Genomic DNA, 72089 nt, shown 5'->3' with positions numbered 1-72089 from the left:
GAGAAAACAAATAAGCCAATCTTCTAGAATACACAAATGCAAGGTGGACATATGTCATTAACAAGTGAAAAGACAAGTTCAGACTCAACCCGCTGTCACAAAAGACACAAAGAGGCATCCTTGTCATACCTGAAAAACACAGAGACAAGATTTTGGCCCCAAAATATTGACATCCAACTGTTCACAGCTAATCGGGTGATTTACTTTGCATACCCAGCCTCTGACATCTGGTTTGTATTCAACTTGTCAATCAAAACACCTCCCAGCACTGAATCATGCCCTGGCAGTGGATCAAAATCACACCCAGAATATGGAAAGGAACTGGTGTATTTCTATGTTTTTTGATAATAGTGTGAATTGCCAGTACCACTCTGAGAGAGCAGTTGGGTAATTTTGAGCAAAATTTAAGATAATATAGCATTTCATTTGAAGATTCTACTTGCATGACTGTATCTGTATGCAACATGACTCTCTAGAGGAAGAGAAAGAACAGAATTAGCTTATATTAAAAGGGGATTTGTTAGACTGGCTTCACCATATGTCTAAAGCAGTTCAACAAAAGCTGCCTCATACCAGAGAGGCCAAGAGCCCAGTTGTTGCTCAGTTCACAAGGTCAGATGCCTCAGCTGTCCCAGTCTTGTGCTAAAGGCCTGGAGGATTCCTCCAAAGCTACTGGTTTCTACTGGTTTTCAGTCCCCATAGGAAGTCCAAAGAAGTTGATTCTAATACCAATGAAAGAATGATTAGTGGCAGCAAAAGGGTAGATGAATTCACTGTCTGAGAGTGACAACCAAGTTAGCAAAAAAGCAAAAGCTTTTCCTTCTGGGCCCTTTCATCCAGGGTATACCAGAAGGCACACTCACATTCAGGGTAGTTTTCCTATATCAGTGAAGACAATCCAGACAGCCTCCTACAAATATGCCAACAGCTCAGTCTGATATAGAGAGTCCTTCATGAGGCACTCTTCCCAGGTAAGTACAGATTATCTCAAGTTGACAAAGCTATAATAGCATCCAAAAGGACATTTGCACAGAAGCCAATCTGTATGTTCAACTATATTAATTGCAATGTTCTGTGATGATCAGAGATCAACAACAACATCTATGAAAAGGGATCAAGTTAAAATATGTCAAGAGAATATCATACATCCATTAGAAATAATAGAACAGGTCTTCAGGTACCGTGACAAACCAGGAAGTATCCAAAATGTATTGTTAAATGGAAAAACAAAAAAGAGAGTAAGATACAGGCCAGTATTACAGCATGCTGTTCTTTATATATGAAGAAAAGCAGGTTATATACAATCACACATACAAGTGTACACACACACACACATACATACATATATATATACACATGTATATATATAAATACAAACACAAATCTGTATATACATACACATATATATTTAAATGTACACAGTATATCTAGAGGTATAAAAAGATACAAGGACATACTAAAGGTGAAGGCAAGGAAATTTCTTTTAGGCTATTTTAATATTTTACCTTCTGTAGATATTATGAAAGAAAGAGAATCTGTTAATATCAGTTATTTGGTAGGTTTCATAAGGAGGGTGGCCTGCAGAGACGCATCAAACATACATCCAAGCAACTCCAGCCCAGCTGGAGGGTATAACAGGGATCAAGGAAAAGCCCTACAAATGAGTATTGTTACCTTGATATGGTCTCTACACAGGCTGTTACTCATTCTGTACTGTCACCCTGACACCCCAATACACTGTAGCATACCCTCAGTTTGCAATGCAAACTAATTTTCAAATTAGCCTAACAAAATATACTTTAGGAATGTAAGTCTACCCACCTAGGGAAAACATTTGCAATTCAAATACAAGTGGTTCACTGGGGGCTGCAAGGGTGCCCTGGAAATAGAGGACATGCTGACAGAAGGCTCAAGGGGTAAATGTGCTTGCTGCCAAGCCTGATGACCTGAGTCTGATCCTAGAGAGCCACACAACAGAAGGAGAGAACCATGTCCTACAAGTTGTCCTCTGACCTTCATACACACACACACACACACACACACACACACACACACACACACACACACACCTTAATAAATCTAAACATTATAAATTTTAAAATGACTTTATTTTGGACAGAAATGGGGCAAATGAGAAAATGTTGCTTCCCTGAGGCAGGTAAATGAGACGCTGTTTGGGGCGGCTTGGGTAGGAAAGCTTCCCTGCCTTCTTGAGCTCTCTGATTCCAGACATCCATGTTGCCTTGCCACACATCACTGGCCCCTGCTGGGTTGTGATTGCACATTTATACATCTGTCCCTTGAACTTGTCTGGAAGCTCCTCCATTCAGATCAGTGGCCACAGCATCATTGTTTCCCCAGCTGCTCCCTCAGTATGTGGCCAGCAAAAGCTGCTTAATAAACATTGGCTAAATTGACCTCAGCAGTTGGCCACCAACCCATGCAGTGCTCAGCTCATTCTGAGTGTCTGCAACCTTTGTCCAGTGCTGAATGCTTGCAGCCTTTGCCTGCTATGTGTCTTTCTGCATCTAGATAGGGGGCTGCAAATGACAGCACTCATGAGCAGAAGACAGAGTCAGTACATGACCCGAAGGAGGTTATTTCATCTCCAGGAACTTCTTTGTATCTATGAAACAGAGTTTATGCCACCTGCCTTGACGAGTGATGAGACACACAGAGACGGTGCAGGCAGCATGGCAACCACTAAATGAATAATAATCCTTACGATATTTTCATGCAAAAGAGGCATCCTCCTTTGCAGGTGTTCTAAATGACTAACCTTGCTGCCCTCAAGGTGCACACAGGGGTGTTTACGCATCCCAGTGGCTCAGCAAATGAAAGGAAGTAAAAACTCATTTATGTTTGTCGGACACCAATGATAATGGGCATATATATATATGAGTGCCTTGGGGAACAACTGAGACTTTCTTGGGGAGCCAGAGTCCCAGAAACCTGATAATCACCACCAAAGCCAGCACACAGCAGGAGATTCGCATTCTTGTCTTACAAATTCAGAGAATGAAAAGCATGGAGCACAGAGAATGAGTTTTAGAATGTTTACTATAGATCCGTAGATGGGAGGAAGGGAGGGACTAGAGATCCTGTATGGAGAGGGTCCCCAAACAATAGGGCACTACTGAGCTGCTAGTCTGGGGGCTTTTTGAAGGACTTAGGGCATAAACTGAGGTAAGGACATAGGGTAAATGAGCAAATCAGTCCACTTAGCTCAACCAGGTGACCAGGTGCATCCTCTCATTTTCTGTCACTTAGTCTCTTTATAAGCTTAGGCAGAGATACATTTAGGAAATAAAAGAAACAGGAAACAGAATCCCATTCTGGCATTCCTGGCTTGCAGCAAGGATATCCTCAGAACTGTCACTTTGGGGACCCTGCCCTGTCTGACCAGTGTCTATCCACCTCTTGTTCTCACCACTGGTAGGAATGGCAGTCTCCAGCTAGGCTAGCTCAGCCTCTGAGTGAAGTTTCCTCTGGGAAGGCATGCTAATGCTCATCTCTGAGAGCTGGGTAAGGATTGAGAAGAGTGATCTAATTAGAGTCTGCAGAGCTTGTCAGTTAATATTTGTTTTTGTACACCAGAGGCCTGAGAGACTACACTTGGGTGCTGATGTGTGTGTGATGGTGAGACCATCAGGGCAGACCAGACAGTATCATCAAAAGGCTATACAGCTGCCCTGTGACTTAGGCATTATTTCACCTATTGCAGAGCTGTAGAAATTAAGGAAGACTAAAGTCTGGTAGACCTGGAATTGAATTAAGGCCTATGCCTTATGGACAATTTGCTCAGGGTTCTTCCTATTGTGCCATCTGCAGAAAGAGAGAGACAGAGAGAAAGAGAGAAAGAGAGAGATTATTAATCTACCTATATGAAAGTGATAACATTCATTAAAGTATAATTCTTTCCGGTATAGCATGACCAAATGTAAAACATCTACTTAATTCATTACTGAGGAAAAAAAAAAAAAAACAAAAACACAAAAACAGAAAACAAGAAAGTACCACAGGGTCCAAAGAAGATCTGAGGAAAAAGATTCATGTATTCATAAATAAGGACCCATCCTGAATGAGAACTACATCACTCTATGGGCAGGGGTCCCAGAGTAAAGAAAAGGGAGAGAGCAAGCTGGCAAGCTGAGCACCAGCCTTCATCTTTCTCTGCTTCCTGCTTACAGATGTGATCTGACAAAAGCCCTCATGCACCTGCCTCCATGTCTTTCCTGTAATGAAAAACAAACTATAACCCAAAGGAAACCTTTATTCTCTTGTGTTGTTTCATGTTGAGAGTCTGGTCACAGCAACAAGATAAATAAGCAATACAGAGCTATCCAAAGACCAGATATCTGGTTACATATCCAGGTAACTAACAATATTATGCTACCCTTGATGTCCACATAGTATTTGATTGATTTTTACCTTTGAATCTATGCATAAATTAAATGCATTTTGCAAAAAAAGTAATAATAATGTTAAACACAACTGTCTAAGTCACAGTTCTATTGCTGTGAAGAGAGACCATGAGCACAGCAACTCTTATAAAGGAAGCATTTAATTGGGGCTGGCTTACATTTTCAGAGGTTTACACCATTGTCATCATGGTGGGGAGCATGATGGGAGGCAGACAGACATGGTGCAGGTAGCAGGAAGAGAGAGTTACTGAGCCTGGCTTGAGCTTTGGAAACCTCAAAGCCCACCAGCAATGACACATTTCTCCCAACAAGTCATGCAACTTCCTGATGACTAAGCATTCAAATATATGAGTCTACAAAGGCCATTCTTATTCAAACCACAACAACCAAGGTTATATATATATATATATGTATGTATGTATGTATGTATGTATGTATGTGTGTGTATGTGTACTTCGAATACATATTTGAGACACAGTTGAGAGCCCTATCTTGTAATATAGGGGTACATCAGCAGACTCTCAAAGTGTCAGCCTCTCCAGGAAAGTGCCCCCATGGCCACTCTTGACTTACTGAAGACTGCAGGAAATGTATCTCTTAGCCAAGAAAGAATAGTCTTCCTCCAGAAAACATAGGAGATGCAGGTCAGACTCACATCTCTTCCTGTAAAGAGAATTTTTACCGGCTTATTAAAAAAAAAAAAAATCGAGAGAACATGGGACCTGCAGATGTCACTAAGAAAAGTAAACTTGACAGGAAAAAAAAAAACTCAATAACATAATTTGTTCAATTAAACTTGTCCTCTGTATTTATCTTTGTCAGCTTTAGCTAGTGTAGCATGGACTACAATCCAGGAAACTGATGCTCAGGAGGCAGCCTAGTACACCAGGGCTTTCCTGCAGCCAGTTTCCCCAGCACGGATATGTTCTCTGCTCTTACTCTGAAATGACATCCTGTCCCCCTATGCATACCTCTAAAGCAGTGGGTCCCAGCTGAGCCTTACCCCTTGGGTATCCCAAAAGCCTGGCAGTACCTTGAGCACAAAGGGATTTCACAAATGTGTATGCCCTCTTACCATGTGGTCTCTGGGACATGGCATGGTGTCCTTTGACCTGAAAGCTCATTATAGCAACTGGGCAGAAGTGAACTGTGTGTTGTACCTCTGAGCTTAAAAAAGAACGTTGGTTACCTCACCCTGACAGAGTGTCAATGAGAGGTTATATGATTTGTGGAGCCTGGCTTTATCAAGCAGAGATAGACAGGCAAGGTCAGACTGGCCTCTGGGGTAAAGGTGGCACTGGTCCAGCAAACTACCCTGGAAGGGTAAGGGCAGACGAAGCATGGCCATGTTTAATGCAGTGATGAGCCATTTCTGAAAGGAATTTACTCCCAAGGCTTTGATCTTGGATCTTATGATTGCTGAGGTCTACATCTTTCCAGAGTGAGACTTCAAGTTGGCTAAAAGCCAGTATCCCTTTATTTTTATCACTCTCTCTTAGTCTCTTCCTGTCATGTTTTCTCTCCCTCCTCTCCATCTATCTCCATCTCTCATGTTCTCTCTCTCTCTATCCCACATGTTCCCTCTCTCTTTCTCTTCCTCCCCTCACCATATGTTTGTGATGTGCACATTTAGACTAGATACATCTAATTCTTGGACTGTGCTCATATAAAACTTTTTGAAACATGTTGTGCAGAAATTTGTAAAGTTCCAACTAGTGCTCATCGTTTTTAAGTCAAATAGTGTCTTTTAAAATGCTGTGCCTACCCATTGTGTGTGAATGGAACAGGCAGAATATTTGTATTGAATCGAATGCATGTTAAATACCTATAGATTACAAAGTATAGCCACTTTTGAATTAAGTCATGTAGGAACACTTCCACACATACATGAGGCCTGTGACTGTTTTTTTATCAAAGCCAAACTGAAGAATGTGGCAAAGACATTACAATTTAGGCAAAGCCTAAATATTCATTATTTGCATTTTGCAAAAAAAAAAAAAATGTATCTGACCCCTTGGCCTGAGATCTCAACATTTTTTTCTTTTTTCTGAACACTTTTTAAAATCTCTTCTAGGTAAACACACAGGTAATTTGCATGGCACACTCCTGTAGAAACTGAACAGAACTTCACTACAGGTAACAGAAGGTGCTGGGCTAGGAGATGGCTCTGTGGTTAAGGGTACTTGTTGCTCTTCCACAGGACCCATTTTCCAGCACCCATGTTGAGCAGCTCACAACTGCTTATAACTCCAGCTCCAGGGGATGCAACTATCTTCTAGGCCCTGTAGGCATATGCACTCAAGAGGCACATACACACACACATACACACACACATACACACACACACACACAAACACACAGATACATTCTCATAACTAAAAGCTAAGTTAAAAATTAACATAAATAAATAAACAGAAAGTACCATTAAAGTGTGGGGTATTTTACTAGTTTATCTTAATTTCCCTCTCTTTCTGTTCTGTTGCAACTTCTGAGATTTTTGCCTTATAGGAGAAATATTTTCTGGTCTTTAGCAAGACAATAGATTCCATTATTTTGATTTGTACAATAGGGTTAAAAGGAAAAGAGAAAGGACCTGGGAAGTAGAGAAACTCCATTTCTGCAAGATTATAAATAGTCATATCTCAGTGTTTGTCTTCTGATCTCCAATAAAGGCAATAATGTCTGCCTCACAGGGTTGGGGCAAGGAACTGAATGAAGGAATCCACATAAAGTACCTGCAATGTCACCTGGAAAATGTCAAGGGCCTAATAAGTACTAAAACTCACTGTTATTATCAGTGATACACTCACTAATAACAGTGGAAATGAAAACCATCTCGTACCAAAAGGAATTTGGGTCCTGGGTATCTGTTATATAACTATTTCCTCTTAATTAAAATCTCTTTTCCACATGGGAAACTAGTTAAGATATAGAAAATAAATGAAACACACAAAGTTCAGGAAGTAAATAAAACTCATAAGTCTCCAGGTAAAACAAGATCCACAAGGCCCTTCCCAAACAGCAGTAATGGTGTCTGGGAAACTTTGACTCTCTGACCATCTGTCCTGCCTCCAAATCATGCAGAGAGCTCCAGGGATACAACCTTTATGAGTCATCGACCATGTGAAGTGGGCTTCTTAATGGTATGGCTACCTTTGTTATCCACAGTCCAGTAAGTAGCCCCTTCACCCATACTCCGGTAAGTGGCCTCAATGAACTCACATTCAATAAGGTAGATTTGAATGGAATGGTTTTTCTGATCTGTCATCAATGCCCTATCTGGGTAGATAAATGCTTGCTCATGTCTCTCCAGGAGAAGTCACATGACACTGTCTATTTCTGAACAATTTGCTGTGAAATCAAATTAACCCACATAGGCACCCTCACCCACTGACTCTTCTGTAGCAATTGTTCTGAAATGTCACATTCATTTCTATATCTGCAAGCATTTCTGTATCATCTTAGAATGTAACTCCACAAAATAGATGCTAGCATCCTTTTCTACATAGGGAAACAGGCAGAGATAGAATGCCATTTACCCAAAGACACACTGCTACAAAGTGACTAAACCACTGTTCAAACCACAGCCCTCTAACATCAAGGTACATTACAAAACGACAGTGTGTCACAGGTATGTCAGTATGAGCTCTGGTGCTTGTTTTTACTACATATGACCAGACTCCATCTTTCTTCACTAAATCCAAAGCCCTATGAGTGGATATACACAGTGTCTTTGAATTTGCTATTCCATATTATTGTACATATATCTTAACTGCTTTGCTCACAAGTCACCAAAACAGGCTACATCAAATCAATGGGAGTATTATTTGCAAATCCGTAAGAACAAAAAAAAAAAAAAAAAAAAAAAAAAAATCAGGAGACTGTATCTCTTGTCTTAACCCACCCCCACAATGCCTGACTGAAGCCATTGTCTTTATAAAAGGAAGTCACGGGTAAATGAGGTTAGCAAGTTGACTTATAATGTGTAGAAAGTAATTCCCCCTTTGCCCAGCTCTGTAGTGTGGCTTTGTAGAGCGCTGAGATAAAAGCTCTAAACATAAGTGCTTATTTTATTGAATAGCATAAGGCAGACCCTCTAAAAGCATAGAGTTTTCAGAAGAATCAAGTCAGATCACTACAAAAGGTTATTAAGTGTGGGTTCAATTTCACTTCCCTCATCCTTTAATGACATTTTCATTCTCATCTCACATTTGAGTTACTTTCCTCCAAACCCCTCCCCCAACCCAGGAGCATGCTTCTGTATAGTTCCTTCATTGCTCCGTGTTTTATTTATCAAGCCTCACCCCCCCCATTAGGCTTTTCCCTAGGAAAGTTTCATCTGTATGCTGAGGTGCACCTCTCCTGACCCACCATTAGGTGATCACCAGCAGCTTCCTCATTATTTCAGTCTCTCTCCACTGGCAAGAACTGCATTCGCACAGAAAGGGAGGAAATAATAGGTATGAATGCTGAAGTTCAGTAGCTGGCTACTTTGGGAAACACAGAGCTATCAAGCCCCGGGTGGACAATCACCCCTTAACCCACCCATTTCTCTTGAAAACCAGTCCAGAATTCATTTTCCACAATGGCTGTAGCCTCCAATGCCAATGTCAGAGAACCAGCAATGCTCAAATAATCCTAAAATTTTTAACTGGCTTAAAACTACTAGAAAAACAAACTCAAAAAGGTTTTAGTCCCAATGTTGCCTTAACTCTCCCTATTTCCTACAAATTCCATTGGTATGGCTGCCACAGAAGGAAAGAGACGGAGCATTCTCATGGGCTACAGGTTTAGGGTCTGGCTCGTAGTTTGTGATTTTATGATTCACATCCCCAGCAAACATGCCTCATTCAGACTCCATGATACACACTCCTGTAATGGGTGCCCACGACACTAATATTCCCAGCCCTAAAATAACAAAGGGTTAATGGACCTCAGTAGTGATAATGCATCCCCAGGGTGTGCAGCTGTATCAGAAGAATCTTAGATGGTGAGTTGAAACAAGACAGGAAAGTCACTAAGCAACTATCCAAATTCTGCCTTCAAGAAGGAGTGTCAGGTCCCAGACAATGAATGGTCAGAGAGGGGGAACTGGGAATCTGTTTCACCCCTGTTGGAACAGTAAATCTCTAAAAGTTTGAGCTATATGAAACTCCTCAACCCATCTCCTTACCCGAACAACTTGAGCAATTAACATTTTGTTCCTTCAACCCCTCCAAAATGACAAATGAGTAATAACAGTTTCTCCTCAACCAATACCAGCAAGCCATTCTGCTAAAATGATAGGCTAAATTACAGTGTAGCTAAGAAGGGAGGAATTTTTTTTTGAAATGAGTTTGTGAAAAATGGCAGTTGTACCTACCCACTAGAGAGGTAATACTGCCTTCCAAGTGACCCAAAGTCTCTTAGCCCTTTCCAGACCTCCGTGAAGACTATTTTGTCATTCATCAATCTCGAAGACTCAAAATTGAGTAACAACTCCTCCAGCAGAGCTCAACCATTTTTATGCAAGATTGGCAGGTGCTTCTACTTCACCAGATTTTTCTTTCCCAAATTAGATCTAGCTGCCTTGCTTTCTCCCTCAGTGAGCTCGAAAATGATGTTTGCTAAGGGATGTGGGTCTTCCTTCCCTACAAGCAAGGAACTCAGATTTGTCTTGAATTACTTCCATGGTCACTGGATCTGTTCTGTGGCAGTTCCTACCTACTTCCTTGTTTCTATACATTGTTCCATATGTCAGCCCACATTCTCATGAGTGGGGAACATCCAAGTCTTCATTCATATAGTTATTTTATCTACTCAATATGTACTGCAGTGTTCTCAATCTTCTTAATGTCCGCGCACATACACTATTTTACTTTATATATGTGCTGGCTAGTTTGATGTCAACTTGACACAAGCTAGAGTCATTTTGGAAGAAGGAACCCCACTGGAGAAAATGCCTCCACCAGAGTGATCTGGGGTGTATTTTTTTCATTGATGATTGATGTGGGAGAGCTGGCCTCTGTTTTGCTGGCTTCCTGCCTTAAGTTCCTATTCTGATTCCCCCTCAATAATGGCTTTTTACTTAGAAGCATAAGAAGAAATAAACAGTTCTCTTCCCAGGTTGCTTTTTAGTTACGGTATTTTGTCACAGCAATAGAAACCCTAACTAGAACAATATTGGCGCAAACTAATGGAGCTACTAGAGACTAAAGAAAACTGCTCTTGGAGTTTGGAAATTTCTGTGCCTTGACCTTCCCCCCACACCCCAAAGGTGCTGTGATTAGTAACTCAGCACACCTGAAACCACTTCAGAACACAGATTTATGCCAAGACCATCTGGTTAGGGCTGTTCCAAATAATGGTACTTATACCAAAACCTGAGCTAATCCAAGAAGACAGAATTACCAGGCAGGGTCCCATCCCACATAGGTGCTACATCCAAGCAAGGACAATGTAAACAAATCCTTTTGAGAGTCATAGGTACCACAAAAGGGAAGAGAGGGCGGTGTGTTCAAATAATAGTAAACCCTCTTGTCCTGAGAAGTCTGCTAGCTGCTTGAGCTTGGCAGGTGATTCTAATGAACTGAGTCAGAATTTAGCACCATAAGGAGGCAAAAGTCATGCATAAAGAACACAAGGGTCCAGATTTGCTCTGTCCCCTTTTCTGAAATACAGTCATGCACATATGGAATACTTCCTGGTGTGCTAGCTCTACTGTGAAAACACTGATGTCGTAACACCCAAACACCACACACTAAGCACTTTTACGTACACTTGACAGTTCTGACTCCTCATGAAGACTCAGTGATGAAATTTGAAGACAAATTACCCAAAGGTCAGATGGGGGAAAATGAAGGTCAAAAGCAGCAGTATGGAACGGGGTTCCTATTCACACTACTTAAAAGCACTCTCTCACTTAAGTCAGGTTAGAAAAACCCAAAACTGTTTGATAGCTCACCCGAGCTTTCCTTTTCTGGAAACAAGCTCCCTCACTAGACGCTCATGATGGCAAACTGTCCCTCGCTACCATCTCGCCAGCAAGAACGACAGGGCACACTCAGGATCCTTCTGCAGTAAAGCTTTAATGAATCTTGAGAGGGAGAGCATAAGCTTACAGAGCAGAGACCCCAAACTCCCAAAAACCCATCCCTTATATAGGATGGCAACCGCCGCCTCGGACGTGTCACCCCCTGACTGGCTGCAGCTCCTCGGACCATATGACGCCATGGGAGAGGCAGAGCCCAAGGGATGGAAAGTTACCCAGCGCCTGCGCACTAGTTTGTTTACCATTTGGTGCCTGCCTGATGCAGGCACCATCTTATAATGGAGAATACAGGGACGACTCCCTACAGCAAACACCAGATTCTCCAGATCTGAAACTAGAGAGATTCCGGTTCTCTCTATTTTCCTTAATTCTTTGCATTGCTGGTGTAAAAAAAAAAAAGTGACTAGAAGCAACATAGGGAGAAAACAGGCTTGATTCAGTTTACAGCTATGTATGACCCATCACAGAGCGAAGGCAAGGCAGGAACTCCAGGAGGATCTTAAACAGAAACCATAGAGGAATGCTGCTTGCTGGCTCACTCAGGCTTATGCTTGAGTTAGCTCTCTCCATATAGCCCTGGACCACCTTCCCAGAGAATGATGCAGGCCCTCACACATAGGGTAACAATTAAAACAATCCCCCTCTGTACTGCATGTGTGAACACACTCATGTGCATACACACACACACACACACACACACACACACACACACATACAGCACTCTGATCTGAGCAGTCCCTCAAAACTTGGTTCTCAGATGATTCTAGTCTGTGCCAAGTTAACAGTTAAAGTTAACTGAGACAGGACTGCTGCTGGAAGGCTTTGTATGTGGCTGCCTTACATTCCAAAATATAAACTGATTTAATTTACACTGGCAGAAAGAGTCATATTGATAAAGAGTTGAAATCAGAATTACATAAAGTCAGGTGGAGTCTTGGAATGACAGACTTTCCATCTGGAATTGACCTCTAAAGCACGGGACAGCTAGTAGCTGTCCTTAGCTCAAGTATCTAGGATCTGACTATTTATAGAAGGTCACTCCGTTATTCCCAAATGTGTCAGCAGCATCTGCAGGGCCATGTTGACTGACCCCAGAGCTTCTCAGTCGCAGGTCTGGGTGGACTCTCAAAAGTTGAGGGTTCCAACAAGTTCTCAGGTGATGCTGGTCACTAGGGTCTAAGACTGTGTGATGGGAGATAGCCTTCTGTTTCTCTTGTTGTTTGATTAATAAAACACTGATTGGCCAGTAGCCAGCCAGGAGGTATAGGTGGAGTTACAAGAGGAGGAAACTTCTGAGGAGAGAATGTAGAGAGAGGTCTCAGGAGAGACACCATGTAGCTGGTGAGGGAGCAAGATTCTCAAGATAGACCACATGGAAATACTTAGATTAATAGAAATGGGTTAATAATTAAGAGAGAGATAGCCAGTAAGAAGCCTGGGTCATCAGCCAAACAGTTTATAATTAATATAAGTCTCTGTGTATTTATTTGGTACCAAACAGCTGTGAGCCCCAATAGAACAGAAACTTCCTCTACAACTGCAAGGTCTTCAAAAGATGGAGAAATCAAGGCATGACTTGTAGGTGACTTGCCTAAGATCACATTGCAAGTGTGGATCACAGCCTAGAGTTTGCTGTCTTTCATCGAGAAAACGTTCCTTTCACTCTTTCCTTCAAATTTTTCATATATGTGTGCGTATGCATAAATGTATGTTTGTGTAAATTTATGTCTTTTGCAAGAAAGCTTGTCCATCACTAAAACAAATGCATTGAGTTAAGAAGTAATTACAGTAATAGATGGAGAATGACCATGGTTCTACAATAACCTATCTTGAAGTTGAATTTAAACCCTTCTCTTTTTCTTCACCTTTATAGTTAATAACTTTACTCTCATTTATTCCACTTCTCTCAAGGTCAACATCAAGGAGACTAAGGAAATCCCTTTTGACATTGGTATCCCAGTGCTACAAGAACGCTTAAGTTCGGTATCTCTGTGTGATTCTCACAGTCCCTGTGTCAGAGGGGAAAACCACTCATGTCCAGTGCAAGTTTTGCCTTGGACTGTCAGTCTCTTCTTCTGTCGTCGAGGGTTTTGACTTGTAGAATGAGATTAACCTCTAAGGTCCTCCTTTCAGCTCCAACTTGCTACAGAGCTGAGGAAAAGCTCAAGCAATTTGTCTGAACCAAAGGAAGCCTGAATGACAATGAGCCCCTTGTAGATAGCCCTCCCATGCTGTGTATCTACTGGGAAGAAAAGGAAGTCTCAGGAGAACAATGCCAGGTGATGGGTGAGCAAGAGATGGAAGAGAAGTAGGGAACCTCTGGGGCTGGCCCTGAGGAGTTGGGAGCAAAGCATTAGCACTTTTGCAGCTCATTCTATCTGCCTGCTCCCCTGCCCTTCCCTCCAGTAACACTTCCAAGACTCATGAGAGGATTTTTAAAAACTATTCCCATTTATAATGATTTACCATTTCTACTTGGCACAAAACAACAGAAAGGGGAGGGGAAGGGGGTTGCAAGTATTTGCACAACAGGAAAGATGCTGTGAAGGGCTGCAGAATATTGCTCATTAAAACAAAATTCACTCCCTACATAGCCAAGAAACATATGCCAGCCAGAAATACTATGAAGCCCAATTCACCTCCATTTAGGTAAAAGGATGGAACTATCAAAAAAGAAAGAAAGAAAGAAAAAAGACCTAAAGCACTATCATTTCAGGATTAATACCTGTCAGGGGAAAAGGAAACCAGTATTATGGTATAATCCGTCTGGGAGTCAAGGTCAGAAGCAAGCAGGTCCTTATTTTATTCATTTTTTCTGCAAGTATGGAAAGATTGCTCCTAACAGATGGAGGCTTTTAACATAAAATAAGCTCCCACGGTTGCATTTACTTGCAACAAGAAATACATGGCTACAGATGGCCATCTGTTGCTTAATTTTAAGGTAGGGGAAAAAGAAAGTTTTTCAGCTTTAGTTTTTTAATTTAGTCAATAATAACTATTATTTTTAAGCACAAGCATCATTATCAGCTCCCATGCTGTGTGGCTGGTGTCTAAGGTGCATGCATATTGTATGAGGGTTCATGACAAAATGATAATGCCAGGTGTCAACAGGCACACTTCAATGGCCCCTTAAAGGAAGGTGCTGATGTTTGCAAATTAGTGCCTGAGCATACATTCCAGTTAAGAGCTCAGTTTGCATTCCTGCATTCACCTCTGCTCCACAGAGTGGTATATCCACAGAGAAGTGGAGCTGTGTCTGCTATGACATTTGAGCAAAAGCTTCTGAAAATTTCACCATCTTCATCCTGAGACAATGGTGATTGACAAGTAGGACATCAACTCCAAAGAGATGCTTACCTTGGGATTACTCGGGAACTGTGATGTTAAGGTTTACCTCAAGGATCTTTCAAAAGCCCTACAGGAATTTAGATAACCTGAATTTTCCCACATGCCTACTAAGAAGGGGGATATACTGCAGTGGGGCTGAGACCCAGAACAAAGCAGAAGAAAAACCACAGAAAAGATGCAGAGCCTGAGGCAAAGGTAAAAACACTACACTACTAACCAAAAAGCATAGCATATAGGCTCCTCAGACCAGAAGATCCAGAGCCAGCCTAATGTGAGCCTCATTCTGTGGATGTCACTCTAAGTTCATCCAAGTGGACTGAACATCTCCAATTCCTTCCCATTCTGTCTTATCCTTTGTTCTAGAGGTCAAAACCAGCCCACCCAAATATAACAAATAAGAACACTATGAAAATATCCATTCTATAATCAAGCAAAACTCAAAAGAACTTAATTGACATAGGAAGAAGTCAATCACCCCATAAGTCAGACTGTAAAGGTCTGTGAAGGCTAGGAGCAGGGACACCCCAGTGAATTCTCAAGACAAACTCAAGATTCCCCAAACACACACACACACTGGCTGAATAACAAGGTAGGCAAAATATAACAATACCCTTTGTTATTAATGTTATTACTTCAAGAGAATGGATTTGGGACAGGAACAACACTGGTTAACTAAAACACATTTATTTTTCTAATGTAAATTTATGAATCTTTAATCTCACAATAATTAACGAATTATGTATAGCTCAGGTTTTTACATTATGGGTCAGGCACATACACATACCCCATTCCAGGGCTATATGACTGACTAGAGTGTCACTAAAAATTTGGCAGTAGTAAAAGGTTTCTAAATGCATAATCACCAAAAATTAACTCAAAATCAAATATGTCATGAACTCAGGATTATAGCAACACTCACCCACATTGCATCCTGTGACTTTATTGCAGCCTTGGTTCTGAATACACAACACAAGCATTCTATACTGTGCATTTCGTCATCCCATCCAACACTGAAATACCTCAGTTCAAATTTCACACTACTGCGTATTACAAACTGCAGGGATTTCTAATTTGTACTTATTTTTATTTTATGCATATGTGAGTGTGCCTGTGTACAACTGTACCACACGCATTTGTGGTACTCCTGAAGGCCAGAAGAGGACACTGAAGAGGGCACTGGATACCCTGGAGCTCTAGTTAAAGACTGCCATCTTTTACTGGGACCTGAACCTAGGTCCTCTGTGAGAACAGTACCAATGGCAGTATTATGACTGTAGATCCAATGCCTCCTGGTCTTATGGAAACATAATTAATAGCCTGTCATGGCAAACAGTATTTTCTCACCGTCATACACCAGCATGTATCAAATCAGTGTATCTTTAGATTTTGTTAGGATGTTTTCTTTTAAAAATCCCCATTTGAAGTGCTGACTTCAGTTTCTTAAAAAACAATCTCTAAATGAATTTTGGCTCAGGATTATGACTGAATTTCCAGTAATTTCTGGAAAGTTCCTAAACATATCTCTGTTATTTTGAGCCATGTATTTATGTAAAGTAGCATTCTCAGCATTGGTGACTATAAAATCAAAATGTCAGTCAAATCTGTGTCCTGTAATATCAAGTATTTAGCTAAGATGTAATTATTTATCTAAAAAGTAAGCAGGTACATCCATTTTATTAATAATTATATTTGTCTTCTTTCATCTTTAATAGATAATAAAGCTATACATATAACAAATAATTATTGGAAACAAATACGAAATTTATTATAATTAAATGTTACATTATTCTGTTGTTTTTAATCATGTATGTGCGTAGGTGAGTATGCACATGAGTGCAAAAATGTAAGTGCTACCAGAGGTCAGAGGTGTGAACTGGCCTGGAATTACAAATAGCTATGAGCCACCAGGTGTGGATAATGAGAACTAAACTCAGGTGCTCTGTAAGAGCATTATGTGCTCTTAACTTGTGAGTCATTTCTCTAGCCTAGAATGTTTTATCTGTACACCTACTTTATAGCCCTATGTACTTGGGGGGGGGAGGGGGAGTATATAAATTGCCTAGGCCTCAACCAGTTGTGAAGGAACAAAACCCAACTGAAGCAAGTTTTTTGTTCTTGAGTCAAATGAACAAATACAAAGGATACAATACAAATACAAAGGTTTCTCGGAGGCACAAAGCCTTCCCGGCAGCTATGAACTGGATGCATGCTAAAAAATCACTGTCTTTAAGTACAGTACTAGCATAGGATATTGGATTTGCACCCTCTTATAAGATGGAGAATCAGGTGCAGTCACAAAAAGGGACAGATGAAAGGGTCAGGGAAGAGCATTTACAGTGACTCTCACAGGCCCTGGAGACAGGAAACATGCATGGCACAAGAAGATACCCACTTTAGGAACTTGGTTGTTTCTTAGTATTTCAGAGTATTGTGGGCATAAATATTACAAGGTTCTAGAATAATGTCATTCAACACAGTACCCAGCACTGACACATCTGGATTTTTCCATCAAAATTAACTAAAAATTAAAGTTCAGTTCCTCAGTCACAATTGCCATTCTTCAGGCTTCAGCAGGCACTTGAAATCACCACCTTGGGCAAAGTGATCCAGAGAGGGCACTTGGGTGACTTCCGGGGTGCTGGCAGGCAGAGCTGCTCTCAAAGATTAAAATGAAAAAGATCTGGGCTAGAAAGATGGCTTAGAGGTTAAGAACACTGACTATTCTTCCAGAGGTCCTGAGTTCAATTCCCAGCAACCACTTGGTGGCTCACAACCATCTGTGATAAAAATCTGGCACCCTCTTCTGGTGTGCAGGAATACATGCAGGCAGAACACTGTGTAAGTAATAAATGAAAACTTTTTTAAAGAAGTGTTGATTAAAAAAAATGAAAGAGATCTTTCAGGTCTGGTTTCTACATGCGATCATAATAAGAACTTCCTATATAAATCTCTCAACAGAGCATCTAAAAATAAAACTGAAAGAAAGGAACCTTGAGAGTCCTGAGATCTTCTGAGCAAAGTTTACTTGTCACAGGAGTTGAGCCCCAGTTGGGAGTTGGAGCTTCACACTCTCCATATGTCAAGACTGTTGCTACCCTCCCAGATGCTTGCCTATCCACAGCATCTCCCATTTCCTTCTTCCTGGTAACACAGACCCTTTGAGCTCAGTGGCTGTCAATTCCTTTGATTTCAAGAGAGTATAAAAATTCAGGCATTATGCTGGCCTGCCTCTGTCACCTGGCAGAATGCACTCAGGCAGTACCTTGGTCAGCCCATAGTTCCATGGAGTCTACACACAGGTGTAAAAGACCCCTTTAAAAGAAAGACCCTGACCACTTAATTTTTGCCCACTCATCTTTTTCCTATTCCTCTCTTTCCACTCTCTCTTTCCTGCTGTCCTCTCTTTCCTGCTATTCTTCTGGGGCTCAGACATGACTTTTCCTGTCTCCCTCTTTTCTCCTGTCCTCTCTCTGTCTCTGTCTCTGTCTCTGTGTCTCTTTACCTCTTTTCTCTTCCCCCTTCCATCTCTGTTCCTGGTTGGCCAACACCTACCCCTCCCTTGGCTCCCTTTCCCAATAAACTCCATGTGGGTTTGTTGAGTTTTGTGGTTCATGTTTTATCTCCTGAAGCAGCAGCAAAACAACAGAGAGACCCCCCATGACAGAAAAAAAAAGATATGCTTGTAGAGAGACATTTCTGTCCCGCCAGGACCCACAGCCATTTAGTTCCAAATAAACACACAGAGGCATATAATAATTATAAACTGTTTGGCCTATGGCTCAGGCTGTTTTATTGGCTAATTTTCTCTTAATCTGTGTATCTCCATGGGCTTGGCTTACCTGTGATGCCTGGACCTCTTTCTCCTGAAGGAGTTACATGGCATCCGCCTGGCAACTCATTCTGTATGTCCCTCTTCCCAGCCTGGCAGCCTTTCTTCCTGCCTGGCTATCTACCTCCTGACTGTCCATTGGCCAAAACAGCTTTAGTCATCAACCAATAAGAGAAACCCATTCACAGCATACAGAAGGACATCCCCCATCATGTACATATATACAATAAAATATTTTGACTGAAGAAAAAAAATCCCTTCCCTAGTAAAAAGAGGAAGCCCTGTGAGAAGCAGAACTTCAGCTCTGCTCTATACTTCCTACTCGGTGTATAGAGATAGTATTTGGTGCTCTGACAGCCTTCTTACAGCCATAAGACATCATCCATGAAACTAGAAGGCAACATTCCATGGGGAGAAAAACAGAAGGCTGCAGAGAACTTGAGATCTGGATGTCATTACTGGACAGCTAAAGTAGAAAAATATGTCTTAATATGTAAGGAGTAAGGTTTCTCTGCCTGCTGCCGGTCTTGTCCCACCACCGCGCCAGCCCCAATTAACACACTGAGACTCTGTATTTGATATAATTCTGTTGGCCGGTTACTTGTTTCTTATCGGCTAGCTCTGTCTTAAGTATTAACCCATTTCTATGTATTTCCATGTGGTCTTACCAGCCAGAGGCGGCTGGTGGTTCTGCCTTCTCTAGATTCTCCATCTTGACTCCTCCTTACTACTTCCTCTTTCCTCCTTGTCTCCTAGTCCCTCCTATCTTCCTTTCCTATTGGCCAGCAGTGCTTTATTCATTAACCAGTATGAGAAACATACAGAATGACATCTCCCATCATGAATATTTAAGATTTTTTGGAAGTTTTGTTACCTAAGTTCTAAAGCATTCCCAGCTGATACTCTGCCTTCTATTGGTTGCTGTCAAGTTCAGGTTTGCAGTGGTTTGAGTGACAAGTGTCCCCCACAGGTACAGATAATTGAATACTTGGTTACAGGACAGTGGTGCTGTTTGGGAAGGTATGGGCTTACTGAAGGAAGAATGTCAATGTCACTGGGATCAACTTCAAGAGTTTAGAGCCTCACCACACTTGCAGCTCACTCTCGATGCTTCATGTTGGTATGTGAAGATATAACCTCTCAGTTTCTACTCTAGCAATCTGTGTGAATTTTTCCTCTGGAATTGTAGCCAAAATAAACTTTCTTCTGTATGTCATGTTTAGACATGATATTTTGTCACAGCAACAACAAGTAACTTATACAGCTTTAAGCCAAAACAAAACAAAACAAACAAACAACAACAAAAAAAACCCTCAAATAATGGCTGGTATATACACATAAGTTGCCTTCTAGTTCATATAAAAAGAGATCTGAGATAGCCTGGGGGAGTTATACAGTCATTGGGACCTCTTGATGCGTCCCTCTAGCTACATCATCCTGGCATTTAGCATCCACTGAAATTGTCTCTTGCTCCAAGAGACATGGCTGCTGGAAGTCTAGCCATTGCAAAGATACTCCAGGAAAGAAAGAAATAAAAACCAAATCAGTACTTTTCCCAGGTAAACAGACTAGCATGGATGTTAACAATTTCCTCAACACTCTGGTTTTATGGTTTTTTTGAGACAGGGTTTCTCTGTGTAGCTCTGGAGCCCTGTCCTGGAACTAGTTCTTGTAGACTAGACTGGCCTCTAATTCACAAATATCTGCCTGCCTCTGCCTCCTAAGTACTGGGATTAAAGATGTGTGCCACCACTGCTCAGCGCCCCAACACTCTGATTTAACAGTTCATTCATCACAGCATGATCACACAAGATCTTGGCTTCATAACAACATGGGGATGCAGCCTTCTGACTGAGAGTCATGAAACCCCATAAAATCAGAGCAATAATACTTAGAGGTAAAGAGATATTGGTTCTCAAATTCTTTATTTTTTAAATATTTATTTTAAATATTTTATTTTTATGTGTATATATGTATGTATGTATGTATGTGTTTGGATATGTGCTTGCGAGTACAGGTTCTTGTGGAGGCTAGTAGGAGGTTCCAGATCACATGGAGCTAGAGTTGCAGGTGGTTGTAAGCCATCCAGCTTGGGTGCTTCCCAAGTTATGACTCACAGACTACCTGAGAATAAAATGAGTCAATCCATGCAAGTGAACTGTGTGGGCAGCACATGACATGTAAGGTAGAAGTCAGGAAGAGGAAGGCAAGAAGATACATATCTCCCTACCCCCACTTCTGAGTTACTATGCCAGCATGTCTTCGTTCCATTTATAACATCCCTCAAATTTCAGCCATTAGTATACTATCTTGTGATTTTTTTTCCACATTTGCAAATCATTTTTTTTTTTTTTTGGAGATTAAGTCTCATATAGCTCAGGCTAGCCTGTAACTTGTTGTGTAGCCCAAACTTAACTTGAATTTATAATCCTACTGCTTCTGTTCCTAAGTGCTGGACTAAAGGTGTGTACACACACATTTCCCTTAAACCAGCTTGCTTCTCAAACTTAAATTTAAATATTTAATACTTATACACAGAAAACCAAATTTTTAAAAGAACAAGGACTGTAACTATTATCAGAAAAATGTCCCTTTGGATATTAACTAAACCACCTTCTTTTCATGCCACAGTTTTGGCAAACATCTCTGTATTAATCACTTGGGAATAGACGGCTCTTATGATAGATGGCTCAGGCTTGCTTTGACCATTAGTTACTACTGCTACTTATCTGCTTTATCTAATGCTGTAAGAGGAAGGTTATTAAAAATATATGCTCAGTAATTAACAAAGTTGTAATTTTCTTTAGGGTCAACCAGACTTTAGCGAGAACTGATGTCAGGATGAATTGTTCACAAAATTGCACAGAAGGCTGGCATGTCCCATGGCTTCAGTGTGGTGGTGAGTGTTGATAACTTGACAGACTCTAGAATTTCCTGGGAGATGGTTCTCTGGGCATGCCTGTGAGAGGCTGTGTTAACTGTATTAACTGATGTAAGAAAACCTGACCACTATGGGTGGCACCATTCCCTTGCTAGGAATCCTGATCTATAAACATGGAAGAAGGAAGCAAGGCTAACTCATCGTTCTCTGCTTTCTGGTTGCAGGTATGATGTGACTAGCTGCTCCAAGCTCCTGCTACTGTAACTTCTCTACCACATGGGTTTATACCCAGAAGCCATAAGCCAGATAAACCTTTCTACCTTCAGTCACTTCTGACAGAACGGTTTTTAATTACATTATATGTATTTGTTTATTTATTGATACATTTGTTCTTTGCTTTTAATTTATTTATGTAACTATGCATAGGAGTGGAATTCAGAGGACAATTTGAGGGTTCTCCTTCCACTTGTATGATACCAAGCTACGGTAGCAAGTGCCACAACTTCAGTTATATCGAAGGTCCCTGTCAGAGTATTTTGTTGTGGCAACAGGAAAAGAAACTAAGACAGATCAGGCAGAGTGCTCTTGAGAAGCAGATGTCACACACACACTGTTGGCTTTAAGAATGTCGTGCATGTCTTTTCCGTTCAGGCATTCTTTCTGTGATTCCTCTGTGTCTGACTCTCCTGGCCAGACTTCTAGACATGACATGGGTTATCTCCCACCATGTCCACTGTATTTCTTCACACCTTATACTACAACCTCTGTTGTCCTTGACACTATCAATCTCTGGTGCTAGTGCTCCGCTGTTGACATCCCTGTTCCTGGAAATGTAAACTGGAAATATCAACCCCTCTGCCACTAACTCTAATGAGGAAAGAATACCACGTTGGGATAGAGCTTGGGAAGGTGGAAAGTGCTATACGGCGGAAGACAAATGATGTCATCCAAGCCAAGTGTGATTATGGGCTGTACCCCCAGGCCACCTGACTCACTACCAATTGCATGCCAGGTGGCTTTGGGAAAGTTAAAATACTTTGTGTCTCCATTTCTTTCTCTACAATGAAGATGGCACCTACCAACCGGAATTGTTGAGGATTAGGTGGGTTAATACATGCAAACTACTGAGAACAGTGCCTGCGTGTAACAAGCTCTCAGAATATTGTTAGCTGAGATCTGTGTCACCATGTTCCAAGAACAATGATTAAAAGAACAGGGTCTGGAGCCCTGGACATTTGGTTTCACATCTAGCCCAGTGACTCACTAATGGTGTGTGAACAGGTCTCCAATCAACACATGGCTCTCCACGTGCAATGGCTGCTTCTTTTCTCCCTCACAAACCTATTTCCTCCCTCACACGCTTCTTCAGCCCCCAGGCAGCAAAACGAGGAAACTGGAACAGCAAAACCCTAACACAGGCTTCCCTAGAAAACCTGGATGTATACTAGCATTGAACATTCCTGAGCCAGGCTCCCTCACATTCACTATCAGCATCAGGCACAGATTTCCATCCCAGCCAGGCTGGTCTCCAAGGCTAGTACCATAGGAGAATAACTGAGGAGGAGCCCAGTGACGCTGTGGGAAAGCCAGTGGGGAGGAGATAGCAGGGTACACTTCTAGGATACAGACTCCAGGGGGCGCTACACAAAGCCCTGCTGTCTACTGCTTCTCCCATCTTACCCTAGAGTGACTGAGGGACAGACCACATCTGGCTTCCAATAACCTTCTTTGAAAAGGCCATTGGGACCTCCCACTTGTCCTCTTGTCAATGGCTGGCACATCCTGCTGCCTGGTTCTGATGGTGACCTGGGATCTGATGGCTCTCAACTGACCTAGTCTCCCATTTGTTCCTTCTAAGACTGTAGAGCCCTAGAAAGCACATGAGAGGCACATCTAGGCTGAGCAGGGAGGGGTGAGGTCCCTCAGATAAGCTTCCCCAGGACCAGAATTCTAAGCAAAGGCAGCACTTCAGTCCACTCCACAATTCAAGGACACTGGAGGCAACTTGCAAACTAAGCCTATACCTCCTGCATACTGCTGTCCCAGGAGGGAAGTCTGGCACTCTCTCCGTCTAGAGCTCTGAGTGGGCCTTGGATCGAAAACCCTCTGATCTTGCCACCCCCTACTCTCTGTACCCCAAGGCTACAACAGGTCCTCAGGACCCAAGACCCACCTGGCCTCGCTTACCTCTTCTCTGTACAAATGCTGGTCAACTACCTCCCTCTGCATCAACTCTGTTCCCGCCCCCCCCCCCATCTAGGATGCAAGCCACACCTCCCCCAAGCATCAAGAAAAGGCTCTGACAAGAGACCCTAGAAATTCTACACACACTAAAACCCTCAGTGACTGCCCAGTCCCCATCCTTCCCTGTCTCTTTACCCGTTCTTCTGAAGCCTGGCTCTCATTTTATGCTCTGGTTCCTGAGCTTTGTTCTGAACGTGCCCTTAACACATTCTACCTGAAGCAGATATTGGGTCAGGACTAACTTGAGGAGGCAGTGAAGTTTCCAGGAGTCCAAAAGAATAAAGTGTGTTTTGTGCTTTTTCAGAACATTACCCCTACTGCATGTGTCAACTTGGGCAAATTTCAAAATTATTTTTTTGAGTCTCAGTCTCATCAACTGAAGAAAAATAAATTATAGTGGTATTGAACCGTAGCATAATTGGAACAACTACTATTTTGTGTGCAAACAACAGCATGTAAGCAAATGTTCATAGTAGCAAACAGAACAAGGAATCAACAACTACAATGGGCAAACAAATGCACTTGAACAACAGAATCCTACTGATGATAACAATGAGTGAACTGGAGCCAGGAATTTAACTCAGTTGGGAGAATGCCGGCCTCACATACCCAAAGCTCAGCTGACTATGGATGCCTCTAATCTCAGCACTTGGCAGGTGGAGGCAGGAGAATCAGAAATTCCAGTTCATCAACTGAAAGCCACTCTGGGTGTATGAGACCTTAACTTAAAAATAAATAAATAATTTCTCATACATGGTGCATAATGGGTAAACCTCAAAAATTACACCACACCACATGGAAGAAATCAGATGGAGGTCAAACCAAAGACCACATATTGCATGATCATTTTAAGGCACTGAGGAGGTAGTTCAGAAGTTAAGGACACTGGCTACTCTTCCAGAGAACCCAGTTTTGATTCCTAGAACCACATGGCATCACACATTCTTATAGTAACTTCAGGTCCAAGAGCTCCAACTGTCAACACTCTCTTCTGGCCTCTGCAGGCACTGCACATATATAGTGACCAGGCATACATGCAGGCAAACAATCATATACATGAAATTAATCTATTTTTTTATTTTATTGTTTCAATTCAGTTGCCTGGTTTTACCCCCCACTTTCTTCATCAATAAGCAGAGAATAGAGCCATATTTTATAAAGTACTTTGGAGGAAGGGCTCCCTATAAAGGAGGAGGTATTGGCAGTTGATGGCTATTGAGGGAAAGAGATTCATTCCCCCTTTGGGGACATGGTTGCTGGTAGGTTGCTCACACCCCAATGAATATTACCACATCCAGTATGTATAACTAATTGGACTCAAAGATTGGTAACAATTTAAAATTAAAAAGGGAACAAGGATGACTCCATCTAAGACTCCTAGAAATAGTGGAGAGGATCCCTGAACTGGCCTTTCCCTAGTTGCCCCTGAGGACTGCTCTAGTTGTCATCATAGAACCTTCATACAGTACCTGATGAAGAAGATGCAGAGATCAACAGCCAAGCATGGGGCTGAGCTCCAGGAGTCCAATTGAAGAGAGGATGGAGGGAACAAGGGATGGGGGTCAAGATCATGATGGGGAAACCACAGAGACAGCTGGCCTGAGCTTGTGGGAGTTCATGAACTCTGGAGAGACAGCCAGGAGCTGGCACAGGAACGATCTAGGCCCTCTGCAACTGGGTGACAATTGTGTAGCTTGGTCTTTTGTGGAGCCCCTACCAGTGGGACCAGGACCTGTTTCTGATGCATGAGCTGGCTCTTTGAAACCTATTCCCTATGGTGGGATGCCTTGTTCAGCCTTGATGCAGCAGCGAGGAGCTTGGTCCTGCCTCAGCTTGATGTGCCATGTCTGTTTATTCCCATGGGAGGCCTTACCCCATCTAAGTGGAGACAGAGGAGGAGTGGAGGTGGAAGGCAGAGGGGAGGAGGGAACAGGAGGAGAGAAGGGAGGGGAAAAGGTGGTTGATATGTGAAATCAATTTTAAAAACAATGGAAAAATAAATACAAAAGAGACCATGAGGGGACTGAGACATGAAGACAGGAGGAAGAGGGAGAATGACAGTGTGGTGGGTAGATATGATCAAAACACATTACATAAATGTATTCACATTTCAAAGAATGGACGGTACTCTTAAAAATTACTTAAAACACACTAAGGGATATGTGTGTATACATAAACACAAATGTGTGTGTGTGCACACACACACACATACTTACACACACAAACACACACACACACAAAGAGAGAGAGAAAGGGAGAGAACCTTCCCATAATAAGCAGTTTAAACATGTTGGTCACGTACATTATCATATTATTGAAGTGTTTATGGTTGTTATTAAACCTCTCATTTCCCATCATTTACCTTGCTGTTGCCCTAAAATAATTTGAAGGCTATTCATGTTTCAGGTGTTATTTACATAGTTACAGTTCAGCTTACTATTAAATTCTTGGTATCTCTGACAATCCTAGGAACTGTGCAGAGGGTCAACAAAGGGCCTCATTACTTCATTGCATTTTAGAACCAAAGGCAAATACATATTGTGAAAGAATTATTAGAATTCTCCACCACTCTCCTGCCTGTTAGGAAAGTCAATTTTGCAAATCACAATACTAGGGAGTTAAAATAAATAAATAAAAATAAAAGCATTCCTCACACCTGCCTCTCTCAAGGGCTCCAGCCTTTCTACAGTGCTCTGATATGTATACCCTCCACCCTCAGCTTTGTACAAAAGCTTCTTCCTCCCAACTGCTGAAAAAACAGAAATGCATCACCTCCTAGAGTCCAGTCCAGTGCTGTTTATCCCTACTCATACAGTTGTAGCTGCTTAAATAGAAAGAATAATCCAGGGCAGGCATGCTCCTCTTGCTGAATCAGGTCCTCTATGAATCCCCATTGCTCTTCCCTGAAAGAGCTCATTCTGTTTCATGTTTGATATGATTGAGATCAGAGTTCAAAGCCTTACTAGGCTACTACTCATCATCCAGTTTCTAAGAGTTATCCCTTTTATACCCCAAAGATGGCCTTATAATAAAACAAGGCTCCCCATTCCCAGCTCATTCCCTGCCAATCAAATTTTATTCATAGCATCCCATTCCTTCCCTCAAGTCTTTTGTTCCCTAGATTTATTTCATGTATTTGAGTGGTTTGCCTACGTGTGTGTGTGTGTGTGTGTGTGTGTGTGTGTGTGTGTGTGTGTGTACCACTTGTATGCCTGGTGTCTCAGGATCTCAGAAGAGGGTGAAAGATCTCTTGGAACCGGAGTTGGGTGGTTATAATCCACCATGTGGGAGTGGTGAACCTAACCCAGGTCCCTGGCAAGAGCAACAGGTGCTCTTAACTTCTAAGCGATCTCTCTAGCCCCTCCCTTCAAGTCTCAAGGGCTTAGTGACCTAGGCTGTTTCTTTCCATCAAGTCCCATCACTCAGTCTGGGCATTTATTATCTGACATGAACTTATTTCAGACCAAGAAGCACTTTCTTATCTAGCATTGGTTGATTACAACCTTCAGACAAAGATTGAGAATTCTAGCTCCTTAAGAGATCCCAGACAGTTTTGAGGAATTCATCACTCACATACTAGTTCAAGGGCACATGCTTACTGAGGCAAGGACATGATGAATTTCCCCCCCCCCCATTTATTTATTTATTTATTTATTTATTTATTTATTTATTTATTTGAGACAGGGTTTCTCTGTAGCTTTGAAACCTGTCCTGGAACTTGTTCTGTAGACCAGGCTGGCCTCAAACTCACAGAGATCCACCTGCTTCTGCTTCCTGAGTGCTGGGATTACAGGTGTGCACCACCTCTGCCTGGAAAATATAGTTCCTGTCTGTCTGTCTGTCTGTCATATGCCTATTCACCCTTCCCTCCATCCCCCAGTTTAGGGGTTCTCAGAGCCTAATCTCCAATGTCAGCAACACTTAGAAACCTTAAAGTGCAATCCTTATCCCTGATGCAGCTTGAATGGGAGCCAGGAAATTCACAGCTTAAAAATCCCTGCAGGAAAACGATGCATCCATCAGTGGTAGAGAAAGAACTACCACCCTAGGTCCAAAAGCTCCTGTGATGTAACTTGGCTGTCATTGAGATCTGGAGGCAGCAATAATCCTTCACCTTCCCCTACTTCTAAATCATCAGCTGCCCCTGGAAAGGCACTTTGCCTTCATGCTATACCAACAACTGCAAGATGGAAGAAGGAGGAGGAGAAGGAGAAAAGAAGGAGAAGAAGAAGAAAGCAAACCAGTTGGCAAGCTTCCTGAACTTTCTGGACCTGACCCAACAGCAGCAATGATCCTCACTGGAGATTCAGATGCAACTGGAAAGGAACCTTTGATGGAGCCATCCTGGCCCAGACTGCAGTAGAAGCAGGGGCAGAGAAGGATCAGCCTGAGCTAGATGGAGAGGCACCAGGGAGCAGTGTAACTAATTTGCTACAAAGCTTTGAGCAGGCATGTGGAAGTAGAATACGAAGATTATATTCCTTTACTCTTTTGTAAGTGGGTAAGACCTTGGCCTGAGAAGCTTCTTTTGCAGAGAGCAGCCATTAATCCTGAGACTTTTAACCGATACAAGTGATAGGAATAAGAGACTGCTGAAAGCTCAGACCTAAACAGGATGTCTACATCCTCCCTCCCTCAGCCCCTTCAAGTCTCAAGGGTCTTCACAGAAGGAGTGGAAAGAATTTCAGAGCCAGAGGAGGTGGAGAAGAGCTGGAAACGCTGTCTTGTGGATATGACATGGCTGTGGAAATAATGAATTCGCCATGGCCATGGCACAGGATCGAGCCAACAAGACTAGCAAGTATTCAAGCAGGCGACAATACTCAGACTCAGCAGGTTACAAAAAAAGGACATGAAGATTGGAGGATGATGTTTTGGCATGGTTGATCAATGTATATGTGTATGAAATTGTGAGAAAGGTTTTATTATTTTTTAATGAAAATTTAAAAAAACAATGATGGGTAAAGAAGGAGCAGGATCTTCAAACAGCAGACACAATGGATACATTAATAATATACATTAAGTTGAAGAAACTACAGAGACGGTTCAGCAACTAAGAGCCCTGACAGATCCCCCTGGGTACCCCATGTTTAGTTCCCAGAACCCCCATGGCATCACATAACGTAACGGTAACTCCAGTTCTATGAGCTCCAACACTGTCTTCTGGCCTCTGCAGGCACTGCACATACATAGGACACACACATGCATACAGTCAAACACTGGTGTGCATAAAATTTAAGAAAAAAAATCTTTTTTACAAAAAGAGATATTTGCATCGCATCCACTATTTTCAATTCAGAAAGATTTATCTTACTTTACAAACAATAGCCCATCAGTCAGTTCCCTGTGTTCACTCCCTGCTTTTCATCAACCACACACACACACACACACACACACACACACACACACACACACACCTACCTATCTCATTCTCCCTTTCTTCATACTTACATATTATATTCCAGATTTTCAGCTTTATTGTCTTTCTAAAATATCAGTTTCAAGGCTGGAGAGAAAACACAGAACTCAAGAATGCATACTGCTCTGTTGGAGGACTGGAGTTCAGATTCCAGCACCCACATGGGGCTGCTCACAAATGCCTATGACTCAAGCTCCAGGGGATCCAATGCTTCCTTCTGACCTCTGTGGGCACCTCCTCCCCCCTACATAAATAAAATAGCAAAACCAATTCTAACAAAATACAAGCTCCTCAAAATCAGAGATTTCATCTGTTTTTGTTGATACTGCAGTCTCTGCATTTGTACAGTATCCAGTAGTCTGTCACCACTGGACAGAAATGGCTACTCTGTTTAACACTAAAGCCAAGTATCTAGAAGTTACTTTAAAATTAACAAATTAACAAGTGCCTTTTCTCAAATGCAGGTGTCAAAAAAAAAAAAAACAGTATTTGCTGCATGTGTTAGACAATAAAAACCCATAAGGGTAAGCTGGGAGTCCTTTGTCAACTCAACATCAGGCTCATGACTATGACCTTTCTTCACCTCAAGAAACTGAAAGTAAAATTGTGAATTATGAGAGGTGTCTGCTTCTCACATCCATAGCTGGAAAATGTACAAACATTAGAGCTTGAATTGGTATTTTAAACCATCTGGTAAGTCAAATTTATCAAGTGAAAGTAATTTAGATAACTACTTTAAAATTGTGTGTCTCCTCAAAAAACAATCTGTCACATTGGGCAAAAGTAGCCATATTAGCTTTCAATGTTGGGTGGCAGGGCCAAGCATCTATAAGTTGCTTCACAAATGACAAGTGAATTTACTTAAATGTTAGTCTCAAGAGGAACAGAATGATATGCGTCTAAATGCTGTAACTCCAAGGTCAACAAGATATATGGTTTACCCAATGGTGTCATAAAATGCCTCACTTTATAGCTAATCCCTGGAGACTTGAAGAATACTTAAAAATTTTCAGATATGAGTACAAGCAAAATAATCATCACTCTAGAAAATACCAGAAAAGCTCCATAGAGACAGCTTACCTGAACAAGGAGGAGCTAACGGCCACTAGACTGATAGCTGGGAAGCCAGCATGGGACTGACTCAGGCCCCCCTGAATATGGGTCTCAGCCAAAAGGACTGAGCAGTCTAAGAGACCTCAGACAGTGGAGCCAGGATGTATCCCTGGTGCACAAAAGGACTTTGCAAACATATCCCCCATGGAGGGATAACTGCCTTAATCTAGAGACAGGAGAGAAGCCCTAGTCCCTACTTCACAGGACCTGTCAGATCTACATGACCCCAACTGGATGGCATTCCCCTACATATGGAATTGGGGTGGGGGGATGGGAGGGGAGGGTGTTTAGAGTGCATGTGAGAGGGCAGAGAAGGTAAAGGGGAGGGAAGGAGGGAGGGAGGGCTGGGGGGAGGGAGGAAGGGAGGAAGGGAGGAAGGGAGGGAGAGGGAACTGGGATCGACATGTAAAATAATAAATTAAATTAAAAAAATGCTTTGACTCCAAAATTTAGGTTGAAGGACAAGTTACTGGGGAAAAGGATTTCTATTTTTGTTTCCACAGAAAATGAAAAGATGTGGATTCCTTCCAGACTAATGTGGTTTGATCACGCCAGACCACCTGAAACAGAGTACAAGCTAATCCTACATTCAAAACAGCTGGACAAAACAGCCCTACAGACTACAGCTAGGATATCTGAATCTTCTTCGAATCTCCCAAGACAGCACCCCTTACCAGCAGGAAGTAGTTTGGAAAGAACGACGCCCAAATTCCCAAATATTGTGTATAAATGTTTGTTTTCATTTAATTGGACTTTATTATATAAAATTAAAGAAAAAAAGAAAAAAAAAAGAAACTACCATGTGCTCATTAAGTCAGAGTAGCATGTCATAACATTGACATCAGTAATATTTTTCAGATTGTTTAGAATGAATACATCATAAAGACATTCTCTCTTACTTTAAGTTCTACTACAGAATAAAATTGTTCTGTAGACACCCATTCCCCATAAGTAGCTTGCTGTTTGTGTTATTTGTATGTCTTCTTTGTGAATTCATATACATTGGACTGATTAGATGATTTTACACACATCTGCTGAAGATACACCAGCCAACTACTGTGCAGCAATGCCTTCCAAGAACCTACTCAGAATATAGCTTTCAAAATCCTGTGGCAAAGTGTATCTTGTCTCAATCAATAGAGTGCTTCCCATGTAAACATGAGGACCAAAATTCAAATCCCAGCACCCACACAACAGCTGGGAATAAAACCAGCTTTGTTAGTTCATTACTGGGTTGAGGGTGAGAAAGATGGATCTCTTGAGCTCATTTGCCATCAAGTCTGGACAATTGATGAGCTCCAGGTTCAGTGAAAGACCCTGTCTCTAAGACTAAGATAGAACATGATAGATGAAGATGCCTGATATTGACCTCTGGAACCCACATGTGCTAGCATACCTGTGTATACGCACTCACAAGCACATGCACACAACCACATGATACAATATACCACATACACACACACACATGCACATAGGTATGAATGAGTATGTGTGTGTGTGTGTGTGTGTGTCTTAAATCAGATCAAGTGGCCATGAATAAGTGGATCTCTTTTTTTGATTTTAGTATTTTTTGAGAATTCCATACATTCATATAACATGTTTTGGTCTAAGCCACAGCCCCATTTTCCCTCCTTTCCAACTCCCCCCTCCTCCCCACCTCACACCACATTTCCTCCCAATTTCACATGCCTTCTCTTTTCAAACTGATTTCCTATCTAAACTTGAGTATCACTAAGGTAGTGTCTGAGCCTTTATGAGTTGATCCAGATTTAGAATCCCATCTCTGCCTATGCAGGATAGTGGCTTATTGCTATAAGTCCCCACCTCTCTGAGAAGGGATATCCACAGAGGGAAAAAATAGTCTTCATGGCAGGCCAGGGGACTGGAGCTTTTCTGGTGTCAATCAGTCATCTGGCCCTCATGATATGGAGACTGACAGTGTAAAAGTTTCCACTTGCACCAATAATGACAAGCACCAGGCCACAAGGCTGGCCTCTAAGACTGGTCCAAGAAGAGTTTTATTATTTCATAACTGATGTTTATGTCTCAGAGTCAGAAGGCTAAAGGACTACTTGGTAAAATGACCATTTCCTACCGAATAGCACAGAGAGATCTCCCTGTGTAGCCCTGAAGGCTGTAATGTCAATGCGGAGTTTCACTTTTTTAAAGCTAGATGAGCAGTTAGAAACTTAAACAAGTACTCAGATAATTTCCTTTCCATCAGCCCCCTGGGTCCTAGTCTGGAGTCATTCTGGAAGTAAGAGTGCACTCCCTGAGGGGCTGTTTTATGTTCTCTTGGGCCAAAGAGTAGGCAGTAAAATCAAGGACATGAAAGGGAGTATTCAAGTGTGTCCACCAACAAGCACTGCATGAAAGATAGCCAGGAAGTCCAGTTGGCCACAGCCTAGAAAGACACTGGCTACTAATAGTGAAATAGAGTAAAGTGAAGAGGTGTGTAATACAAGAATGAAAAGTTTTGGGGACTGGAGAGATGTCCTGCTTAATAAAGTGATTACAATACAAGTGTAAGGGCCTGAGTTCAAATCCTTAACACCTAAGTAAGGTCTACACACTGCCACATGTGCCCATTTGCCAAGTCCTGGAAAGGCAGAGACAGAAAGATTGTTGGGGCCAGGCAATCTAGTCATATTGGTGAGCCAGTGAGACACCCTGTTTCAAAAGATTATGTAGAGAATAGAAGAAGACATCTGATATCAACCTCTGGACTCCACACATACATGCATGTACATGTATACACACACACACACACACACACACACACACCATACCTGTGAACATGTACACATATACTCACTAGATACATTAGATATATACATACATGACAGATTGATGGGTGAATAGATAATAGATAGGAAGATAGATATAGATAGATGATAGATAGATTATAGAGAGAGATAGAGAGAGAGAGAGATAAATAATAGATAATAGATAACATAAAGCCTTTGCTGACATGTCAGTGAAAGAACTGAGCAGGTTAGAAACCTAAGATCTCTTGGAATTTTGAGGGCATGAAGGAAAATAAACAAGATGTTAAAAGTACCCTAAAATTGAGGAAAGTTAGTAAAGAGCCTCAAGAGGCCAGATTAGGTCCATTACCCAATGCATATCATACAGACTACCATTAAGTGGTTTGCTGTGCCACATACTATTTACTCATCGATATACTTGGTAATCAATAGAAACTTGAGTGACAGAAAGTAACATTAAGGAAACAGAATCATTAGAGAAAACACTAGGGGAAGACCTTAGAGAAACAGTGAGTCTTTAATGGATATAAATTCTTCCAAGGGATTTAGTGACCCCAATAGACTGTGGTGATAGGAGTACATCTCAACCCCTAATAGTTCCCAAAGGGACAATTACGGCAGCTTGAAATTAGTCTGAGAGATTGGTCCTCTTTTCTCTTAAATGTATTCCATTGTAAAATGTTTCATATAGTCAGTAGGGTCATCCAGCCTATCAGCTTTTAGCCTCAGCAAGAGCCAAAGGGTGGTACTCAGTCACAGTAAAGCACATAGGCTCAGAACTCAAACAAACCTCAGTTTCAAGGGGTTCCAGGAAAGTTTCTTACTCCTAAAATGTTTTTTCTTATACACACTGACTGGCCTAATTTGCTCTCTGTTGCTATGATAAAACACTAACCAAAACCAAGTTGGAGGAGCAAGGTGTTTGCTTCAGCTTACAAGCTATAGTGCATCAGTAAGGAAGCCAGGGCAGAAGCTCAAGGCAGGAAGTGAAGCAGAGGCCATGAAGCAGTGCTGCTTACCAGCTTGCTCCTCCTGCTTGCCCAGCTTCCTTTCTTATACAGCCCTAAGATCCACCTGTCTAGGGATGGTGCCACTAGGGATGGGCACAGTATGCTGTACCATCCCCCATCCATTAGCAGCCCACAGGCCAGTCTAATGAAGGAAACTCCTTGATTGAGTTTGCTTCTTTCCAAGTGTGCCAAGTTGACCATAAAAGTTAACTATGACACAGACCATGAGCACCATATAAACCTCTCTTCCCCCAGTTAGAACAGTGAGATGAAATGACACCAGAAAAACACCCTAGAATGTTCCTAGAGAACATTAAACCTCATATAGCATCAGGAGAGGAGATCCAGAAAATGTCTGGTTGAATTTACCAGAAGACAGGAAATCACATAAGAAACACCATCCCGAAGCAGTAAGACGAAATGGGGATCACTTATAAAAAAAATTGGTTAAAATGTTCCTGAGAGACAAGACCCACTGCCATTTTATCACAAACTAGTCAAGCTGAATGTGTTGCTCAGTTCTAAAGCACTTGCCTAATGTTCAAGCTCTGAGTTTGAGCCCCAACATGGAACAGAAGATCAAGGGTTGGTCAAACGAGGACTGAATGTAACTTTCTCAGGGTGAATTGAATTTGTGATTCAGTCCAGACTTCAGACTTCTATCTAGCTATATTTTATGCCATACAAATACCTACATCTGTTGTTTTTCTGCACTAAATGGGATATTTAAGGGCTGATTTATTCCCTTATTTATTTTACATGACTAAGAATGGTGTGGGAAACGGCTAAGTACTTTCTAACTGCCATTGAGTAGTTCTCATGGTTTCACAAAGCATATGGATCCCACGATTTGGGGAACAAGGAAGAGAAGGAACAGGTCCCCACTTTTGAGAAGAAGAAAAACCTAAATAAACATACAAAATATCCAAAAGGGGAACGGTGGAAGAGGAAACATAGCCTTTTTACAAAGAATAGCAACAATAGCATCCTGTTTTTAAACAGAGAAAATATCTCTTCAAAATCTAGCTTTTAAAAAAGGTCAGAGAAGTTTAAGGTTTACTCAAGTGTAAATGTCAATCGGAGTAAGTGGTACTGTGAGAAAATGGGGAGATCACTGACCTTTAGTCCAAAAGAAGGCTAGAAATGGTGCCAAAAAGAGAAAAGAGAAGGAAAATGTGAGAATCATTTTTAACTAGGAAACTATAATGAAGAAAATGATAATTTACTGAAATTGCTACTTGATCACATACCAGGATTTTTGTTGCAAAGCCATGCCCATGTGGTTAAATAAAAGGTGACAGGATGGTGTAGCAGGTGTTCTCGGATAGCCAGCCCCCAAATCATGACACAAAGACTTATGTTATCAATTATGAATGCTTGGCCTTAGCTTTGTTTCTAGCTAGCTTTTTTTTTTAACTTAAACTAGCCCGTTTCTACTAATTTATGTGCTGCTCTGAGGCTTGTTTACCTCACCTCTGTACTGTCCATCCGCCTGCTTGCCTGCTTTCTCTGTGTCTGACTGGCTGACCCAGCTGCCTCCCCTTTTCTCTCTACCTGTCGGTCCCGCCTATTCCTCCTCTCCCTAACTATTGACCATTCAGCTTTTTATTAGGTGCTATAGGCAGGCAAGACAGCAACACATCTTCATGTAGTTAAACAAATGCGGCATCAACAAAAGTAACACATCTTTACATAGTTAAATAAGTATTCTGCAGTACAAACAAATGCACACATCTTCACATAGTTAAACAGATACTCTGTTTCACAACAGCTGGGGTGGGGGGTTAGATCTGTAGATAAAGTGCTTCTCCACATTCAAATGAGAACCAAAATTGAGAGCCTAGTGCCTATGTGAAAGCTGGGCAGGTGTAGAGGCAGAGATAGGAGTCACCAGAGCAGACTGGTTAGCTAGATCAGGAAGCTCCATGTTCAGAAAGAGGTCTGTCTCAGGTAGAGAGAAATCAAAGAGGGCACCCAACACTGACCGCTGGTGTATTCAGAACACATGTGCATATACACATATGCACCCATACACATATGAACATGCATATACACGTGCATGTGCTAAAAAAATGTAATGCGCTAGGTTAGATGAGGTAGGGTCAAGTATGTGATCTGCCTTTTGGTTTTGATTCTACTAGTGATTACAGTTAAGAGATTGCACGAATCCCAGAGGAGACTTTGGACCTTCAAGTATATTTGAGACTGTTATAGACTATGGGGACTTTTGAAGTTGGACTGTATGCATCTTTTACAATATGATATGGCTACAAGCCTTTGAGGGCCAGGAGTAGAAGGTGATGGTTTGAAAGAAAAGGGAGTGGCACTATTAGGAGGCATGGATTTGTTGGAGTAGGTGTGGACTTGATGGAGGAAGTGTGTCACTGTGGGAGAGGGCTTTGATGTCTCCTTTGCTCAAGCTTCACTCATCATGACACTTGGAGTCCACCTCTTGGTACCTTCTGATCAAGATATAGCCAGTGCCATGTCTGCCTGCACATTGTCATACTCACAGCTGCCATGTTCTCCACCACTGTGATAACGGACTGAACTGCTGAAACTGTAAGCTGTCACCTCAATTAAATGTAAGAATTGCCATGGTCATGGTACCTCTGCACAGCCATAGAAACCCTAAGACAGATGCCTGTCAGTGACAATGGATATAGGATATACTGATTGGTTTATGCCTATCAAGCTCCGCCAGAGGCTTATAGGACATATAAAGATGGACTAAGGAAAATGGCCAGGATAAATAACAAGCACCCCCACACAAAGTGGACAGGTTCCTATTGGACAGTAAGCTTCACACTTGAAATTAAGCCAGCCCATTATTCAAAGGGGCTGTAACTTTATATGTAACTTTAGTTCTTTTTGCGTGTGCAAGCATCCCCGAGAACCTCACAGACATGGAACCTGTGAAGGAACACCATAAAGTCAAGCTGGCAGGAAAGCCTTTATTTTACTAAAGTTAATATTGTAAAGTAGGCCCACAAGAGACCACCATGTAGACACTCTTAAAGCCGAAAAGAAATTCTTAGTTGTCAGGCTGCAGCTGCATGGGGAGCATGCCTAAATCATTCAGCCCCTTACAGCTCTTAGTCTTCTGTGCACAAAAACCACATCCTGATTGGCACACCTCCATTAGCAAGAAGGAGAACTACAGAAGCCAAAAAGCAATGTTAATATGTTTAGGGAATATTTTTATTCAGGAATTTTCCTAAAACTATGGACTAGGTCATTGTTCCTGTTGTTGAAGTTAGTGGGGCCTACCCACTGGGCTTTAAGGTCAGAAAGGTGCCTCTAACATAGTATTGGTCATGCTAAGGTCTGGAAGCCTGTTACATCGATGGGAAAAATACTGTATCAAATATCCAAAGTATTCATCACTCGTTGTGTATTTAGCTTTCTCTAAAATCAAGCCCCTATGCCCTTTTAGCTTTCTTTTTTAACACTCTGAGGTCACAACACACTCTACACAGCCAACATCTTTACCAGACTTCTCACCATAGAATCACAACCTTCATAAAACCATGCTTTTGACCTAGACACTCATATTGTTCTATTTTACCCCTTCTATTGACTTATGACTTCTTATGTTTTTATTCCTACCATTTTAATTTCACTTTTTCTTACACATTCTTTCTACTTCTAGGGAAACTCCCCATACATTCCTATACATTACCTACCACTTTCACTCTGTCCTTTAATATATTTTGTATTCTTTGGTTTTTGACACAGGGTCTCTAACTCAGGCTAACCTTGAACTCCTTGTATAGTTAAGGATGACCTTAAACCTCTAGTCTTCTTATTTCTACCTCCCAAGTGCTGGGATTACAGATGTACACTGCCACACCTGGTTTATGCAATATTTGGCATCAAACCCAGAGCTATGTTGTATGCACTCTACCAAGATACATCTCCAATCTAATTCACTAGTACATTAACTATAACTACTATACATTTAAAGTTTATAGCCATGGGAGTACACACCTGTAATTCCAACACTGAGAAGATTAAGCCAGGGGAATTGCATGCTTGAGACCCAACTTACATGATAAGATCCAGCTTCTATTTAAAAAATAAAAGTTAAAAAAAAAAGAAGTTCTAAACTAATTGTTCTAATATCTACATTTTCTCTGAGTCTGGTATTATTGATGCCTTTATATCATGCCATATAGCTTTGTTTAGGTTTAGTTTGGGGAGGGGGACGTGATCTATGTAGCTTGGGCTGCTCACTATATACCTTAGGATGGATTCCTGATCTTCCTGTCTTTAATTCCAAGAATGTACCACCACACCTGGCTTGGCAATGAGATTTTAAACTACATTTCCATATGCCTTCTCACTTTTTCATCTGCCTTTTAGTTTTAATTAGGAAGAACAAATGAAGTGGCAGTAAATCTATCCCACAGTCAGGCTTCCACAGTCTGGTCCTGTGGCAGGAAATGCATCTCAGGCTCAGCATCTCAGAACCCCACCCCTTTCCTGAACGCATCTGTTGGCTGCTTCGTTTCTGTCTTCAGCATCCGTTTTGATCTCATCCTTTGGACATACTGTGCAGCTCACTCCTACAACAGAGCTGCTCCAGCCCACAACCTTCTGGTTTCTAGCAATTTCCACAGCTCCTAATAAGCCAAATCATTGTCTGTGGTACCTCATCCAGGAGTGATGAGCTGGTCTGGCACAGAAAAGAATCAGCACCATGGTTCCATCATCACATTCCAAGATCTTATCTGAGGGCAGCTTCTCAGCCCCATCTACCTCCCTGTGATCTGTGGTGCTTCTCCTAAAATCAGCCTTCTGGGGATTCTAAAGTAGCATCACCATATGTGAAGAGCTTGCAGTGGCTTTTGTCATTCCTGTGTGCCTGGATGGCCTTCACACAGTAGAACAATTTTCCCCTCTCATTGTCCCACAAGTAAATCTTGCCAAGGCCAGCTTCCTCTCACATCATTAATCAGTCTGAGAGATGCTCTGTACAAAGAATAAAGAAGCTGTGGGTTTTGGTCCCATGAGTCACATTCTTCATGAGGGATAATGAAAGGTGGGAACAAAATAAGCATTCTGCTATTGAGATGTTGCCTGAGTGTAGGCTTGGCCCAGACTCTTCATCCACCACAACCTCTGTGTGGTCCATGGTCCCAGTATCTTCATAGCCAAATTCTTCATCAGCATCAGTATGCTCTCAACCTTCTTCATCTAGGTCGTCCCCCTCCTCCTATTCCCTTCTCCTTCATCTCTTCCTCGATTTCTTATACCTGCTACTTGGTCAACTGCTGATCAAACCACAGGAGATGTGGCAGCTTCTCCATCCAGGCTTAGTTATGAGTCCCCAGACTTGCCACTCCTGGCCTCTTCGGCAGAAACTGAAGTCACCTTATTGGGATATGCCTCAATTGCTACATTAATGGCTCTTTGCCTACACTGTCCACACCTAGCTCCTTCTCCCCATTCTTATTCATCTCCTATTCTTGGTGATTCATAGCCTGTACCATCTTCATCTCCAGCTCCACCTACGGCCAGGACTTCAGGTAATTTTCGTAGATGCTGAAATTGGCAAACAGTGTAGTAGTTAGCTGTATCCTCGTCCTCCTCTACCACAGCTTGCTGGTTCCTCAAGGCCATTTAGAGATACAGACTTCAGCCATGCTAATCAGTTCTGCAGTAGGTCTGCTCCTTCCCCAAGTCACAAAATGCCACCTGGGCAGGTGATGCGGACATACATTGTTATCACAAGGCAGGAAGTAAGAGGCAACCATGCCTCCATGTTCTTATAGCGTGCCAGAGATCCTGTGTGTGGAAGTGAAACCTAAAGTAGGCCTGCTTCGAAATGGATGTGAATCTGCTTCACAGGACAGCTACTGCCTGGAAATGTATTTGCATAGTTAATCCCTGGCTCTGAGCCCTCCGCTTTTTCTCTGAACACAACCAGTCTTTCTGTATTCCTGGAGAATTACAGGGCTGTCCTTCCTGAGCAGTTTGAACACCTGTCCCTATAGGAGACAAGAGTCTGGGAAGAAGACTAAGTCTTTTGCTTTCCTTACAATGCCACCCTTCCTCCCACACACTATTAAGAGTGATTTTTTACTACTTCCTGCTCTTCCATGGGGTATTCTTATAGTCAGAATCTCTGGCAAGAAGCCCCCTGGATCTGGTACAAATTCCTCCCCTTCCTGGGGGTCCCTTGGGCTTCTTTCATGCTTGCCCATTCTCAACCTGTAGAGAAGCATTGTGGTACACATTGATTTCTTATCCATTTATATACCATCCCTCCCTGTCTTAATGACGGTCACAGAGCATGGAGTCCACATGCCCAGCTTCTCTTCTGAGAGGATATCTTCCTTCCTCACCACAGAAAATTTTCTTAGTCCGTGACCTCAGCTTTCTAATGAGTCCCAAAATCATTAAGCTTTTGTCATTTATCTGGGTTTTTTGTTTGTTTGTTTGTTTGTTTGTTCATTTTTCCTCTCACTGTTAGAGTAACAGTGATGCTCCTTCCCTATAAACTCAGGGGAAGCATAAGCCCTTGTCTCATCTATTTAGGATGCCATATCAAGCACCATAAGTTACATGGCTTATGGAAGACATGCCAGACATGTATTTCTCACCATGACAAATGCTGTAAAACCCTGGGTGGAATTGCTGGCTTATTTCCTGTCTGGTGAAGCCAACTTTTTGACCATAGACATCACCTTCTAACTCTGATCTCAAATGGTGGAAGGGGCAAATTATTTCTATTAGGACTATCTTTAAAGATGTTCTAATCTCAGTCATAAGACTTCTCCCTATAATCTACTCCCCTCCCAAAGCTACACCTACTACCACCATTATTTTAGAAAAGAGGATTTCAACACATGAGTTTATATGAGGTGAGGGTACATATTCTGAACATAGCACTCACCTAGCCTTCTATGGGCCAACAATGGTATCAACTAATACAGTTGTGATGTTTCTAGCAGGGTCCTTGCTATGAAATTCATACAGATTAGAATACTGAATCATCATTTTTACATCAGCTTTCAAGGCTAGGAAATCAAGAGCCATAATAGTGCAGTTATGCGCCCAAGGCCTCTCAGGTACTAAGTGGCAGGAACTGAATGCAAATCCAGATAGTTTGCCTCCAGTGTGGTATCAGCAGTGCTGTCATCTGTACTCCCAGAGGAAAGAGCCCAGTGCTGTCTCTTGTGTGTACCTTTCCAGGGTCATACAACCCCATTAAAATAAGGCTCCAGTGACTGTAGAAGGGAACAGTCAATGGCTGCCTCTTATCCTTAAAACTGATGAAAGGGGCTGGGAAGGAATGGCAAGGTGGGGGAGGGTGAGGGAGCAGGGAGGCAAGGGTGGCTCATCCATTCCTGTTTCTTCCTACCTCTAGGCTCACACACAGAAAATGTATCCCCTGACCATAATGAGAAAACTTCTTCCTTAGGCTGAACATGTCAGTCCCTGACAGGAAAGAAGGATAAACGACTTCACCGCTGTGGGATGTTTGCTCGATTAGAAGAAAATACAGTCTGTATTTCATATGATTTTCCCTAAGCTTCCGCCACCAGAACTGAAAGTTCAGACTCTATCAACCTACGACTTCACACTGTGTCTCATTGACTCCCTCTCACTGTGATTAAGCAATAAAAGCTTAAAGGGCAAAATCTATAAATTGTACTTCTCTGTATCCCACACGGTCCCCAGCACAAAGCTCTACAAATACCTGTTGAATGAGGGAATGGAAAGAGATTAAGTTCAGCTGTGTGGTCATCCAAGCAAACCATTTCAGAGCAACACTCTTCCTCTGGAAATTTGGGGAGGGGGAGGATACACAGAATTCAGGGGCTTCCTCAAAGATGGAAGAATGTCAGTTTTCAATCTTTTTACTAGCCACTTGTATTGATAAATGCATGCTTAGTGCTCTTAATAGCTTCACCGTGGAATGGAAGTGGCTTAGCAACAAGGTGCACTGTGGAGCAAAGTCAGAAAACCTGTGCATACACGAGGTAGCAGCTATCTCAGGGTTGTCAGGACTCTTGGAAATGCCATGCATTGGACACCTAGGGCTGGTGCACTTTGTCTCCAGGCATCAGTGGCTGTTGCACATCTGGGGACATGGTGACAGCCTTAGTTGTTTCTCCATCACCCGAGGGTGTGGTAACATCAACACCATGAGTTTCATAAACTTCTGTTAGTTTAGGGGTGACTGGCAGGTCAGCAGCTGCAGGGGTGACTCTAAGGAGCCCCTGCCTTTGCTCTCCAGGACCCCTGGCCATAAATAAGACAAAGGGAACTTGAAACCCAACTGCATGAATATTCTTTGCCTGTGCATCTCCCATCACAGCCATCTCTACAGCCTCAACAGCCAGGAGTAATACCCTCCTCCAGCCCACTAATGCAACCTGGTGTCCAAGTCATACCCCTGAAGCCAAGGCCTCAGTCTTCAAGGCACCCTGGACAGCTGCTCTGACAGGAAGGAAAACTAATAATAGCAGATGAGCAGCCACAGGCGGCGCCATGAGATAATCCACCAATAATGGATTTTGCTGAGCCACAATTTCCAACAGTGCAATTTCCAAATTCTAGATAGTTCATTTGATATTTCAGGGCACAAAATAAACAACAAACTCTTTACCTAGGAATATTTAACGTGTCTTATCGAGCACACCAATTGAATGTTCCTGCTAGAGTTGGCTTCATGAGTTCAGAAGAAATGCCAAGAGGAAGAAGTTCCATGGCCTATGGAACTCTGTTTCCAGGATTTGGAGGCCAGAGGCAAACCCTTAGGGAACTGAATCTCAATCCACCCAAGGGTGGAGACTATAGTGTGGAAGTAGACTCTTCAGTGTCTGTAACCAAAGGGAGAGGGTCCACAAGGCTGTCTACTGCAAGAAGCCAACCCAGCCAACTAGAAAAACCCATCTCTCCTTTCACTGCTCCCAGTGCCCATGCAGGATTCCTTTGCTTTCCCTGGTTTTAAATCTTCGAAACTTCATGTTCTCGTTCTGATTCTTCAGTGTGAAAGACTGCTGGACTTGAAAAGTATAAAATTCAGGTTCTTATATACATTTTTTTATTAATTAGTCAACAGGGATTAATACATAGACAAATGAAAATCGAAGAGTTGGCAAACTCTTGGTTATTATGAAACACTATAAAATGCCTATATTTAAAAAAATGCCTACATTCTTCACAGTCACTCATACTTGGTCCAGTACTCAAATTTTATCCTGGTAGCTGGAAAGATGGCTCAGTGGATAAAAGTGAGTACTGCTTTTGCAGAGGACTGGAGATTCCTAGCACCAACACCAGGCAGCTCACAACTACCTAGAATTCCAGCTCCAGAGGAATCCAGTGGCTCTGGCTTCTGGGAGCACCAGCACTTACGGGCACTTACCCATACACAGGCATGCATGCGTGTGTGTGTGTGTGTGTGTGTGTGTGTGTGTGTGTGTGTGTGTGCGCGCGCGCGCGTGTGTGTGTGTGTGTATACATTTAATTAAAAATAATAAATTTTGCTTTTTAAAAAGAGCAGGAGGAGTGGAGCAGGAGATAAAGTTCTGCCCTGAAGAGCACACATACTGCTGTTGCAAGAGAACCCTATGCACGACCACCTGTAGCTCCAGTTCTAGGAGGTCCAACATCCGCTCTGGCCTCCACTTCGCCCACATGCACAAACCCACACAGTTGAAAGCTTTAAGTTCTATGCTTAATAGCTGGAAAAAATATAAATAAAATCTAATTTGAATTGGAGGATTCTGGACTACCATCTAACTCTAACCATCATAAAATCCATATGTTAGGTATTATCACTATTATAGAAGGAAATTCTGAGACTATGCAAACCTGAAACATTGGAGTAAGTTTGATCCACTAGTAGATGGCAGGACTGAATTCAAACATGGGCAGTGTGAGTCAAGAGGTCCTTATGTCACACACAGCTCTTTTCTGATCCCTAAATGCAAAGCAAAGGTTATATTTGAATCCTGTCCATGAGAAAATGAGCCAGAAAAATCAAACTATGGCACATCTGATAGATTGTGTGGTTGGGTCTCACATCCTCCCAGTCTCTTGGTAACCTTCTCTGCTCTAAGGCTTCAACCATCACTGATGTGGCAGGAATACTTAAAACTCCATCTTTATGACTCCAGATCCATCTAGCCCACCCACCATGTTGGCATTCATTCAACAAATACTCACTGCATGTCTGTTTATCTGACATGAGCTATGTGCCTAATAGAGTATGGATTTTTTTAAGGCCTTTAAGAGTTGGTACCAGGGAGAAGAAATCAAGGAATAAATCAATCAAAATCTTAGCACTTGGTGCAATATTACATTGTATGAATATATTGTTCATCTAATGTGTCACCTTTTGGTATATTTAGGCACTTTCTTACTTTTTAAAATTATAGATACCATTGAAATTAATAACTTTCCAAGATAAATATGAAAATACTAGGCTAATAATGTAAAACAAAAACCTAACAGTTCAATTTCTGGATCAAAAGTCCTGTGAATTTTAATTTGTTAGGATTTAACAAATTGTATACCATAAAAAGTGTTGCTGCATCTACAGATTTAATGCAATCCCCATTAAAATCCCACCACAATTCTTCACCAACCTTGAAAGGATAATAATCAACTTTATATGGAAAAACAAAAGACCCAGGATAGCCAAAACAACCCTATACAATAAAAGAACGTCAGGAGGCATCACCATTCCTGACTTTAAGCTCTACTACAGAGCTATAGTTCTGAAAACAGCCTGGTATTGGCATAAAAATAGACAGGTAGACCAATGGAATGGAATTGAAAATCCTGATATTAATCCACGCACCTATGAACACCTGATTTTCGACAAAACAGCTAAAATTATTCAATGGGGCAAAGACAGCATCTTCAACAAATGGTGCTGGCACAATTGGATGAGGGTGTGTAGAAGACTGCAGATAGACCCATGTCTGTCGCCATGCACAAAACTCAAGTCCAAATGGATCAAAGACCTCAACATCAATCCAGCCACATTGAACCTCTTAGAAGAGAAAGTAGGAGGTACCCTTGAACAAATTGGTATAGGAGACCGCTTCTTGAACATAACTCCAGGGGCACAGACACTGAAAGAAACAATTGACAAATGGGACCTCTTCAAACTTAGAAGCTTCTGTAAGGCAAAGGACACAGTTGACAAGACCAAACAGCAGCCCACTGACTGGGAAAAGATTTTCACTAATCCCACAAAGGGCTGATCTCCAAAATACACAAAGAACTGGGAAAACTAGTCAACAAAACACCAAATAACCCTATTAAAAATGGGGTACAGAACTGAAGAAAGAATTCTCAATAGAGGAAATCAAAAAGGCTGAAAGACACTTAAGAAAATGCTCCACATCCTTAGCTATCAGGGAAATGCAAATCAAAACAACTTTGAGATACCATCTCACCCCTGCCTGAATGGCTAAAATTAGAAACACCAGTGATGACTCATGTTGGAGAGGATGTGGAGAAAGTGGAACACTCCTCCACTGCTGGTGGGAGTGCAAACTCATACAGCCATTTTGGAGATCAATATGGTGGTTCTTCAGGAAAATGGGGATTAGTTTACCACAGGACCCGGCAATCCCCCTCTTAGGCATATACCCAAAGGATTCACATCCATGCAACAAAGACATCTGTTCAACTATGTTCATAACAGCACTATTTGTAATAGCAAGAACCTGGAAGCAACCTAGATGCCCCTCAATTGAAGAATGGTTAATGAAGATGTGGCACATCTACACAATGGAATACTACTCTGCAAAAAAAAAAAAATAATGGTATCTTGAAATTCACAGGCAAGTGGAGGCACTTGAAGAAACCATCCTGAATGAGGTAACCCAGTCACAAAAAGAGGAACACAGTATGTACTCACTCATATATGGATTTTAGAACTAGATCAAATGATCACCCCCCTATAATTCACATCACCAGAGGAACTAGGATACAAGGTGTATTATAAGAGATTCATATAAAGTCCCTCACAGAACTGGGAAGGGACAAGTCCCCCCCAGAGCTCAGGTGAAGTGGGGGAGCAGCGAATGGAGAGAGAAGTAGGAGAAAATGAGGGGGAGGAGAGGAAGGCATGTGCGACCAGGAGGATTGAGCCTGGTTAGGAATGGAAAATAGGAAAGAGAGAGAGAGAGAGAGAGAGAGAGAGAGAGAGAGAGAGAGAGAGAGAGACAGAGACAGAGACAGAGACAGAGAGAACATAAAAGAGGGAGCCAATATTGGTTTGAAGATAAAGTTGAACACAAAGAAAGGTTGAGAGAACTACAAGACTGCTCCTAACTAACAATCTCAGCTTCCGTGGAAAGGCTATCATAAATGCCCTTCCCGGAGAGTGAGATCAACAACTAACTTCTCCATGGAGCCTTCAACTAATGCCTGTTGAAAATAGGAGCAAACACCCATACATAAACACTGAGTGGAACTAGAACCCAGAAGCAGATGGAGAGGACAAGACCATGCGGCAGAAGCACATAGAGAAAGCTTACCTGAACAAGGAGGAGCTAATGGCCACTAGACTGATAGCTGGGAAGCCAGCAGGGGACTGCCTCGGGCGCCCCTGAATATGGGTCTCAGCCAGAAGGTCTGAGCAGTCTGAGAGACCTCAGACAGTGGAGCCAGGATGTATCCCTGGTGCACAAAAGGACTTTGCGAACATATCCACCATGGAGGGATAACTGCCTTATTCTAGAGACAGGAGAGAAGCCCTAGTCCCTACTTCACAGGACCTGTCAGATCTACATGACCCCAACTGGATGGCATTCCCCTACATATGGAATTGGGGTGGGGGGATGGGAGGGGAGGGTATTTAGAGTGCATGTGAGAGGGCAGAGAAGGTAAAAGGGAGAGAAGGAGGGAGGGAGGGCTGGGGGGAGGGAGGAAGGGAGGAAGGGAGGGAGAGGGAACTGGGATCGACATGTAAAATAATAAATTAAATTAAAAAAATGCTTTGACTCCAAAATTTAGGTTGAAGGACAAGTTACTGGGGAAAAGGATTTCTATTTTTGTTTCCACAGAAAATGAAAAGATGTGGATTCCTTCCAGACTAATGTGGCTTGATCACGCCAGACCGCCTGAAACAGAGTACAAGCTAATCCTACATTCAAAACAGCTGGACAAAACAGCCCTACAGACTACAGCTAGGATATCTGAATCTTCTTCGAAACCCCCAAGACAGCGCCCCTTACCAGCAGGAAGTAGTTTGGAAAGAACGACGCCCAAATTCCCAAATATTGTGTATAAATGTTTGTTTTCATTTAATTGGACTTTGTTATATAAAATTAAATAAAAAAAGTGTTGCTGCAATAAGCATTAAAATGTATATGAGAAAATTAGGATTTAAGAGAGAAAATTTTGTATAAGCGAATGAGTCCCCAGATTTTGTTTTCTTCTGCCTTACACCAATTGGCTTCTTGATATAAGGCAGAAACTGTGAATTCAATCTTAACAACATGCTTGAATTTAGAGAAGGAAAGCCAAATCCAACTCCAAAGCCAGCATTGGCTTACATGAATTGGGACTACAGGAATCCTAGATAGTAAAGAGAAATAGATTTCTGTATAGAAATACTTTACTAGAATTAAATATTTTTACCATAAAAAAGTGTTGCTGATCTATGATTCCTATATAAAATCCTTACTTTTCTGAATTTTCTCTTCTATTAATGTGAGCTAGACACACTGTGTAAACACTATTGTGACCCTGTGTCAAATGAATTAACCTCTCCAGTTCTGTGTACACTCTGAGATTGGAACAGAGGACACAAAAAAACTCAAGAAGCACTTTGGAAAGTGAATTGCTCAGACCCTGTGCTCATTAGGGTGGAGTGGGAAAAGGTGAAAGGAAAGTTGGCCTCAAATTGCTGTGCATGTGAATAGAGGACAATGTTTCTAACTCAGCAGCAAAAGGCAAAATGAAGGGCAATATCTGAAGGCAAAGTCCTAAGTTTGTTGACACAATGAGTCAGAGAGGCCTGTGCTCCTGGAAAGGTTGCTACCCTAGTGAGGAAATGGATTCACCAGGAGGATGGCACAAGTTGGTTGGTTGATAGCTGATAGTATCAGCTTATATGATCACCAAAGAGACAGAGTTGTATACATGACTGTGAGAGATTTTTCACATTATGTTAACTAAGATGGGAATACCCACTCCAAATAGGAGGTTGGCACTCCATGGAATAGTATTAGCTTGGGCTGGAATTCTAAACAATGAGAGAGAGAGAGAGAGAGAGAGAGAGACAGAGACAGAGACAGAGAGAGAGAGAAAGAGAGAGAGAGAGAATAAAGTGGGCTGACCACCAACCAACATTCATCACCCTGTGAACAATGAGGCATCTGCCTCATGACTCATGCTTCCTTACAACTATGGACTGCACCCTCAAACTGTCATCCAAAATAACCCCTCCCTTTAAGTTTCTTTTGTTGGATATTTTGTCAAAACAACAAGAAGAATAATATACTGTTTGCCTCCTTGGTCTTTTGGTTGGGTATTTGGATGCTTGGTTTCTTTGTTGCTTGTTTGGTTGATTGGTCCTTGCTTGGCTGTTTGTTACTAATTTGCTTAGTTTGTTGCTTGCTTGCTTGCTTGCTTGCTTGCTTGCTTGCTTGCTTGCTTGCTTTATCGCTTGTTTAGTTAGCTGCTTGTTTGCTTGTTTTTCACCCCATAGTGCACTTAACACATTTTGGGAGCATTATAATTTCAACATATCCAGGAATTTTGGGGACCAGCTGATATGTAACTATCATAGAATTTTACAAATGCAAACCCATTTAAATAACAGCATAAATTTATGAGGATGATAAAAGAATTACCCCTATTACTCCCACCAGCAACATTCAGGTAGGAAACAACAATCTCAAATTCATAACATGCCATAGCCAAATCCAGTTTGCCCAAATCTAAATCCAGGGACACCCCCCCCCCACACACACACACCCATCAATGAGGAATCTTGAATCCAGAGGTAAGTAAACACTTGCCCAAGATCAAGCATTCTGATTCCCAATCAATTAACTTTCTCTGGAACTGAAGAGACCATTCTTCCTTACTAAGCTAGGGTTCGAGTCCTTTCATCGCCAGCCTAGGTGATGATGTCAGGCCATATCTTTTGTAGTCATTGTCATCACTCATCACTGTCTTCTCCTTTTCTTTTTCTTTATTTTTTTTCTTCTTCTTCCTCTTCTTTCTCCTCTGCCTCTTCCTCTCAATCTTTCTTTATCTCGGGCCTGAATTCAAATACTTAGGAAAGAGTGAAAGGGCCAGAGAGGAAGAATCGCAAAAGAAAAAGGATTCTGATAATAAAACACCTTGCTACATGAAAAGGTCAAATGAGTGCTCGGTTTCAGTCTGTAATAGGCTTCGATTTGAACAACCCCAGCCATGAAATACCAAGCAATTTTCTGACCTTTTTAGCTGCGGCTACAAGCACTTTGATTCTTGGGACAGTTTATGTGTATATTTGACACTAACTAAAAGAAACAAATTGTTTCTAGGTGTTTTGCTCCCATGATACAAAATGCAACCTGTAGACCTGAATGGTAGAGACTAGTGGTTGCTGGGGAATTCTGTCCATTTGCTTCATTTTGCTACTGCTGTCAAATATTGGAACACACTTTCTGAATCTGTATTGCCCCATCTTAATAATCTTACAGAAGAAGGGGTTTACCTTCCATATAATCCAAGAAAGCAAGATATTCATATCCCAGGATCCTCTTAGAGCATAAGACCTGGTCTTCATCAGTCAGGTGATACCCAGTCAGTACCCTGACTGGTCTTTGAGTGAAAACCTAGAAATACAAATAAGCAGGAAAAAGAAGCCATCCCAGAAGTAGGATCAACAATGGCAACAGAATTTTCTAGTTTCTATATACAGGAAAGCCAAAGAAAAGCACTATCTGCCCAATGTCAGTCATGGCCTCTGGCACAACACGCTAAGGATTGCCATGTCTTCACAAACCAGTGACTCACATGAGTTTATCAGCATTGCTGCCTGCTTCCTGTTTCCTCTTGCTTCTGTCCTTGTCCTCAGCCTGGACGTCTAGACTCATGGCAACTATATGAGCACGGCTATATCATTTAAAAAAAAAAAGATATGAAAACAGGAGCTGGAATACCTGAGGAGAAGGGGACCAACTGAAATGGGGGAGTGTAAGAAAAATAATGAAGGGAAGAAATAGGATAGCACTATCTTGTATACAACCAGAAGCGGTCAACATTTTTAGACTAATTTTAGAAACCCATTTTTGTTTATGCCAAACAAAAGCAGGTTATTTTTCAAAAAAAGAAAAAAAAAAAAAGCAAAAACAGGAGGTTTTTAAGTTATGGTTTGTCACAGGTGGAGGAGATATCACAAATGTCTGTAATCACAACATTTAAGGCAGAAACAGGGTATAGGCTGATTTCCTGCCCATATCCAGATCTGCCTCTAGATATCTCTATTTTAGTCAGAGACAACACCTCTGAAATGTCACAATAGTGTCCATCTCATGTTTCTTCCCAGCACCCATTACCAGATACTTCCTATTTTCTTTGACAATGACCACTTACTTGGGTCTCTTTTCCTCCCTCCACTCTCCCAGTGGCCAGACTTTAAGGCAGGGATTTAAAACTTCCTCCATACACAACTGCTACTGTATTTTAACTGGACTGCTTGTCTCCAGTGTGTGCCAAATTAATCTTCCCAAGACGCTGCCTCACCATTCTCCAGATGAAACCCTCGATGTCTGACTAGTGCCTGGAGAATGAAATCCAAACTACCCAGCACAACAATGAGATGGCTCATGATACCTTCCTGCTCCCTGTCTCTGTAATTTAATCACTACATGTTTCTATTCAAACAATTGTATTCGATCAAGGAACTTTTCTCATTCAGTTCAGGAAACCAGGCTAAGTTCCCTATGTGTGCTAAGCAGGTGCACTGAGACTCAGTGGTTAAGAGCACTTGTTGCTCTTGTAGATGACTCTGGTTCAGTTCCCAGCACCTATATAGTGGCTCACAACTATCTGTAACTCAAGTTCTGGGGTAGATGGGTGTTCAATACCCTCTTTAAATCTCCACTAGTACTAGGCATGCATGTGATATACATATAAATATGCAGTCAAAACACTCCTACACATTAAAAATAAATGTCAACATTTTTAAATTAAAAAATAATAACATACAACAGGGGGGCTGGGAAGTGGCTCAGTGAGCAAAGGCACTTGCCACTAAGTCTGACTATCTGAATTCAAGTCCCACAGTCCACATGTCAGGAGAAAAGAATCAACTCCTTCACATCTTCTTCTGGCCTGCACATATGTTCTGTGGCACACATGTTTACTTATAGACATCCACAAACATACACCAAATAAATAAATGCAATCAAAAATGTTTTTACAGCCACTGAATCAAAAAATATAATTCATTTTAAATAAGAAACAGAAATTTTAAAATCATACAGCTGCAAGATATTTATACCTTCAACATTATAGTAATCCACACTAAAGATAATTATCAAATAAGAATGCTTATTATATGCCACACTATATTCTAATATTAGTGTTGTCTATATAAACATTACAGCAACTTCATAAGGTGGGTGTTATACTCTTATTTACATAACGGAATAGGAAGTGTTGAAGGACTAAGAAATTTATTCAAAAGCATTCTGCCAAGCCAATAAATGCAGAGAAAAAAAAAACTAACCACTAAGAAGTTGGTTTTTAATACAGGGAATGCATTCTTAAAATAAGATCACTCTATGAGTAAGAGATATGTTATTTTGTGACATGTTTTAAATCAATTCTAGAAGGAACAATATTTCCAGTGTTAGTTTCCTACTAGAACCTTACAGACTACCAATGCTCCATGTAAAGCTTAAGCTGCTCATAAAACTTGTTACAGAAATGAATTGTAGGACCCACATTCTAGGACTTCCATTCCACATAACTTAGTGCCTTGTGCTTCTATTGAGCATCTGAATGTTGATGATAGAAGAGATACAACTGGTCCCTGATGTAGCTTTGAGAAATCCTCAGACAGGTAGTCATTGTGTGGCAACCTAATCATAACACATGGGCCCTGTTCCTTCTGGCTTCTCCACTCACTTGTTGCAGGACTAAATATTAATCTTGCCCACCCTCAGATGTGTCATCTTCTAGTAAAGAATGATGGAGTTGATGACCCATGCTGTCATTGAATAGCCACCTTTTACCAATGTGCCACTCCAGCAAAACCAAACTGCTTTTCTCACAATGCTCACATTGCTCAATTGATAGTGCCTGCCTGGAGCTCTGTTTTGGGAGGGAAGCCAAGATTCTATTTCAAAGGAGAAGGAAAAATAAGATGATCATTTGGAGATGTGTTGTGTGAGTGTGAAGAGGACCAGAAATAAGTGCTCAGGGTGTTTTATAATCTCAGCAGAGACACGCAGATCTGTCATGCCTCATTCAAACAGACTGTTTCTCTATTCAATCTGTCCCTTTAACCTCACCGGAATTATCCCTCTGGCTCCTCTTCAGAGGCTCCATAAATACTTTCTCATCACCTCTTTCTACATGCCACTGTTTGTATTTCTAACAAATAACGTTCATTCTGCTTTGTAATGAGGAGTAGCTTGTCTGCTACCCTCTCTTTCTCAAAGTAAAGGGCACTGGATCACTGTGCAGATTTTGTATAATAACAAACCCAAAGTCCTTGTCAGAAATTAGAAATACAGCTGCTGGTTGTTCCGGCCTACTCAGCTCTAAAATTCTAGGCTCCCAGGGTAAAATGCTATTAAGCATGGCTAATGGGGATAATGGGCAAAAATGCTGACAGAGTTCAGCACCATGGACAGCTCACAAGGTTGCTCTGTGCTCTACCACAGTTCTGCATAACCTGCCAGACTTTCCATCCTCATGGCCCTTGTAAGGATAGCTCAGGGGCTCTCCACAGGAGCATAGACTTTCAAAGTCTCCAGAAAGAGAGAAAGCCTTGTTTGTTCAGGACCTTTAATGCCCTCATCTAACTATCTGATCTCATCAGTGTGCAGAGAAAATGTTGAGTGCAGACTATGGGTCAGAGTACTTCCCCACTTAGTGGCTGCATAGAATGAGGTAAATTGTGTAGTATCTTGTGTCTCGATTATATAAATATATAGCACCTGCTTCACTGAGATTTAGTGAATATAAAGTTATTTTCATATAGTGCTTCGGACACCCTTGATATAGACTAAGCTGCCAGCGGTTAACTACTACCATAGGACCAACAAGCAGCTCTGTCTTGGCCAGTGACTTACAGGAGTTTGGAGGAAATCTTTCACTTCTTCAACTGCTGGGTAAGACAGTTTAAACCTGAAATATTCTTTCCAATATCTCAGTAAGTTTTTTTCCTCTGGGCTTTGGTCAGTTTTTGTTGTTGTTGCTGCTGCTGTTTTTATTTGTTTATTTTCAGTCTTTCACAAATTTATATATATGAAGAGAGCATTGATCATACTCTCTTGTCCTCCATCCCCCTCCTACTGAACCCCTTCTCCCCAACAAGTGCCCCTCCTTGCTTTGTATCTTTTTTTTAATGTCCCACTGCTTTAATTATGGTTGCCTTCATTAATGGTGTGAGTGTAAGGTTACTTACCTGAACAAGGGCAACTTAACAGTGGCAACAACACTGAGGAATATTACTTTCCATCCCCAGCAAGCATCGACTTCTAATAACTCCTCAGGGAGAGGTGACTTTGTAAGGTCTTACCTGGTCTTTGATGAGATCCTGGTGGGCCCAGTATTGTACATGCCTTATGCAGGTAGCCACTGCTGCTGTAAGTTCATAGGAAAACAGGCATTTCCTATCCAAAAGACAGTGCTTTGCAGCACTCTGTCCCATGCTAGGGCTCATACACTTTTCCCACCTCTCTTCCATGCTGCTCCCTGAGGTTGGTGGGAGGTGATACAGATGTCTTTTTTAGGGACAAGCCCTCAATAGCCACTTATTCTCAATACTTAGATCAGTGAGGAGTATTTTCCTGAACTGCTACCCATTGCAAATGGAAACTTCTCCTGTGTTATTTTGCAGGCTGTTAGCAGCCAGAGTTCAAAGGATCTGGGTCCTGGGTACCACATTCCCAAGACTTCATTTCGAACTCCTTGACTTTACCATCACAAATTATAGATGACTCCTGTGATAAAGGGCATAAGGATATGAACATGCTGTAGCCCAGGATTTCTTCACATTCAGAAAGCCTAACTGCAAACTTGATATTCATTCATAAATAAGAGACCTTTGTAAAAGGAGAGGAGGCAGAAGACAGCAGTGTTTCCCATCCCACTGCCCTGCATCCTGCCATCCATCATAGTCTTCCTGGGTATCTGTAGCCATTCTTTTCAATAACCATGCTTGTTGCTTCAATTGTTTGTAAAGTTTTGCATATCTCAGTTTTATGCTGAACCTTTCTTACTGAGTATTCCTGAAACAAATCCCTGACACATCCTCTGGGCAGACGTGTTTATGAGTTTTCAATTTAATCCCCAGCGACTTTGCACAAGTGATTTAGAAGAATTAAAAACCCAAACAGCTGCCTGGCCAACTGCAGTTTTTTCACATGAGATCATGGCTTTAAATCTCAAAATCACAGCATAACTTGTTATTAATAGCAGGGGATTTCAGCTCAACCCAGTTCTCTGGTCGGCTGCTAGAAATTCAGGTTTAACATCCTCTAGACTGTGAAATTAAAAGAAAAAAATCCTAAAAGCATGAGCATTTCCATTTCATTAGAACTATACCTGTCATGCTTTCTCTAACATCTCATAACATCATAGTGCTGAAGGTCCACGATCCATGTTTGAGGGGTCCTGCAACAAGTAATTCATCTTATCTTTTCAGCTTCAGCTTCAGTGTTAGTATACAGTGAGTGCTTGCATTTATTTCCCTCTTGCCACTGCAATGGGAAGAGTATCATCCCTGTTTGGTTGCTGTTGGAATTATTCATAAGCTTTTGCTTTGGCCAATGAGATGTTAGCCAACAACATGCAGCAATGACAGAAACTGTGTCCATGTGGTTGGAACTGAGGTCTTGGACTTCCACCAAACTCCTGAAGTACTTGTTCACTAGATCTAGAAGAAAAATGAGACGCATGATGAACAGAACTTGTAGCTCCTACTAGACCTGCCACAGCCAACTCACAGCCAACCCAACACATGAGCTAATTGTTTTAAATTTATTTCACTATTATCCCTTAGAAGCCTGTTTGTTTTCTAACGAGAGACAGAAAGGGAGTGGATTCAGCTGGAAGAGGAGGACCTGGGAAGAGTACAGGGAGGGGAAACCATAATCAAGATATACTACGTGAAAAACAAATCTATTTTCAATAAAAGAAAAAATAGCCTATTGCCATGTGTTACTGGGATTTCAAAGTCACTTGTTACAGCATATTGTAGTTATGGCAAAGTTTTCAAACAATGAACAAGTATTTGGACTGCCATATACTGCAGGACTGCCATATACTGACTCCTTATTGCCTAGAGATCAACAAGAAAGGAGCCACGCCATTTGCCACTAGAGATACAGTCGTTTGCTTCCTGCTGGGAAGAGTGGCATAACAGTACATGGTCACATCTGAAAATGCAGTCATGATTTATACTTTATTATTGCATAAAACCAAACAGACTGAAAGAGAAAATTGTCCAATTTTTTTAAAAAAAAAAAATTAAAGATCTTTATATAGTCCCAACTAGCCTCAAACTCAATAGCTAGCTAGCCAAGGATGACATTCAACTCCGGATCCCCCTACCTCTACCTCCTGAATGCTGGGGTTACAGGCATGTGCCACCATGTTCAGCTCCTCAACTTTGTTTTATACTCTCCTTCCCTGACCTTGTCTCTATCCCACAGATAAGTAAAATCCCTTCAGAGAAGGACAGAGCTGTCCCGATGTCATGCTGTGCTGAGGGGAAAAAAATCTAATCTCTACTGCAATAAAATGCTTTAGAATTTATAAGAATCAAGAATTCCCAATAAGCATATAATTGAACTTGTTTTTACTGCCGTGGTAGAACTGGGCTGAAAATTAAAAATTCATTACCTAGTGCAGTTTACAGAAGCTATGTTTCAGCTCTTTGGAAAAAGGCTCCCAATTCACTCAATTTAACAAACATAAGAACACAAACATTACCAAACCAGGTCAGATCCCCAGGACCTACAGCACAGAGTTCTCTGACAGTTGAAAAGGCAAAGTCATCCATGATGAAAAGTTGTGTTGCAAACAAAAGACCACCCTGGCTCTTAATAAATCATCCTGGATCTGTCATTCAAGCATATCTCTGATAGAAATAACTGTACCAGACTCGCCCTAATGTGCACATACGTGCACATGTGCACACATGCACATGCACACACATGAACACATACACAAACTACAAAAATAGAGATGTAAAGAGTCCATTTTCATATATTGGGGCAGTTTTGCTAGGCACAATTTTCTATCAGTGTGAGGATGCTGCAAAGCTGGGGTGGCATAAAATGTCAGAGCAGCTGATGTATCAGAAGCTAGGAAGCAGGGCGCTGAAGACAAGAAACACCTAACAGAAAGCCTGCCCAAAACTCTCAATCCAAGACTGTGTCCACATGCTGCAGAGTGAAACCACATGAGGCTTTCTAGGGAATGACTGCAATCAGCTTGAGAACAGACCAGGGACCCTAAAGTTAAAGCAGTGCTAGGGAAACCTGGGATGCTAGCCCTGTATAAAAGTTATTTAACACCTCATTAACTTCTCATACCAAACACAGACACACCAGAAAGGCTTCTTCTTAGGAGTAAAGACCATTAGCTAGGGTAAGGTCTACTCTCGACTTAGCTTAACAAAGCCGTAAACTAAACCCTGGAAGAGCTTGGAGGTAACTGCTTATAGGCTGAGTCCCAACAAACCAGACAGGCTTGGAAACCATGGAGGCTTTTCCATAAGACACAAAAAAGTATACAGCCAAGCCTATATTATTTAATTATTTCAGTGTGTGTGCTAAAGAAAAACAAGTTATCCTCAGAAGTTGTTGATAGAATTCAATGTGTCTAATGTGTCTACAATACACCATCAATAAGCCATGCGTGCTACCATGTTTGGAAGACCCTGCAAAAGAAGCAGGAAGGATGTAAGAGCTGTAAGAAGAAAGCAGGGCCCCAAAACACCACTTCCTAAGCACAACACAGCCAGGGCAATCACGATTTCACAGCAGCTCACATAAGTCAAGCCCTCTCCATAACCAGCTTAAAAGGAGCAAGGTTCTCACAGGGGTAGAGCAACCACTTCCTGTTGACCTGTTAGCAATGAATGAATTCTGGGGGATGGGAAGACAAAACATTCAGTCGAATATCCACTGGCAAGTCAATTAGACTCAAATGGGTTTGTTCCAAGTTCAAGTCACACTAACAGCCTCCTCACTATGACACTCCATGAGACACTAAACAAAACAAAAAGTAGTTAAAAAGGGAAAAGAGGTTCATTAAAAAAAATGGGACTGGTAGGGATGGGACAGAAATAAGAAAAGATTAGAGATGTAGTGATGCAGTGATCAGAATACAATATATGCATGTATGAAATTGCCAAAGAACAAAATTTGTCAATAAAAGAATATTTTAAATGTCACTATGGTGAACAAAGGAAACAATTAAGAGACTCTAACACTTGGACACTTACTCTACAGAAGTGTAAATTTACTTACATGCACTTAAAAGCATGAATACTGGGACTGAAGAAACAGCTCAGCAATCAATAGCACTGACTACTCTTCCTGAAAACTGAGGTTCAATTCCCAAAACCCACTTGGCAGCTCAAAACTACCTGTAACTCCAGGTCCAAGGTCTTCTTCTGGTCTCCACAGGCACCAAGCACATACATGATGCATTTGCATACATGCAAGCATAACACCCATATCCACAAAATAAATGAACACTAAAGGAACTATCCACATAATCGCCAAATTCTGAAACATTTGAATATCCTTCAGGCTGAATGGGTAAAGAAATTGTTATATGCACATACGTGTAATGCCACTCAACAATAAAGAGAAATCGGTTCCTGGATCCAGCACCAAGAGGGTCTCTTAGAGGCTTGATACTGGGGACATTAGTCTCCAAAGAGTGACACTGCCTGACTCCATTTACATTTGGGGAAAGGAAAAACCATACCTAGGGAGAGCAGAACAATGGTTGCCAATGTTCACAAGTAGGGAGGACCCAACTACAAAGAGCCTCAGCAGAGTTCCCTAGAACAATAGTCTTACATGCATGGCTGGTGCCTGTGGAGGCCAGAGAGGTAATTAGATACCCTGGAACTGGAGTTATAAATGGTTGTGGGCCTACATGTGGATGCTATGAATCAAACATGTATATTCTAGAAGAACAAACAATGTTCTTAACTGCTGAGTCATCTCTTCAGCTTCAATATGTCCTGATAGTGGTAGTTACACAAATTGATAAATGTATTTAAACTGATAGGACAAAAAAAAACTAAATTTAACTGCACATTAAGCTTTAAAATAAGCATAAAATCTGAAGGGAAATAAACAAATGAGGTATTCTATGCATATCCATTCTAAAACATTGAACATGAAAAAATTATCATAATGTACCAATGCAAAAGTTTGCAAAATGTTATAAGCAAACTATGCACAGGAAAGCAAACACAACTCACTATTAAATATGTGAAGGGATGATGGACTCAGCTCTCACTCACCAGGCTAGCAAAGATCAAGAACTGTGAGAATGTGTCAAGTTGCTGATTGGGCTTCTGTTGCTGGTGGAAGGTAAATTTCCATGACTTTAATGGAGGAGATCTATCAAAAAGTTTAATAGATGCATGTGCCAGTTCACAGATCAAATCTATTTATTTATAGATTGTGTGTGTGTGTGTGTGTGTGTGTGTGTGTGTGTGTGTGTGTGTGTGTTTCTGTGGGTGCATGCCATGTGTAGTTGGGTATACATGGAGACTAGAAAAAGGCATCATTTGTCCTGGAGCTAGAGTTATAGATGGGTGTGAGTTAAATGATGCTGAGTGCTCAGAACTGAATTGTGGATCTTCTGAAAGAGCAGCAAGTGCTCTTAACCACTGAGACATCTCTCCAGCCCTAGAACAAATATACTTCTAAAAAAATATGTTGCAAATGTACAATGACCTAGGAGCCAGATAACGTTTTGTCAAAACTATTTTTAATTTGTTCGATGTAGGAGACAACCTAAAGGCTGGTTAAACAGTGGACAAGGTATATAGTGCAGCAGAATGCAAAGCAGTTACTACAGTGAAAGAGATTTAAAATTCTGCAATTACATGTTTTACATATAGCACATTTCTGTTTGATTGGTGTGTATTCATTTCACATAGTGTTAGATTTCATATGGACCATATATCCACCTCTTGTCTTTTCACCCTCTAGTTCTGTCTTTGTCTCCCTCCCACTAGTCTCTTCCCTTCCCTTAGAGTGTCCTCCCTGCTTTGAAATGAAGCATTAAGTGCATATTGTTAAATAACCAATACAAGGAAGAAAACACACTGAGGCAGTCCATTTAAAATAAAAATGGATCAAGGATTCCCAAGACTCCATGTGTGAAATAAGACATCCTTAGTACAATGCACAGGAAGCTGGATGTACAGGTTGCCAATGCAGAGGACCTGGTTGGCTTGGGATCTGGGGGAAGAAGAGGAATATGTTATATGCATCCTTTCATTACTTTAAAATTATGAGCCATGAAATTGAATGACCTGTTTCTAAGTAAATGAAAATTTTAATCTATCCAACCTCTTGGGAAGCAAAGCATTCTGGCCTAGATTATTGGACATTGATCCTGTACTCACTGACACTGCTCATGGTGTTACAGCAACAAGTCCCACAAGACAGGGATCTACATAAGCCTAATCCTATCAACCATACTTCTGCCTGTAAGGTCAGCTGTGGTGTTATGGCTCTGGTACAAGAAAGAATGCAACAGCCAAATAGAAGGAATCCCCTTACACTAAAGACATACATGCACTGCTTATTTTATTATTCACGAAGTTTGATACTCTGCTACAAAGGCTAATTCTCCCATTTTCAATTAACCTGTGTAAGGTTAATCATTCTTTTTGTTAGAAATAACAAACACTTTGAGTCTAATAGAAAAGGTCTAATACGAGCTACTAAATTTTGCCCTAAACATCTACTCTTGACTAAAATTCTTGGACTCTTAGTAATATAGATAAATTAAAACAACAACAATAATAATAGCTAAGATAATTGAGCACTTGATGCATGTGATCAGTCTTTGTGTATATCCTTAATATGACCTACCTCATGTATAACTATTTGAGGTCTTACAGCTTTGGGAGTCGGTCATAGACCGGAAGAACTAATCATGCATAAACACACATGCATGGGCTCACAGAGATACCATTTCTACTATAAAAAGATGGGAGCTTAGAGCAGTCAGCTTGCATAAGCATTTATCCCATTAGTGACGGACTGAAGAGCCACAAATTCAGGTCTAGACAAGGATGACCCAAAAGCCCATGTACAACCATTTATCACAGACAACCACTAATTGCAGAGTCTGCACTGGAGAAGGAGTAGAGGTATTCATTCTATCAAATTTCCCCCACCATAACGTTATCTCCCCCCACATTCTATTCCACAGTTACTCAGCCACACTGAGTGACAAAGAGCTCATGGTCACCCAAGGTATCCCAGCACACCCTACGACAGCTCTAATTCTCTTCTTTCCATGGAGATATAACTCTATTTCCATAACATTCCCTTTTGATCGTTGAAACAACACATGGTAGGCATCCTAATTCTTCATAGGAAGGCCTTGGCAGACTGAGGGTCTGGCTGGCATGCCAGCATTCATTTCTCCTTTTATAGGTAAGTTTTAAGACTCTCCCTGAAAGGATTTGTGAGATTTCCAAAGGTGCCCCCCCAAAATCTCTAGGGCCATCATCTCACTATCTCTTTAGACTTTTAGATCTCATAGATCAACTCTCTTGACGTATAACCAATCCATAGTAAAACATACAGAGTTTAAACGTGACAGCGCAGAAAGTTTTGACAATATGCACAGACTCATAAAACCCACACCTCTGTAGAAATATGGACTATACGTATCAACTCAAAGAATTCACTGGGGATCTTTATTGAAGAATAATCCCTGGTCTCATTTCTACCACTATAGATTAATTTCTTTCCTATACTTACATAGTAATTTTGAGCCTTGGTTCATTTGTTACTGACTTCATAGCTTCATCCATGTTAATGTAAATTACAAAAGAGCTTTACCTTTCTATCCTTTTGTCTATTTACATATTTATTTATATTCTCAAATACAAGGATATATTAGAATTTGGTTTTCTTAATTCTACAGTTCATCAACATTTGACTATTTCCATTTGGGTATATTCTGAATAGTTGGCATAGACATTGTTTTACAAATTTTTGTTGGGGTATATGCTTTGTTTCCCTTGAATAAATACCCAGATGTAGAATAAATAGGTTCTTGGAAATGGATGTCTATTTAATTTTTAGGGGAATGGAATTAAAACCATAGAGAAGTCCCACTTCTCACCCATGAAAATACACATAGTTTAGAAGATTTATGGCCCAGAGGATTGGTATGGATGTGAAACCACACCCCTCCACAAAACATCAACAAACTGCATATTGAATGCAGGACAGGCTGACCAGCTCTAAAAGTTGCTATCCTCATGGTTCATTGTCTGTTCACTCATTCATCCATCTGATTTAGTCCTGACTCTTACTGAACTTGTCCTCAGTTGACATTCCAAATATTTTTGTTAAAAAGGTTTTATATTTAATTACGTGTTTGTGTGTGCTTTGTGTGGGTATGTGTATGTGAGTGCAAGTGCCTGTGGAAGTCAGAAGAGGGCACTAGATTCACTGGAGCTGGAATAATAGGAGATTATAAGCCACCCAACATGAGTGCTGAGAAGAGAACTGGGATCCTCTGGAAGAGCAGTACACATCTTAACTACCAAGCCATCTCTCCAACCCCTGAGCACTTTTTCACCTTAGCTGTTAATGAGCATTCCTTCCAACCTGTTCAGTTCAAATGACTTTTATAATCCAAATGCTGGATGTAATTTTCAAATTTAATAAAATTTGTAGCCAATCATATTTGTTCATTTGCAAAGGGGAAAACATTTTTCCCATCAAATCAAAGAAAGCTCATAAGAAAAGCAAATAAAAAAATGTGTGTGTAAAGGTCTATAAGGTAAAAGAAAAACAAAAACTACAAAGAAAAACAAGAATGTAAGTTATTAGCCACAAGAAATATATTGACTGTATTTTAGGCTAGAAAATGCCCTATAGTGGTGGTAGTGTGTGCCTTTAATCCCAGGCAGAGGCAGGCAGAACTCTGTGAGTTTGAGGACAGCCTGGTCTACAAAGCTACACAGAGAAACCCTGTCTCAAAAAAAAAAAAATTTAAAAAAAGAAGAAGAAAGAAAACACCTTAAATAAGATCTTGTTTATTATCATATCTACAATGTTAGGTAAACATTATAAAACTTCACCCTGCCCATATATAAATAATGGAGCAAGTTTAAAGCCAAGAAGTGACTTGCCCAAGATCACACAATTACATTATACATGTATGACTTAAAACCAAGTTGATGTTTACAAAGTTGTGGTATTTTTCTACTACATTGGCACATCTCACCCTGATTACTTAAATAGTCCACAAGAGACTCTAATCCATTTGATCAATTTGCAATAGACTTATAGTTCTCTGACCCTGATCATTAACATTAAAATTCCATAGGTCTTTTGAAGCATAATGATTAGCACTTCTTTCGTTGTGTTTTTCTGAAGTTAGCAGTCTACCACAGAGCCAAGAATGGGGTCGTCAAATGTAAGAGCTTCCTTTCTGATCCTGTTCCAGCTGCTGAAGGCTAAATCATAGCAGAGAAATTATATGGCAAGGGAAAAAATGTGGGCTCTGGAAGCAAAGCAGCCCTGGGTTCAAGCCAGTCACTAGAGCTATGTGGCCTTGATGGAGCTCCTTTACTTCTCTCTGGGTTTCCCTATGTATAAAATCGGTATGGTAATACCTATCTTTCGGATATTTTGATGATTAAATTAGATGGCATGTGCAGAGCCTACAACAGTTGATGCTCAAGAAATGTCACATACACCATCATAACCACCACCACCATCATCATGTGTATTGAGCTCATGAACACATGAGCAGCTTTGCCTGATTCTCTGCAGTGATATCTGTCACTACATATCCTTGTAGAAAACAGATACTTACTTGTTTGGAAGTTCCTTTGATTTTCAATTGCTTAGTTACACCATCCCTCAACAGAATGTTTGTATGAATACACTCTCTCGACTCAGATACACACTCACCCATTACTGCTGCCCCTATTCTGTGTCAGGTATTATGTCATTCAGGTAATGAACAACTGATAAATTGACACAAATGTGCATCCTCATCTCTACAGGGTGTACTAAGAACTGACTTAGCTTTCTTCTAGCAAGCATTGCTCTCTAGTATCTGTGTGAGATAGCACTCCCCCAGTTACCACCACATGGAAGGGAGCTCCTTACTGGACCCAGATTGTCTATTTCATGGAAAGGACTCCAAAAAGGAATTTATTTAATAAAGTCATATGTCAGTTCAGATTAGAAGCAACTAATAATAGGACCAATAAATGTGGAGCTACTGAAATAAAGTTGGGTGGCACAGCCCAATATCAGTCGCAAACAAAAACACAGAATTCAGAAGCTAGCTACTTCTTTCCTAAAGGACTGTTTTGCACAAAGAAGACACCCAGAAAAATTAAGTGCAACTTTTTTGCTTGTAAAAACAAAAAAAAAAATCTTTTAACCAGGTGGTGGTGGCACACATCTATAATCCCAGCACATGGAGGCAGAGGCAGGTGGATCTCTGTGAGTTTGAGGTCAGCCTGGTCTACAAAGCAGAAATGCTGTCTTGAAAAAAAAGGAAGTCTTTCAACTACACCTAAAGATACTGTTCTTTAAAAGAAATACCTCTATTTGATCACGCCAGACCGCCTGAAACAGAGTACAAGCTGATCCTACATTCCAAACAGCTGGACAAAACAGCCCTACAGACTACAGCTAGGATATCTGAATCTTCTTCGAATCCCCCAAGACAGCGCCCCTTACCAGCAGGAAGTAGTTTGGAAAGAACGACGCCCAAATTCCCAAATATGGTGTATAAATGTTTGTTTTCATTTAATTGGACTTTGTTATATAAAATTAAATAAAAATTATATTAAAAAAAGAAAGAAATACCTCTAACACGAACTCATAGCTGCAGTAACTATATGTATAAGACCTGTGGAAAACAAGCCAGCCAAAATCCCAGCCTCAATGGAGGAGGGGCTCATGTAGTCCAACACATAGCTTAGGAGCTACTGGCAACTGATGACTGTTGGGAGAGAGAGTTGGCTTATTGGCTTTGTTCATGGAAATGGTTCACAAAAGGTTACCGATGCATGCTCCAGTAGATGGTCCTACACCCATGTACATATAGGCAGCACTATATACACTCAGTAGGTTTATGAAAGGAGCACACAAAGTTAGGAGGGAGAAGTGGTGAGGAGAGAGGAGCAATTAAACAAGGACAGTATGTGGATAGATTTGATCAAAACATGTTATATGCATGTACAGAGTTCTCTAACAATAAACAAAAAACTTTAAGAACCTTATATAAAATGCTTTTGCCAAACTAAAGGCCATCTTGTTGTTACAATTGATGTACACCGACTTAAGCAAGTCAGACACAAGAAGACATGCATGTTCCCGTTTTCTATGTGGAAACTAGAAATGTTTCTCAATGAATGCAGTAGAATAGTGATCATTGGGAAGACAAAGAAAAGAAGGAAGTTGGAAACACTGGGAAATGGGTACCTAAATAGGTTAAATAGGAGTAAGTTGTCTTGTTCAATAGCAGAGCAGGGTGACTGTGACTTTGAACTTAGTGTATTGTTTATGTAGAACTAGAAGGAGACATTCAAAGGAGCCAAACACAGAGAAAGGGTAAGGAAATAGACTGGTTATTCTAAGTCAGTCATTATGTTTTATGTACATGGGTCCAATTACCACACTGTACCCCCAAATATATACAATTATCTGTCAATTATAAGGAAAAAATAAAATTGTTTTCTACAGAGTGGGTAAAACTTTCCATGTTTGATCGCTGACAAGGATTGCTAGATATAATATAATGTAATCAGTAAACTTAATGTAAACAGAAATATTATTATTGATGTGTTTTATTATCTCCCACTGAACAAAATTATAAAAAGATGAACAAAAAATAATACTCAGTACCAACAGCATCTTCTGTTTGCTAGAAACTTCTCTAAGTACTTTATATGTAATAGTTGATCTAACCCTTACAAAAAGCCATACTATGTACATATCAATATATATCACACATAAAAATATGTATCTCTCCATCTACACGTGTAGAAGCAGAGGTCAGAAGAATCACTTAACTTTCCTAACAACAAAGATCCAACAAATTGTAAAGCAAAAATTAAAGGCAGAGGCTACAACAGTCTCAATTTTTTATACTGTTTTGGCTGGGGAAAGGAAAAAGGCTCCTAGAGAACCACCAATTTCTAATGGTGTGTTCTTCAATCCCTAAAAGGTTAACAATTTCTGAAATATATTTTCTGAATCTAGACTTTCGGGCATTAGTGTTTCCCAAAACAAATTAGCTGTGCATTTTGTGAGAAAACTCCATTTAAAGACTACCTTCCCTGTTTTCAATTATTTACCATTATGACCTGCAACTGACAATATACTCCAATAAAGATGATCTCTTTTTCAATTCATTTAACAGACATATTATGATGAAGCAGCAATAAATGAATATTTGCATGACATTTACTTCTCTCACACAGTGACCTGGCAGGAACTGGATGACTCACAAGGTTTAAGTCAGAGAACACCTCCTTTACAAAGAATTTGTAGAGGAACTGCATGGAGGGGTGAAGTTGCACGAAGAGGTGAAGTTGCTGGGCTGGAAAGGTTGTGTTTCCAACACAGGAAATCCATTCCACTAGCAATCTGCAAACTGTGTTTTATTAAAAATGTAATTTCCACAGGATTCTTATTTGCCAAAGCCCCTGCAGGTGTTGACATTTGGAGCTGCACTAAGGCTTGTGGTGTCATCACAGAGCCCTGGAATCTTCCTTGTCCGACTAAGTGTTTGAGCAGAAGTAGTTTTCTTCTCAAAAAGCCTGCAGCCCTTCATAACAGCAGCATCTCAGATCATTGACAGCATAAAAAGAAGAGCAGAAACATGGGATCTCTTTCATAGTCATTTCCGTCCTACTCTGGTTCTATGGCTGATGACATGGTCACACAGGAGTCCTGAAATTGGGAAGGACCTACCTTTGGCTTAATACTATGCTGTAACCTAACTTTAGTTCTTAATACATGCTTTTTTCCTAGAGTATTCACATTTTGGGGGAGTTCCAGTGAGGTCAACAAACAATGCAACCAGTCCTGCAAGCCACCGTACTTCCTTCCACACACAAACACACCCTACAACATATTGTTCAGGCCCTCATTGTAACCATGTTTTCTTCCTGCCAGGTTAAAATGGAGGAATACTGTTTCGAAGCCAGAACTTAAGACAAGCTGCCTTGGCCCAGTCCTTCCTCTCCTCAGTAGCTTGGGACCTTGCTTTCTTCATCTGCATTAATGGAAGGCAATGTTCATCCCACCACACAGGATATGACAATAACAGAAGATAAACTATGTGGAGCACTGAGGGGAGGATCACACCCTCTGGCAAGTGCTCTTTGTAGATTTATTCTCATAGTTTGAATGGGAAGAGGATAGGAACAAAGCCCACAGCATCCCCTGTGAGATTGGCCCACCCTCCCAGGTGAAGCCTGCTGCTCTTTACAGAGCTACATTGAGTAAAAGAACCTTGCTAACTTTGTGCTCAGACCGCAGCCTTCCCTACGCTTCAACCTGCACCACCTTCACTATTTCCACTGCCTCCCATTTCTACTAACTTCAAAGATTTACCTAAGTCAGTTTATCAATTAAAGTGAGGGGATTTTATCTTCAGTACTAATACGCATACACAACCTCACTATATTCAGCTGTTGCGGAAAACCAGTATCCCAAATTTAAAGACATGTTAAAGTGTTCCTTCATGTAACTACCTCTTAGGTACTGCTCAGTGGTGCCCTTACTAAACATGCTTCCTCTTCCAAGGGACACTGACCATTCTAAGAGTAGCTTGTGACCCCACATCTTTCTCTCTCTCAAGCTCCAGAAGAATGAATTAGGAGCAGCAGTGTCTCCAGAGTTGTTTGCTGAATGGATACTCTTAGTAAAGTGGTAGGAGTAGTAATCCCTTGCAAAGATGCTCATACTTTGGCAGAGGGCCATCTTGAGGCCAGAGAATGCTCAGATCCTAAAAGCACTGAATTTTCCTCAAGATGTGGTTGGAGAGCCACCCGTATCAGAGGCACTCAGTTTCCCAGTCTCACCAAAACCTACAGAATCTAAACTCTAACTACTATAGTATGCCTATTGGCAGGTATCTTAGGGTTTCTATTGTTGTGAAGAGACCATGACTACAGCAACCTTTATGAAGGGAAACATTTAATTGGGTCGCTTACAGTTTCAGAAATTTAGTTCCTTATCATCATAGAGGGACATGGCTGCACGCATGCAGCCATGGTGCTGATGAAGGAGTAGGCAATAGAAAGTGATCTGAGACTTTGGCTGTGGCTTGACATATATGAGACCTGAAAGCCAACCCCCACAGCTACTCACTTCCTCCAACAAGGCCATACCTATTGCAACAAAGCCATACCTCCCAATAGTGCCACTCCCCATGAATTTATGGGAGCCAAATACTTCAAACTACCACAGCAGAAGTAGCAATAGTAGCAATAGCAATGCTAAAAACAGGTCACATTCATTTTCTTCATAGGACAGGAAAACTGTGCCCTGTATTTCCATACATTATCTCCCTTAAGCCCTTTTGCAATTCTGTAAGGCAGCTAGCTACACATAAAACAAAGTCATTAAAATACTCAAGAATGGGGAAATGATGTGATCCCAGAAGCCTGGCTTCTGAGTTGAGAGGAAGCTTCCAGAAACAGACCTTGCTAATGGAGCCACTCGAAGACCCTACAGTCCTGACTATTCTTTCAAAGGACCATCTGTAGCTCCAGTTCCAGGGGATCCAATGTCCTCTTCTGGTCTTGTCACCACAAAAAGGGGCTAATTGTGTAGAGCAAGCAATTTGGACTAAAGTGTGACTCATTGAGTAAAATGCTTGCTGCATGAGCATGAGCACCTGAGTTTGGGTCCACAGCACACACGTAAAAGCTGGCTATGACTATGTATGACTGTAACCAAGCTCTGGCAGATAGAGGATGCAGGAGAATCGATGAGGCTTGCTGCCCAGCTGCTATAGTCAATAAAGCAAGTTCCAGGTTTTGAGAACCTGTTTCAAAAAGTAAGATGAAGAGCAATGAAGGAAGGCACCCAATGTCAACCTCTAGCCCCTGAAGGTACGCACATGGACATGTAAATCTACACACCATGTATACACACACACACACACACACACACACACACACACACACACGAAGAGATGTGAGAGGGAGAATACTGGCTGCTCTTAGGAATCACTGAAGTCTCATAAACCGAAGGGGAAAAGTGACAGATGCAGGCAGTGTGCACTATTAGTCACAAATCTAAAGGAAAACAGAAAAACCATTGAGCTGGGCAGCATCCACCCTAAAAGTATTTAATGAATTATGGTACTTGCTGAAGGCTTGAGGTTGGAACCTGCAGTTCTATGCCCAGGGGCAGCATTTACTTTATCAAACCCTGGACACAATGCAAGTTGTTTGCTCCCCACAATTAACCCTTTTTGTGGTGGTATCACAGCCCTCTAAAGGCAGAAGCGGGCATGTGATGCCCTGGAACTGGAGTTATAGATGGTTGTGAACCACCATATGAGTATTGGGAATTGAACCTGGTCCTCTGGAAGAGCAGCCAGTGCTCTTAACCTCTGGGCTTTCAGTCCCCGAAAGGACTTTTAAACAAATAAGTCTTTGAAGCGAACTGTTCCTACATTTTATTTAATTTGGCCAAAAGAACTGACTCTGACTTTTGTGTAAATGAGATCCACAGCATCAGTGATAAGCAATTGTTGAAGATAAGAGTGTAGGGGAAATGACAGGTCTCAGGAGCAGTGACTGAGATGGGGCAAGCCCTCCACTGAATCCTTCTGCCTTTTTAGTTACAGTGAATTTTGCTGTTTGGCCTGTTGGAGGAAATAAATCACTCAGTAGCCATTGCCCCAGGGCTAGAGCTAGGCTTGGCATTTTAATAACATTCAAAGTTTCTGTAAACACACTGTCAGGCATATACATATATAATGAAGCATCTGCATTTCTTGGCTAAAATAGTCTCCTGTCCAGTCAGCAAAGGGCTTAGTGGGTTCTCTGCTGTGGGTAGATTTGTTACTTAGTTTTTATTGCCTTCATCACTCCTTTGCTCCCATGTTTTTCTTTCTAAAACTTTTTCCTTTTGATACAAGGTAAATCTGGGTCCCCATTTGGGATTCTTCATCTAATTAATGAGAGAATTTAAGAATTGAACTCAAATAGAAAGTCAAGGACAATTCTATTACAATTTTATTAGAGTTTTGTTTCTTCCTTTCTTTTTTTTCTTTTTTCTTTTTTTTTTTTTGTTTTGTTTTTTGTTTGTTTGTTGGTTGGTTGGTTGGTTGGGTTTGGTTTTCAAGACAGGATTTCTCTGTGTAGCTTTGAAGCCTGTCCTGGCACTTGCTCTTATAGACCAGGATGGTCTCGAACTCACCGTAGCCCTAACCCTAAAAGAAAAATCCCAGAGCAGGCAAGCTGTAAACCTTGGGTACTTCCCAGAAGGGGTGAATGCAGGAGAGGAGGAGGAAAGCCATACTCTTTAAGCAGACCTGGAGATGAGACACATGGTAACAAGCAGCCACACAGTAGGAAGGGCACTTTAAAGAAAGAGTGAGGCTGTTTGTTGGAGGGAAAGCCCAAAGTACTGATGAAAACGTCCTTAGAAAAAGTTATGAATCTCTAAAATAAGATGACTGCAATGAACTTGGTTTCTATCATGTTTTTAAACATCTATTTTGTTTTTCTCTCAGTCTGTTTGGAAGCTCTCTATTTCTTTTGAAATGTAAAATCTTTACCAGAATTGTCTTGGCATAGATCTTATTTTAAGTCGGCCTAAAAATTGGGGAAACACTTCCTTTCCATCTGTCTTAGTCTATGTCAGTATTGCTATGACAGAATGCCACAAACTGGGTAATTTGTTAGCTACAGAAGAGCATTTTGGCTCATGATTCCAGAAGCTGGAAAGTCCAAAACCAGGGAAGCTGCATCTGGCAAAGAGCTTGTTGCTGTATCATCTTACTGAGGATCAGGAGAAAAGAGACCCGGGAAAAGGGGAACACAAGCTCTTCCATCAGTATTTGTGCAGTATGTGTGTGACCTAACTTTAGACAAGATCTCACGTATCCAAGGCTTACCTCGCAGTCATTATACAATTCAGGATCACCCTGAACTTAGGGTTCTCCTGTCTCAACATCCCATGTGCTGGGATTGCAGGCATGTGTCACTACATCTGGTCACCCAGTTTATGTGTTTCTGGGGACCAAACCCAGAGCTAGGCAAGCACTCTCAGCCGAGCTGCACCCCAAGCCTCTAGTCACCTCTGCAAAGTCTCCATGCTGCTGGAGATTCAACTTGCAGCTCCTGAACACCATCAGACTCATTCACCACCCTGAGTGCCTATTGTTTTTCTTTTCCTGCTATTTTAGAATGGGTCCCTTTGTTGTCCTTTTTTTCTTTCATTATAATTGGCGCTATATCTTTCTTTAAGAAGTATAATTCATAGTTTACACACATCCCCTCAGCCTTCTCTGCCTTGGCCTTCTTTGCATCTCTTTCAGCCTTCCCTATATTCTATAATGTCTAAAATCTGTCTCATTTCTGATTAAATCTTCTGTTGGGTGGACTCAACTCACCCTGTTTCCAATTAAGGATCCCTGTCGTGAACTTCGTTGTGTTGTACTTTTTTTTCCCCCTGTACCACACATTTTAAGAAAATGATGACTTCTCCTTTTATCTCATTCAATATAAATCATCTCCTGGGTTTTGCACTTGTTCCCTGGGATGTTGAAAAACAAGTCTATATCAAAGCCAGGCAAGCATGGGGACATCTGTCCTGACCAAATTGGGCAGCCACTACTGATCTTTAGTCAAAAAAGGAAAAAAATAACTGTGATTAAATACTGGTGTCTACACACTGACAACATTAAAATCTTATGAGATTGGCAACATGAGATGTAGTCTTGATTCAGCCTAGAAACCAGAGAGCTCACTAGTAACCTCTGAGCTAACAAAGCTACTAAATTGGGTGTTCTTACATTGTGTTTGTTTCCTCGTTCGTTTGCTTAGGAGAGTCTCATCACAACTCAGGCTAGCCTCTTACTTGAGCTGTAGCCAAGGATGATCTTGAAATCTGATCTACCTGGCCTTACCTCCTTAGTTCTGAGTTCCAATCTTGCACCACCATCACTCCTGGTCTTATGTGGTGCTCCCTACCAAACCAGGGCTTCATGTATGCTAGGCAAGCAGTGTACGACATGAGCTACATCCCAGCAGAAAACAAAACAACTGGGTTATCCTAAGTAGACCCACACATTCTCAGCCCTCACACCTCATGGATAAGCATCCTCACTTATGATTCTGACAAGGAGATTCAAGCATCAATCATAGGAAGTGGGGGTTGCATCTTAGGCTGAGGTTGACCCTATGCATTCAACCTGAGAAACACTCTCCCATGTTCCTATCACATATTAAAGCCCTCCTCATCCCCACCCAGAAGAGCCATGGGGTGTCCCTTCCCCGTGAAGTTACCCAGGATTTCCTGCTCTCTTTGGATGTAGAGCTTCAGCAAAGTACCGCTCTGCCAATTTGTGGTTAACTCTC

General features: G+C 41.3%; 1 pseudogene; it reads left to right on the top strand.

The window, feature by feature from the left end:
• The first annotated feature begins 11568 nt into the window (after nt 1–11568).
• On the top strand, nt 11569–43031 carry LOC127218733 (ameloblastin-like; annotated as a pseudogene).
• The last annotated feature ends 29058 nt before the right edge of the window (nt 43032–72089 follow it).

Source organism: Phodopus roborovskii, unplaced genomic scaffold, assembly GCF_943737965.1.
Source record: "Phodopus roborovskii unplaced genomic scaffold, PHOROB, whole genome shotgun sequence".
In the NCBI taxonomy this organism is placed as follows: Eukaryota; Metazoa; Chordata; class Mammalia; order Rodentia; family Cricetidae; genus Phodopus; species Phodopus roborovskii.
Note: the sequence above shows the minus strand (reverse complement) of the source record. Positions and strands in the feature narration are given on the sequence as shown.